This window comes from Syngnathus typhle, linkage group LG7, assembly GCF_033458585.1.
Source record: "Syngnathus typhle isolate RoL2023-S1 ecotype Sweden linkage group LG7, RoL_Styp_1.0, whole genome shotgun sequence".
NCBI lineage: Eukaryota > Metazoa > Chordata > Actinopteri > Syngnathiformes > Syngnathidae > Syngnathus > Syngnathus typhle.
The window spans coordinates 17926124-17995918 of record NC_083744.1 but is presented as its reverse complement, the minus strand read 5'-3'; the positions used below and the strand labels follow the sequence as shown (position 1 = coordinate 17995918).

Here is a 69795-nt window from a genome sequence, read left to right as displayed (position 1 = left end):
GCTCCTCGGGCTTACCCGGCAGGTCACTGGCTGAGTGATAGAAGTGGCGGTAGTCCTGAATGAGTGGCGGAGGTGGAGGAATGTAGCTGGTCTCTAATGGGGGCATGCTGGGAGCTCTTGTCACCGGTGACGTCTGGTTGTGAAGGTTCAGCACTCTGCGGGGAGCAAACAACCTCGTGTTACATCGGTGACGTTTGAGGAATGCTCTTAGCGGGGCTTGTCCACCGACCCTTTTGTCGGAGGTGGAGAGATGGGCGACAGCGACGGACAGGGCCTTTTCGGAGGCGGCTCGTCATCCAGCTCGTCTTCCGACGAGCTGTCCAGTGTCAGGTCGATCACGTCCACCTTCTTACTGTTGTCGTTGGCCGGCGCCCGTTTCTGCTCATGGCTTTCTGTTTGAGGCACATCTGCACACGCGGCAAAGTCATTCCTAACCGGGTTCCTTCGGTTGAGTCAAGCTGGACTCGAGTGGTCTGTACGCACCGTTGTCGACTCCGAAGAAGGAGGCAGACACCTCCTGCACCTCTTTTTTGGACCTCATGGGCGCCCAACTCCCATCCTCTTTGAACTGAATCTCGTCGCAGTCAGAACAGCTGTTCAGGATTTCCATGAACAACCTGCAAAAACGGCAGCATGGCTAAACAAAAGCCTTTTCATCGTGACGCCTGCTCAAACAAGCCCCGCCCCTCCAATAAACCCTTGGGGGATTTGCTTTTCCCCCAAAAAGCTTTTGCGCTAGATAAACAATCAAAGACTGTGTTTAGAAGGTGCTCACCCATCAATAATGAGATGCTCGTATGGCGCTTTCTTATCACACACTGGACACACCCACGTGGGCTTCTTCTCATTCATCTGGATATAAAGCGTAGCATCAAAGCACTGGAGGTGGGAACACGTCAACGCTCGGCACGCGATGGTCAGCCTCATCTTTCCGAGCTGCAAAACAAAGAAGAAATCAGGACGACAAGTCTCACGGATCGTGTGTATTGTCAGCGGTACGAACGTACGGGACAGAGAAGAGACACTCGGAGACTGGTGGTGGCAATCTCGCTCTCCGGGTCTGCCGTCAATTTCTCTTTGACTGCAAAGAAATGAGAAAAGCAGCGGAATGAGCAATGCTATGCTCGACACTTGTCACAAAAGGCGACCGAGACAGAGAGGGAGGAGGCTGCTGAATTCAGAGCATCTGAAGCATCATTCAAAGAAGGTGGGTTGCACAAGTGCGCACACCCTCCTATAGGTGTGATGTGGCATCCCACTTCTAAGAGGGTGCACACACTTACCTTGATTCAGTTGTGGACTTTCCCTCTTAAAATGTTTCTTATATTTTGTTAACATGTACAGGTTAAATGTCATATTATTGAAAGCCGGTGCTAAATGTTTTCTTTGGGGAAACTGTTACTTTATTGATGTCGTAAAATAGTTCATAGGCTGTCAAATGTATTTCAGGAATCCATTTAGAAGAAATAGAGATCCAGACTGTCAGATGTGACTTCGTTCCTTTGTAAATAAACTTACTCAGAGCTCTCGAGTGGTCGGGGTTTCTGATTCCCCTGGCTCGTAGTCTTTGCAACAGCACGGCGGACGACTGCTGCATTACCAAATAAACAGCCATGGAAAAACTCTGACAAGAGATGTGGAAAAAGAAAAAAAAGGGGTCATGCTGAGGCGACTCCTCATCAAAACATCGGTTTGACTTAGTCTCTCCGATGATTCTTACCCTCCCAATTTCTGAAGTCCATGAAACTACAATTGTGTTGGGGACCGTAGTGGAGAGCCGCACGAGGGACGTTATGTTTATGGGGCGACTGGGTCTTTTTGGTTCGACTCCGTTTTTGGTGGGAGGAAGATAGCCCTGCGAGCAAGAAAAGCACATCACGTTTCTTCTTCTTCGTGGTGGCCAACCCGTGGAGAAACGACAACACAGCCTGCGGATAGAGAATGTGAACTCACGGGGAGGTTGCAGGGCTTGCCGTTCACCTTCACAGATAGATTTGGAGGGAAATGATCTTCCTGGGGACAACTCGTCTCTGATAGACAGAACCTTGAGGGGAGGGGGGGAAAAAAAGAAGCCAGGCTGTTGATTGTGTAAAACATAGTCATCTCATGACTGCATTCAATGAATCTTTATCAAAGATACCTAACTGCTGTTTTTTTTTTTTACCTTAATTGGACTTGAACAGCAAAGTCACATTTGGTCCCCGATATGTCCCTAAAAAAACATCAAGGTTAAGAGTTTCCTTTAGTTCCATCCCGATTGCTCACTGACAGAATCAACAAGAGTAAGCTGTGTTGCTTACATGGAGCTGCTGATCTGTTGAACTTGTAGCGGCGTTAAAGCGAAGGCGTAACAAGCTTCCTGGAAGCGCTGACTGTTGTCGGAGGCTGCAGGAAACCAAGCAGACTCCAGTCACTCCCAAGCGGTTGAAAGCTACACATACCTCCGAGCACAAGTCGTCAACTCACTCAGACTGGTGGGCTTGATGAGCTCGTCCAGCACGTCGTAGAACGGCAGTCTCTGCAGTTTGACGTCGGGGTGAACGGGGTGCAGGGCAGAGGGCAGGTGAGGCAGACCCAGCTCGTGCTTGGGCCCCAGCAGTGAAACAGGCAACAGCGGCGAGGGGGAACCGTGGCTGTCGAAGAGGCCCGCGGGAAGACCGGAGGCGGAATGGACGCCGGGCAGCGCCAGGTCCACCGGCGAAACCATTTTGGTCGGGAATCTCCGTCTGTAGAGCTCCTTAATCTTCATCTGCATGGCAGGGCTGCAACCAGCCTTTACTAAGTGCAGAGCTTTGGTCAAAAGTTCGTGTTTGCGCCCGTGCTTATTCCGTCCGGCGAAGCCCAACAATACTTGCAGCTCTGAAACTCGAAGGCTCATTACCATTTGCTGGGAGGAAAAGAAGTCAAGTTAAGGAACCTATTCTGCTACGCTTGCCGGGAAGAACGCACTACAAACGAGAACACAGGCTATGCTAGGGGTTTGTTCAAACAACCTGTCCTTAACATTGGACAACTTTAAAGTAAAGTCATTATATACTAGTTAGCTTCAAAGTCTGCCCAGGTCGAAAGTGCTTAACTTCAAGAAACGTCACACAGATCTGTGTGTACTCATAAGAGCTAACTTGTGAAACAAATGTCGTCGGTAAAGTCAAGAAAAATGGGAAAGGAATGATTGTTTGGATTTTAACCATCACAAAGGATTCCTTATGTTGTCATATGTCGTCACAACACATCTTCTGAAAACAGTGCGTGGAAGCGAGCTGTCAAAATTCCAAATGAGGCAAATGGTGATGCTCAAACACAGGAAGGAATGAGTGTGGAAAAAGTAAGACTATGCAGCTACAAACGAGACGATGCTAGCTATGCTAACTAGCCGACTGCTGGCGGGGAAATGAAAAAATAGGAAGCTTTTCAACTTCGTCTTAAATTGAACGTCCACAAATATTTCTGCTGAGCAACATCTTTTGCATGGTCACTCTTTCTCGTCACGAATTCTCACAAATTCAAAAAGGAACAACCCGACCAAGTGCAACTGCTTTCCAGGGAATAGACAGAGCCCGTTTCTATAAGATACAGCGTTCTGGCTGCTTATCATTGGGCAATGTCAATGGGATCTGGCTGTCGTGGGTCTGTTTTCAAGGCGTTGGCATGATTGCAGTCTTGTTTGACTAACCGAGGCGGGATCTGCGTGTAATCTGGACGAGAACAGCGCAGCACAGCACAGGCTGACTAACGGATCGTCTGCAACAATAACAAAGCTAAGGCTAGCAGGTTAGCCAATCAGCTAACAGTTTGTGTGTTGTCGATCCCGTTTTTGTGGAAGCACAGGGGGTTATAAAAGCGGTGTTGACTACGTGATTGTCGAGAGATTGTCTTTCCGTTATTTGGAATTCAAACGTGACGATACGAAGCGCCTATTTGTCTACCTAGTGGAGGGACTCGCTTTACCTTCAGTTCCGTACTCTCCGCCATCTTGTGACATTGTATGCGCATGCGCAATAGCAGTCCTCGGGGGATGCGGTCACTTTTGCATAACAGACGACAGGGGGCGGAGTTGCTCCATTCAAACGAGCTTAGTGACGCTGTACACTCAGCAAGCACAGCATGGTGGTTTGAGCTGGACAAAAAAAAAAAGCATACTTCATTGGCATTTTGTAGATTAGGACAATAAACAGCGATTCCGTTGCGTTACTCAAACGAAAATCAACTTTATTTGTAGAGCACTTTAAAATGCAACCAGATCAATGTCCATGGTGCAACTTAATTGTTCCGTTTTTTGTGTGTGTGTAAAGAATATTTAATAGTGGGTTGATCGATTTACGACTGATAATGAAATAAATAAATCGGAAGGCAGTTATATGGGAATCAATTGTAGACTATCGTTTGGATAAAGTTAAAAAGGGGGAAATTGTAACTTAGTGTGCCATAGTGCCGTATGAGGACGTATTGATACGGAGCTGCGAAAACTAGTTTGAAAATGTCGCATGTCAGTACGTAAAAAAAAAAACATTGACGTCAAAAGTACGTCTTGGGAGAGAGAGAGAGCGAGAGAGAGAGGGAGAGAGAGAGAGAGAGAGAGAGGGAGAGGGAGAGGGAGAGAGAGAGAGAGAGAGAGAGAGAGAGAGAGAGAGAGAGAGAGAGAGAGAGAGAGAGAGAGAGAGAGAGAGAATCGGATTGACTAAATTCTTCAGACATGTTCCATGATGTGTACGTGGAGGACGCGTATTTTAATAATCCACAAGTTTTTTAATAAAATGGTTTATTCACGAGGGATGTAAATAAACACCACATGAACAGTTTAATAGAATATGTGCTTTACAAGAGAAAGTGATGTGGGCCTAGACTTCAAAATTCGCGTCGTGCGCAACAAATAATTGTATTAGTGTTGCCATGGTTTCACTCATTTAAAGTGCATGATGTTCAAAATGAATTCAGCCACCGGCCTACGCCAAAAGAATTAAGAACACGGCAAATGAAAGTTTTTCCTTAAATCCACCAAAGAAGTTAGCAATCAGATCATTATTACAACTTAGATACATAGCTACATTGTCATTGCACGTTGCCACAAATAATAAATATCAATGGTCTCCGTTAGAATCAAACGAGAGCGTCACATAAATGCTGGACAGTACACATTCTTTTCAAATAATGATCAATCACAACAACAGACGAGTCTATTCCTCGAAGCGCGGAGTGGAAGTTCCACGCAGAGTTTGCATACGTGCGTCACGGTGGGAGCAGAGGAGACTTGAAGGTGCACGAGCCCGTGCAGTGGCGAGGAGTTAACATCTTGCACGAGAAATGGTGCAAGGCGTCGTGAGCTTCTGAGAGGAACGACAGCCAACAATCAAACGGGCCCCATGCCTGATTTTTTTTCCTTTTAATCAAATAGGTAGTTTGGCTATAAACAAAATGATACGGTGCTGGATTAAATAATAAACCGACCACGGAAGATGGGTCAATTTGACCCGACTTTGCGTTATTTTGCAGCAAAAAAGAAAATTAAAAAATTGGGGGGTTGCTTGGTACAAACAATTGGATGTTTTGTGTCAAAATTATTTTTGGTCAATTGAGCCTTTAAATAAATAAAATCACTTGCGGTCCTCGGTTTACGACGGAATTCCCTTCTTGCTGTGAAAAGCGACGCCTCCATATGTGTACGTATGTCAGAGCGTAACGTTAAATACCAACCAAACAGTATTCAAAGTGATAACGATGCAGATACTTCATCATATAATAAACACTTCAAAGCCACATAGAAAAAGAGGAATAAAAACCTCAAGGAAAAGAGAGAACAGTAAGGTGGTCATGGAGCTTGGCTTTCTGTGCCTACGTTGTTCCGAACCAGTTCATTGCTCGCCGTTCGTAACTTCGTAAGATGGGATCGTCGTGAATGGAGGAGCCCTGGTACAGGATTATTTTATTTTTCTCACCTCTGACGATGTGCAGTTGTTGGACCATCTCCTCTCTGTAGGACAGTTCTCTTTTCATTTGATCCTGGAAGTTATCTGAAGAGTTCAAGAGAAAAAGATGCACATTACGGCCAAAAGGGGACGCTGTTTGCAAAATGAAACAACACGCAACACAAGCTAAACACTGGACGCATTTTACACAGCTATCTAAGCGACGGTTTACGTCAGCATTTGCTGCTGTATTTGTTAGCAACAGAATTCAGGCTGAGTCGTTAAATATTTACCGTCTGTGTGCAAACAATAGCAATTTGTCGGTTTGTTTTAAGTGAGTCTATTTGAGGAAACACGTTCAATCTTAAAAGCACAGCATGAGCTGGCGGTGAAATAATTGGAGTGCGTTGTAACAATGTTTTCTTAACACTCAATGTAACGCCACAGCTATTTCAATTGAAGTTAATCAAGAAAAATCACCCAGCGATGACGATGCAAATAGATGAGAATTCAACAAGACGGTACAGTTCTTTATTTTATTATTATTACTAAAAAGTGGAATTAGTCAAGGTCAATTTCGATCCGTGTAAAAAGGGCGTGCTTTTAAATAGTACTTGCAATAAATGCTTAATAGGAGAGGCAACCCGTTCTGCTGTGATGAAAGTAAAGTATTGTGAAGGTCAAACAGGAACTGCAGGTGAATAGTGCACGTGAGAATTTTGTACTCAGGCATGAATGCTAATGTGTCCATTTTCGCTGCTGCACAAAGGTGAGCCGTTTAAAAAGCGACGACGTGCACCGGTAAAAACATCCGTGCATCCAAACAACACGATGCCGCCGCTCCACGGTTACTTCAGGTTTCAAGGGGTCGAGACTTGGTCAAATCTTTCATTGTGTGCGCTTTTGAAACACCGAGTAATATATATATATATTATACATGAGGTCAGTATTGGGCGATTACGTCACTGCTGAGGTCGGCATTGCAATTCTAAAGGTTTTGTCGGAGCGGTCAGCAAAAACAAGCGAAAACAAAAACCTGACCAATTATTTCTACCACGGGCCATTTTTTGTGCTCACCTTTTAAATGTTGAAATTCCCGTTCCAGCTTTTTCCTCAGCTCAACCTGCTCTAATAATTGCTTCTGCAGTTCCTCTAAAAACACACACACAAAATTTGCTGAGTTAAAGGAAGAACTTCAAACTGAGATGCCGTCAATTTCAAAATATACACATACAAATACAGAATAATATACAGGCTTTATTTATGTGATCCAGAAATACATAGAAATACAAAACATTCAATAACTCTAAATTGCAGGCTGTTCTAGAGAGGGAATTTTTATTACAGTCTTGAAAAATATTTGAGAGACAAATTCAACCTAAAATAAAAGTGGAGCAAATTAATATGGATTGAAACATCAGAAATAGGTTAACAGTTTTTTAAAAATAACCACAATCATAAAAAGTCAACGTCGTAATAACAACAATAATGTATTAATTATTTAAAAATGACTACTACTACTAATCCTACCTTTTGCAAGAGTCCGTATGCCTCTTTGCGCGTGCAAAGCTCTTGCTGAGTTTTCGTCTGGATAAACGCACACACAAAAATATATTTTATTCCATCGAAAATTGTATTTGCATATGAAAAAATATATTGAGAAATCCTTCTGTGTGCTGATGTACCTTCACCTTGCTCTCGCTGGTTTTCGTCGCTGCTTTGTTCCAATAAAGATTTGTTTTCCACCTCCTCCACCGTGGACGATGGCTCTTCTTTACTTGTATTCTCATCTTGGAGGAAAAAAACGCATTTCAAATGTATATTTATCGGAGAGATTTATTCCGTCCAAGAATGGGTTAGGATGATATCTAACCATGTGTTATAAGCCCTGCAGGTTGATAGCTTGCAGGTCGGAAATGATAGGGACTCCTCCTTGGTTGCAACTCGCTCCTCTCTTGTGCGTAAACCTGCAAAATAATAATAATAAAAAAAATTAAAAAAACACGCGCCGATAATTGAAAGTGTTAAAAACGTATGGATGATTTATTTCATTAATAAAAAAAAAAACCTGTGAATTCGTTATCGTGTCACTCACTTGGCTAAACGGCGCAGCAATGTGCGCGTCTGCTAAGTGTTCGCTCTGGACATCTCTGTCACAGGACTGCGGGGCCACGCGTGGCCCCACTTTCTGGGACTCGAGCTGATCCATTTCCTGCGCTGCCCCCTTGCAGTCGGAATCGCTCGGGGGGGACACGCTGTGGGTGAGCCCCGGAGGGCTTCGGGGACACATCAAGGACAGGGGCCTGCAGGGGTCCTCGTCCTCGGGCGTTTTACTGCTCTCCACGTCCACGTCCGCCTCACCCTCGCTGTCCACGCACGGAGACACGGAGCGGTAGCTGGAGCTCTCGCTCAAAAAGTCCGGCGATAAGTAGCCGCTTCGGGTGTAGGCTCCTCTGCTCCCGTACAACTTGGCGATGCAGTCGGCGTCTTTAACCACAGGCCGGAAGGCGGACACGTAGCTGGCCTTGCGCGGGGCCAGGGTGGTCCCCTCCAGCGGCCTTGCCTCGTCTCCGGACTTGTCGTCGTCGTTCCGCGTGGACTGCGTGCTGGAGCAGCGATCGTTGTCGGCCAAGCTGTCTTTGGAGGTGTCGGTGGACTCGGAAATGTCCACCTCGACGTGTCTGTGGAGAGGTAGCATCTCGGCTGGAGGTTTGTGCGGGCTTTGGGAGTACGGAGGCATGGGGAGGGCGCCCGCTGCGGGCCAGAAGACGGGGAAGGAGGGGTAGGCGCTGTCCTTGGTACCAGGCCACAGCACCCCGGCGGGGAGGCCCGCCTTGCTTTGCTCGCCCACGATGCTGTCGTCCTTTTTCGGGCAGAGGCCGAACGCCGGGAAGCCGTACGGGTGCGGGAAGAGCGGCGGCGGGAGCTTCTGCAGCATCCCGAAGCCTTTACTGGGCACCGGGATGACCGGGTAGCTGCGCGGGCCCACGTTCAGCCGGTTGTCCTCGCAAGTGAGCATCTTGGCGGGGATCTCGGGGGAGCGTCGCTGCTGGTTCGGACCGTGGGCCTTGAGGGACGAGCCGGAATCGGAGCCGCAGCCTGGCAGCGTCCTCTTGCGGCTGCCCCCGTTGAACATGGCCTTCACGTCCTCCCACGCGTGCAAGACATCGGTCTGGCTGCTTTTATCGGTCAGTTTCAGGTGTCGCCTCCACGAGTTGAAATTGGCCGCGTCCGGCTGCGTGTATTTGGACTCCGGCGTGCGGTGCGAATGAAATATGAATTTATTCGGCGAGAAATACATGTTGCAGTAGGAACACTTGATGCACTTGGCCCTGGAGCTGTTATACCTGGCCGGGATGAAGCTGCCGCGGCTGCCCCACGCGCACTCGTGGCACACGTCGAAGGCGAAATTCTCGGGCAGTTTGGGAGGCGAGTGAGCGCCCAGAAACGACTTGCACAGTCTTTCGGCCTCGCGTTTGGTGATCATGCCGCACCTCCGCGATGAGATGGGCATGGCGCCGGCTCTGCGGAGGATCTCCAGCTGGACGGGGGTGCACTGCACGCAGGTGATGCCCAGCGCCACGCGTCGGTTGTGGATCTCATTGTAGCTGTAGTTCTTCAACAAGGTGTTGGAGATCTGCGCCAGGCACAGCCTCTCCTGGCAGTCGATGACCAAGGACACGATGGGTATTCCGTAAAGCACCGTCTCGCCCACCTGGTTGGGCTTGAGGTTGTTAGAAGACGGGTAGGAAAGTTCTTGCTTGGAGCCCGGCGACGAGCTGGAGTCGCGGCCCGCTGGAATGGCTTCCATGTTGCGGGAGAATGGAAGCTGCAGGGTGATGGGACATGTTGGAGCACATTGCTTTCAAATCGTTCGCACATGCACGCTCTTCCGGAGAAATACAAAAACTTTTTTTTTCTTTTTTTTAATGTAAGCGCGAAGGAAAGTCGTGTCAAAACTCACCTGTATATGGAGTAGTGGTGCAGCGCCCTTCTCGTCGTGCACCACACGGACGCGGTCGCACGCGTGGTGTAGAGAAAAGGACAAGTGTGTCGGATGCTGCTGGGGTGTTTGTTTTAGTGATGGGACTCGGTGCGCCGCCTTCCTCCCTCTCCCTCCCTCCCTCCCTCCCTCCCTCGGTGGATGCGTGCGCGCGTCTGCTTTGGGTTACACCACGAGCGTGTCAAACTGCGCGACGCACGCACGCGCACAAACTTCTCGAGTGGCAGACGGACGAAAGGATCGAAGTGAGCATGCAACAAATACGGCAACCCCACTATATCATTTGGATATAATTAATAGAACCTATTTATTTGGAAATCATTTCATCAAGATATTTTTTTTTTCGTTTCCCAAACAACATTGTCAGGGCCCTCGTCATGTGTGGCGTTCCCACGCCCGCCCGCAGTGACAAGCAGCTGCTCTTCAGATCACAAGCATGGAAAAAGAGCGAGGCAACGCCAAACGCATCGTCCGTTTAACCGTTTCAAGTCAATGAAGCTCCGGGTAAATCGTTTACATGTGTGCAATATTGATGAAGGTAACGAGACTCGTCACTACGTGTCCTGCAGTGGGTCAGGGATGTGCAATAAAAAGTCTATGAGCAACACCAAAAGAGTCGTAACAAGACAAAATATGTCCAATAATAATGTGATGAATTCATAATAATTCATTAAATAATGTATGAATGTGATAAATAGGGATTTTTCAAATGTCACTTTTCTCGTGAAATGTTCAATAGTTATTTGAGAGCTACTAAAAAGAAAGATGCCAGTCTCCCATACTTCTTTTCTTTTGTTTACAATCAGTCAATAAGCATTCAGCGCACCTCTTCATTCAATCTAATTCCAACAGATTAAGTCCGATCGACACTGGGAAAATGAACTCAAACGTCCTTTTGGTTTTTCCCGCAACATCCGCCCATTTTCAGCCAAATCAAAATCATAGCTGTCATCTTCGAAAAAGACTTCCACAGTCGCAGGTGTCGTCCTACCTTCCGCGTTGGGCAGTGAGAAAGACGAGCAAAGTCAGCAAGGTCATCATCTGCTTTGTTCTGCCCCCTTTTTGTGCAAGAGAGAGCAGCTCATTTCAAAGTGTGTCTGCATTAATCACAGCGTTGCATCAAAGTATGATAATCACCTGAACAGTCTATTAAAATAAAAGTGGCAGCCCAGGGGAAATTTTACCTTACTCTTTAATTGTTTTGAGGCTTTGATGGGCTTTTTTAATCCAAGATTAATTTATGCATCCTTAAATAACTCTACATATGATTAATAAGCTGGAGACCGAAGCAATTATAACAAGCGGTTGGTCATCACCTCATTAGCTAGTGTTGGAAAGATGCGCTTTGTAAGCGTGTGTTTGCCTGAGTGGCTAGCACAAAAATGAACAGTGGAAGGCGAGCTGAGATGACAATTACAGGGCCCATGGCTAATCATTGTCAACGTCAAGTCACTATTATTGGAGTGACGGGTGACCTTTTGTCACATGCTGCCGCCACAATCCCTGGAAATCATCCAGGGGTGCAGATGGAAATAAAATTCACAACAAGTCCAAAAATAATAATAATCATTTTGCAGGGGTTGATGATATACTAGCAAGGAAGACAAAAGTACCGTATTTTCCGCCCTATGAGGCGCACCTAAAAACCTAAAATGTTCTCAAAAACCAACAGTGCGCCTTATAGTCCGGTGCGCCTTATATATGGACTAAATTCCTAAATTTAAACTGGCCCAAAGCATTGTGTCATGAAATCAATCATAAGTGGCCCGCTGAAGACTATGAATCATGACTCAAAAAGACTATGGATCATTATTTTATGATTATAAAGTCATTTGTTCTGTCTGAAGTTGGAATAAAAAAGATAAAATGGAGAATGATTTGATTTGGATTAAAAATCTGACATGACGCATTAACGGTGCGCCTTATAGTCCGGTGCGCCTTATATAAGGATAAAGTTTTAAAATGGGCCATTCATTGAAGATGCGCCTTATAGTCCGGTGCGCCTTATAGGCCGGAAAATACGGTACTAAAAGCTTCCTCTAAATGTGGGGGTGGCTCAGGAGTGACGAAGGGGCTCCGCTCCTTGATTTGTGTGAGGGGCAACCAAAAAAAACAACAGCGGCGGCGGCGAGGCCGCCAGAGACCTGCTAAATGTCTGCTAATGTGTAAACAAGACATCACTCGTCTGCTGCTCTCATGTTTGTTTGCCTCCTAAAAGCCCACCCATGGGTCCTGACCCCCCCGTCCCCGCAACACCCTCTGTTGCTTCTTCTCTCAAAGTGTGTGTGAACAAGAGAATGAGAGTGGGTGAGTTGGGGGGGGGGGGGGGGGGGTGGGGTCATCACTGCATCAAATGAGGTTGAGCGCAGGGACCCTTTTGTCACAGAGTGGGACTCATCTGCCAGTGGTGAGCGGTGAGGTCCTGAGGGAGAGAGCGGAACAACGGTGCTAAAAAGCGCCGTGACAATGAGGGGAACCTTCAAGTGTGGGACACAGGCGGCTGTACGGGACAAGCTGTGCCAATCACCTAGCAATTACCGTTTTGTGCGAGGCAGACGCCTCGCGTGGGCTTTGGCGGAGACGTGCAAGGACACAGGCGGCCGCCATCCAGGGTCTCGCTTTTGTACGGCTGACCCCAACTTCATTGTGTCGTATGGAGGCATAAATAACCTGCTGGGCTTATACATTCTCAAAAATGGGGGGAAAAAAATGAGGGGAGACAACCATTAACCCACCTGTCCTTATGACACCAAAAGTAAGGATTGGTAGATGGAAAAATAATGCACAATAACGGAAACATTCAGGGCTCACCCTGAACCGAGTAGTACGGAATTTTCTTTGTAAAGGAGAAATTGAATTATATTAGAATGTATAAAATGTGCTTACCAGTGATGGCAGTAAAAAGATGAAATATTCATGGCCAGGACCAAGGTGCCTTTCCTACGAGCCTAAACCAGACCAAACAACAAAGCGTACAAAAGAACCAAATCTTAAAATCATTGAGAACAGGAAAGAACAACCAAACGAACACACAACAAAGGGTGGCCGCAAAAAAAGGTTGCAGAAGTAGCTCCGATCTTGAAGCTTTGTGCAGCATAAACAAAGACACCAATTTGTCTCTATCCAAGCCGAAGCCGTACGGGCGACGTAATGAGGAGTCAAGTGAGAACACGAATTATCGGAATGGTAACAAAAGTCTGTGCGGCAGATAGCCGGCCGGGGGCTGTATTGTAAGGCATTACCATAAAGATGTGGGCTTTTGGAGAGGGAGCAGCCCAAAGAGATAATAACTATTAGTAGACGCCAGTGCTTTGTGGGATTCCAGCTGTGGAGCCCAAATTTCCATACAGATAGAATGGCTGTGGGTAGATGATGAGCATACATGAAGGGGGGAAGGGGCATGAAGTGTGCGCCATGTCTGGGCACCGGACCGCTCAGAGGGGGGTCTAGAGGTGCTCAATGAGTTCTTGGTGTCCCCCTATTGGATTTGAAGGTGAAGGGAGAGGCTCTGCTTTGAACACTCTGCAATTCCCCGGAGAGGAACTCTCCAGAGCTCCAAAGGAACTCGCTGTCGCTCTGCTGACAGCTTCCCGAGCAGGAGGCGCAAATCCCGTTGCGTGCCTGAGTCGAGATCCACGTTGTGTTCTTTTTACGGGGAAAGTTGGGCAAAAAAAAAAAAAAAAAGTCAAGTGTATTTCAAAATGGTCTCAGTTGCTTACATTTGAGACCATTGTGACCCAGAAAGGACGTGATGATGATATATTCAGGGCTTGGGAAGGCAGGTGTGATGAGTTACCACCAGAGAAGGTTAGGTTAATTATAGCGGGAGAGGAGACATTAACTCATTGGGTGCCAGCCCGCTTCAAATAGATGCTCGACGTCTATAGTCGTCAATGGCGGTGAATGAAGTCCGCGATGGTTTTGTTCAAATAAAATCGAACATGGGGAATTAAACGGACGAGAGGGAAGACGTCCGGCGGCAGGCAGATGTAAGGTGTAAAGCTAACACAGCGAAGACAAAGACAGTGAGAGCAGAGAGCGTGAGGACACCAATCAGCCTGTAATTATCCCCCCGATGTGCAAACTGCCCAACTCGCTGTCCTTGATCGAGTCTCCTGACCCATTAACACAACACGGACGACAGTGGGCTGGAGGCAGGACGATAGGAGCCGGCGCCGCCGGCGCCGCCGTGGATCAGCCCAAGCGAGACCAAACATCTGGGGGCCGCTGTGAAATTAAAGAACTGAGTAAGTGAGCCAATCCTGTTATAGCCCTTCATTAATAGAGGGGCAGGCAGCTTCACATGTGAGGTAATGCACGATCCAATTTCATTTGATATGAAAGAAACACCCCTTGGCATCTCTCGGCGCCGCTTCCTGGGCTTTACAAGAGGCTCTTTTAGTTCAGAGTGATGTATTGAGCCATTTCAATTAACAACGGAATGACTTGGTCGAATACGCGGACGGACGGACGGACGGACGCGCGGGTTCCTCGGATGCTTTCTGCAGTGGGACGTGAGCTTAGCATGCGCCAACCTGAGGCTGGGCAGCGAGGCATGCAGTCAGCCCAAACACGGCAGACGTTCATATAAGGCCGACTCATTACAACGGGCAAATAGGATGGCTCAACCCTATGAATGGATGGCTACACAAGTTCTGTATATCCAATTGAATTGCGGAACCAGTACCGTACACCCAATGAAAAAAAAAAAAACCCACACCACCACCTATCTGGCAGGTCCGTCTTGAGGTAACAGTTTGTATATTATATAAAGAACCAAAATAAAATGTCAGAAACATTGGATCGTCACACAGGAAGTAAAGATTCTTGGTGACCGATATTGGAGCACAATATTTACCATTTAATCTTTGTCAAAAAGTAGGAATTGCAACACTTGGTGTACTGCTGTGGTGCCATCTCTTGCACCAAAAAAAGTGCGGTCATTCAAAATACCCTGCACTTGAACTCCACTTCATCCTAATGGGCCCAAAGCGGTTAAATAAACCAGAAAAACATTTTGCATGCTACTTTGTTTGTCCTTACACATTGAATGCCGCTAAACGTAAATGATTATGTCTGTGTATGTTCTTCTGTATTTTTTTATCTTTTTATTCTATTTATTTTATTTTTTTATCTCATGCGCTGATCGGTTGGCACTTTTTAAATTTCGTTGTACATGTGTGACAATGACAATAAAGATCTATTCTATTCTATTTTTATGTTAGTTAGCAGGTGACTTTCTGGTTCAGAGCAAATGGTGATACACGTTAAGAACAGACCAAAAAAAAAAGACTTTTTTTTACCATTTGTATTCTGGAGCAGAGGCAATGTTCCTTTGTGCCTAGAATGACAAACAAACAAACAAACAAACAAACAAACAAACAAACAAACAAACAAAAAACAAACAAAAAACAAACAAACAAACAAACAAACAAACAAACAAACAAATAAATAAATAAATAAATAAGTTAAAAAAAAAATAGTCATGGAATATTTTGGTGTACATGCTCGTGTCACAGTCCGCTTCCATAAATAAAAACCCATTTTTAAGATGTCAAGTCTAGCATTTGTATTGTGGAGTGGCTCGCAGGTTCCTCTGGGAAGCATCCAAATTTCGGGTCCTTGCTGAGCCCTCCAAATCTTGCCAAGTAACAAAACCAACAAAACAAAGGCGTTCCGCTTGGCGGAAGTACAAAGTGGCTTTGTTTGGAGCTGGAGGCCTTGTTATGAACTTCAGCAATAGCTTGTAAATCTCATATTAGTGGCCCTCGTGCGCTGTGCGCGTGCGTGTGTGCGTGTGTGTGATGCCGAGCGCTAAATCAGGCCTTGGTCAGCTGAATACAAATGAGGATCCAGTGGGTGCTCCGTCACTCCCTCAGGGGGTGTACAGGAATAGATGGGCGAAAAGCACAGTTTGATTGATGCCGCTACACTCTGAGTAATGACTGGTTCAGAGGTCAAACTACTTCAGCGCCATGCATTATATCATTAATTACAGACATCAATAAACAATAGGACGCGGCACATATGTTTTCAGAGTGTCTATCCAGCTGCATTATTTCACAATTAGTCACCGCTACGCCGCAGATTGAAGCATACAGGAGGAGGGGGGGAAAAAAAAAAAAAAAGGGGGACGACAGTCTGCTCCAGAGTGCTGTTGATCGCATCAGGATGTCGCTCTTGAAAACTGTGGTGGCGTCGTAATTACACGTGATAATAGCAGCACATTTGGATTTCACAGTTGCAATTAAAATATTATTCATTACCTCTTAAATAAAAGCGGGGTTCTCAAATCCCATTAAATTTGGGATAATTGTACGTGTTTAATTATAAGCAGCGAGGCAGGAGGGAAGGATGACAGGAAGGAAAGAAGGAAGTTTCGGAGAAAGTGAGGCACAACGTGCTGTGACCTAGATGGAGACATTTTGTTTCAAAAGTGACCTTGCGGGGAAAACCTCTTCTCAGAATAGCTCCGCTTACTTTTGCGCTGCGTGCAGCTAGCTCACTTCAAAAGAGCCCGGAGCCATGCCACGGAGAGCGTTCCAAAATGTCCGCCATTCGGACCGCCAAAAGTTATGACGCAATTTAACGTGCTGTAAAAAGCAAAAGCGATCGTGTCGTCTACGGGCAAAGCAAAGAATCATCATAATACAAATAGAAATAACTTGATATGCCGCCTTTTATTGGATGCGCTAGTACACTTACTGATACAGTTTGGTCAAAAATAATTCGACTGGCAGAAATAAGCACAGATGTTTGGCCATTTAGAATACACTTTTCCCTCCATTACATTTTGGATGCTTTGCACTTTTATTCCAAGGTATATCCAGAAGGTCGCTATTCAAAATCGGCCGATGAATTTGGATGCGGTGAAGAGGTGGAAATGGTTGTGGTTTTTTTTTTTTTTTCAAAGGGTTCAAGCAAATTGTTTTCGCATTCGCTAAACGGAATTGCAGATAAAAACGGAAATATTGTCCGACGGCAAGGTAAGAGAAGTTAAGCTAACTCAGAGATGCTCGGGAAAGTAAAACGAGCTCAAATGAGACAAACTAAAATGATCATGTGACATTTAACAGCCGTTAGTTAGCCACCTAATGGATTCTTCTACAATATTAAGCCGTTTTGATTTTGATTTCAAAGACCTGAATTGTCCCCATGGCTTTGTAGCTACCAAGCTGTTAGCTTGGCCTAACATGGGCCTCCCCCCCCCCATCCGTTCACCCCCCGCGGACCGACCCTTTGAGAGAGAGCAGCTTGGTTCAGGCCGCTGGCTACAACCTGCAGGCAGTCACAGGACAGGCCAAGCGGAGCTGTCTGCCACTCCTGTGCTTCATTAGGAAACAAAATATAAGGTTTCCACTCCATTAGGAATGACTTTAGGAGTGAAAGCACATAAGACGCCGACTCACCTCATCAACAATGCGTTGCAATAACGGCGGAGGATGAATGAGTGCGAGCGGAGAGGGAGCGAGGGAATGGCATTAGCTCGCGTACGATGCAGAGTGGGGAAAGAAAAAAAAAAAATCATTAATGCAATAAAATGTGGTCAAATTAATCAAATGCCTCCAACTCTTATGAAAATATTGCAGGGGGAGACTTTTTCTATTACATCTAATGGTATCTCATCTAATAGTGGCAGTTAGAGGCTTGGGCATCTTTTTTTTTCTTTTGTGGGGCACAATTTAGGAAGTTTAAAGGGAAGCACCCAAGCATGAGCGCCGCCGCATAGCCGACAGGAACGCGGGGGCGAATGTCTTTTGCTGCTATTTTCCCTTCTCGTAAAAGCTTACCATTAAGACTACGGGTCAGGGGAGAAAATAGAGCACATAATTAGCGTGTCATAATCAAAATGACCCACTCGGACACTTTATGATCAGCCGGACCGGGCCGTCGGTGGCAATCACGTTTTAACACCATCAACGTAATGAAAATACAAACAAATGTTAATAGCCCGCCTCCTCGCGCACAGACCAGGAGAGGAAGCACAATGTTAATTTCACGGAAAACACCGTTTTCCGCCCCCCTATGAAACAAATGCAGAGGGAACAAAAAAAAAAAAACCCGGTATCCTTGTTTCCTCAAACAATCTGTGAAAAGCATCATTCCCATGCTGCACATCTCCAGTGAGAGTCCTCCATGAAGGATCTCATTTTCAATTAAAATCTCATTTGCTTGTGAAATCATGTTGTGAATTAGCACAGGAATTTACATACTGGGAAGCGTGCCAGGTTGCTCTAATCTACTTGGATTCTTCAACGACGACAAAAAAAACATCTCTATATGTATAAAAAAAGAAAAAAAACATTGCTGGTGCGAGAGCGATGATGTAGACGAAAGAAAACATTTACCAACATCCAGCTGCAATCAACAACTGGATTGTGAACTAGTGAGGGAAAACTACAATTTGTTTCTACTCGTGCGGAGAAGAAACAAATGAGTTCCTGCAAACTTTCAAATAACACAAAACAACAAAAAAGGTCAGGGAACCGTTTGAACCTTTTGCAGCTTGCCGGTGCACCAAAGTAAAGCAGAATCGACGACTCACTGATACAATGGGTCGGGCCAATTGTCAAGACGTAAAGAATGATTTGAGAGCTTCTTTTTAGCCCAACAATGTATTGGAAAAAAACAATCGTCAACAGTTCCCACCTGGGACTTTATCGTTTTACACCCGGCCCGCACTCAGAATGGTCCTCCGTAAATGACTCGCTCATTTCACAAGGCCCGCCTGACAAAATGCGACGGCCATTATTGATCCGTTCTTTCAATTAAATAACGCTCCTTGTAAATATCCAGAGACGGACGGGCTCTGCGACCTAATGAGCTATTCTTTGTACAGTGCTAAGATGATCAGTGTGCACGCAAAATGAATTCCCCCCACTATTGCCCAAACAACTATAATTGCAAACTACAGAGAGAAAGAAATTGGAAAGCTTTAATATACATTTCCAGGTGTATTTTCCATTTGTTCGAGTCAATAACATTTTTTCATTAACATTTGTAATAAAAAAAAAAAAGAAAAAAGTGTGTCCCCCTGCTCATTTCCTTTTTAATTCAGAAATGAAATCAGTGCGCTTTGCAAAATACCTATGCGGCACACTTTTTCCATTTCATTTGGTTTAAGGCGTCCAAATGAGATTAATGTTGGCTATCGACAATAAAACATTTTAATTTACATATTTATCCGTTGAATGAGCCATGACTCACAATAGGTAAGATCTATTAACATGATTGCATGTTGATACAACACTTGAATATAATAGAAAATGGCTATCTAGATGAATATGAATAGTGGGGAGCTGCTCTTTTGATAGTTTTCACTTTTATAGACTCGCTATTTGGACGGATGTCTATTAAATGAATTGGTGCGTGGGCACATGAGTTGAACTGCCTGTGTTCATCGCAAAAGAAATTACTGGGGGATTGTCAGCAGGCAAATAGGAGTGTGGAAACTCTTTGAATAGCTTTTACAGAAATATTGTCACTGAACTTATCGAGAGTAGGTCATTTATTATTGTTTTTTTCGACACTAACTCATTCACTGGCAGCCTAGTTAAATAGAATTTGAACGTCGACATATGGCAATGGCGGTGAATGAGTTCAGTGAAGATAGAAACTAAAATGTGACCAACAGAGTAAGAAAATGCAAACTACCCATGCACTGTTGCGCTCCCTTTTCATAAGTGATTCCATTTTTTTAATTCCATATATACCGTAAATTCCGGACTATAAGCCGCGACTTTTTTCCAAAATTTTGAACCCTGCGGCTTATAGTCCGGTGCGGTTTATAGTCCGGAATTTACGGTACTTGGCAACGTGATCGCATGGGAGCTGGGCACCCAGAAAAAGTCCGTTCAAGAAATGAGCCTAGTCTAGGCCAAGAAGAAAGAAGGACAAGTGATAAAGATGGCTGCGCCTATGTTCGTCTTCATTGTTAGGCGTGCCGAAATCAGCGTGGCCCCTGAGCTCAAGTGAGGGGCGGTCACCCTGAACACGAGAGGTTGACAAATTGTACCGACGCATTTTCCCAACTTTGCTCAAAAAGGCTTTCTCTGCCCTCAAGTAGCTTCCCCCTCACCTAGCACCTCATCTCAGACATGAAGGAGGCCTTGCTGTGAGCTGGAATTCACGCTCGGATGATGAAGGACACAGGGTGGAACGGGGATGATCTTGAATGACGTCACCTTTGCTCCTAAATATTCAGCGGTCGGACAAACGTTGGGATGGCGACGACAACTGCACGCATCGTTTTGGAGGAGCCACATCCATTGTCAAATATAGTGCGATGGGCAGCCGTTCTTTGACACAATGACCATTGGAAAATAGCGGTGGACGTTTCAAAAATGATACCCCACGTTTCCTTTCTTTTTTTAAGTGAGCACAAGGCATGCATTTCAATGAAACACATTGCTCACCCTCCCCATCAAAAATAAATGCAATAGTACACATGAATACGATAATTGGCCATTATTTGAGGAAATATAAGAATAGATCACATCGGCTGGATTTGCTTTCATATTATGAATGATTACTGACTAAGGAATTTATACAAAGGTGGCATGACAAAATGATGAACGTACGAATACAACTTACATAGTAACGGCCTCCATATAATCTATTCAAATGATGTAGAATATTACATTATATTTTGAACAGATGTAGAATAATGTACATATCTGCACCAAATCTAAGATGAAGAGGAATGAACAAATATAAGGGACACAACTGGAACGGGAAAGCGCTTTGCTAGCGGCTGCGCACGTCCATTAGGCGGCATCTCGAAGAGCCTCCATTATTCCCCGACACACCATGCAAATGAATCACAACATGGGGTAAGATGGAATTAAAGAGCCTTCTCTAATCAATGACAAGCCACAATGAAAGGCTGCCGTGCCATCGGCGAGCTGCACGCCAACACGTGGTGCATGAACTCTTTGGATCCAAAGTCACCTCATCTTCTATCCGCATTCCAGCGTAACCTGGAAAGAGCACCCGGCCACGTCAGCCGGACGGAGGTGCCGTCCCTTCTACTTCCGACAGCTGCGCGGCCCGGCTTGAATGACAGGCCGAGCCAGCCCGAGGATGTCTGCCGGCTGCCGAGCGGCGCCGCTTCAGCCTGCAGGTGAAGTGTCTGCGGCGCCATATGGAGCGGGGAAAATTAACAACGAGAGGAAATTCTCCACAGCAGCGGGAGGTCTCGCTAGTCTCTCCTCCAAACAAAATTTAAAGACGGAGAGAAACAAGAGAGGGGGAGTGATAAAATTAATGGGGTTCAACGTTTCAACACAACACCCACGGCAATGTTTGCACGGGAAGAAAAAAACAAAACAAGAATTCCCTTTACAGTTTAGTCACATTGCACTCCTGTATTATAAATCAGCGCCTTGCTTAAGTAGTTTGACCCGTTCTATAAATGTATATTAACCCTGCCGGCGCTGCCGCCTCTCCGCTGTTAGTGCAGGTGAGTTGCCCTCGTCCCCAGTGGCCTCTTACGCTTGCTGCCATCGTAGCGGCGGCGGTGCTGCAACAACCCCCCCCCCCCCCCCCCCTCGGTTTGGGTCATTGATTACAAAGAGCCTCCTGGTTTTGTCTGACAGATGTGAATCCATGCTATTTAATTTGCAGAGTTACCCTCAAAGGGAGCACCATTAGCTATCCAATCTGACCACAAATAGTGTTCCATTAAGCAAAGAGTTTGAGAGGCTCCGCCACCGTGTCTCCTGACAGCACGGCGGCGGCGGCGGCGGCGGCACATTACGGTGAATGTTAAATGCTGGCTTGTTTAAACAAAAGGAAGATCTTACTTTAAAGAAGGTCTTTGTTTTAGAGATACATAAAGAGTCGCCTCAGCGGGATTCCTCAGGCATATTAGAGCTGGAACTGTCCTTGTTTAGTGTCTAAAGAGGGTGGGCTTGGTAGTTAAAATGTTAATAAGTGCAATTCACTTTTCATTTAACAGCCCTCTGCATTCCTAATGACTCCACTAGCTGTGAATAAATGAGGACGAGAGCTTATCTCTCGCCCTCTAAACATTCTTTCCATTTGCGACACGGAAGGCCACTTCAACGCCGAAGCGGCATGCTCGCTTCGCCATTTTGGGCCGATGACTTTCCCAGTAGGCGGAGCGCTTCAAATCATCGGGAGAGCGTTTGTTTTGCCAAAGTAAAGCGGCAAGTTTTTCCAAAGTGCCCATGCAGCATCTTGAAAGGGAAATAAAAGGGATTTGATGACCGTGGAATATTGATTTCTTTTTCCCCCCCCCAAAACATTCAACAATAGGGGCAAGTGTCCCTGTGTAGCGATGGATAGATAGATAGATAGAAGGGTGCATAAATTACTTTATGTAATCATACAATGTAGATTAGCATGATAATGGCGGGTGTTAATGGATGGCGGGAAGCGGGGAGTGACAGCGCTCTCAAACGAGACATGCTTGGGGCAGTGGGCTCAAACACACACACACGCACGCACACACACAACGTTGGGGAATAGCGACAAACGTGAGTGACGGGGAGGAAGCCACATCTCCCCGACAGCCCGAGGACTCATAGAGTCTTTCCAAAAGCCCCGAGGCTCCCGGCCTCTTGGGGACCTCTATTAATTGTGAGCAGAAAAGGTCCAGCATTTCAGCTAATGCTTTTGAAGAAGCTAATACGCACCAGCAGGGCCACAATCTGAAGGCCGCACATGGAAAAACAAAAACCCAACCACAATTCTGCATAACATATTTCACTCTGGATAAATTCCGCAAGAGATAAGTAATCAAAGATAGCCTCAATTGTAATCATTGAGATTTCATTGTATCTAACAAGCTGAGAGAAAAAATAAATGCAAGCTGCAGGAAGACTTTGATGGAAATTTCAATCAACGCCACAGCCATTAGTAAATCAGACTAGATGCAACCCCCCCCCATGGAGACAATAAGATTGAAGGAAAAGTCAAGAGCCCCCCTTGAAGACTGTGGGCACAAGCCCCCTGAAATATAACAAGTCATGCTTCTTTCATCTGCCAAAGCCTTCCTAAGCTTTACGGGGTGTGAAGAGGAAACATAAGGAGCTGTAGATTTACAAAGTGCGCTCGGCTATGACCACTCCAGTGGATTAATCCGAATTGGGCTGGCTTTGCGCCGGCAGCCAATTGATCAGGTCTGATCCGGCTAATCCGCAGCTCCCTCAGATTTGTATGCATGCTCTGCGAGTGAGAGCGCCGCTTAACTCTTCTCGCCTTACTTGAGGACGTCTCGGTCAAGCACAGGTTGCACAAAGTAACGTTCTGATCATATTTTGGTGGAATTATTTCTAAAGAGAGTATTTACACTCTGCTTGCATTGGGGGAAATGAAATGCTATAAATGCTAATTACTGTCACCTAGAGGATTGGAGTGGAAGAAAATTACTCAGCACAATGACATTTGTTTCATAAATGTGTTTAATTTTTTTTATTTATTTATTCCAAATTTCAATATACCGTAATATAGACTATAAGGCGCACCGGACTATAAGGCGCACCTTCAATGAATGGCCCATTTTAAAACTTAATCCTTATATAAGGCGCACCGGACTATAAAGCGCACCATTAATGCATCATGTCAGATTTTTAATCCAAATCAAACCATTCTCCATTTTATCTTTTTTATTTCAACTTCAGATGCAACAAATGACTTTATAATCACAAAATAATGATCCATAGTCTTTTTGATTCATGATTCATAGTCTTTAGCAGGCCACTTATGCTTGATTTCATGACACAATTCTTCGGGCCAGTTTGAATTTAGGAATTTAGTCCATATATAAGGCGCACTGGACTATAAGGCGCACTGTCGGCTTTTGAGAAGATTTTAGGTTTTTCGGTGCGCCTTATAGTCCGGAAAATACGGTATCTACTGTTTGTTATGGCTGCCAATGAGCAATCATGACAAGATGATAAAAGAATATTTGATAATAGAATCGTTTGAGATCTTTTTATAAAGGCAACAAAATATGATAGAATACTGCTGAACCACAATTACATTGAAGTACAGGATGGTTCCTATTGAGGTGACCTCAGCCTATTCCCGCCCGTCTAGGGAAACATAGCCTCTTGACCCTCTGACAGTCAGGACTGAGTAGCGAGCTGAATTCATGAGCAAATCTTAAGGGTCAACATTGCCACAAAAGGACTCAGAGGAGAGTGGAGAAAATTAATTACAAAGCTTTAGTGTGCAGTGAATGACGGCTGGCTTTTGTCGGGCCTCGGCACCGGCGGCGGCACCGGCGGAGGAGGCAGGACCGTCCCGGTGCCGGCGAACCCCTAGCGGCCTGGCCAATTGTCTAGCTGCCAAGCGCTTATCAGCACCCGCATATCAATGAAGCCGCTGTCTTATTTGTGCAAATGGTAATTACAACGTCTCTGAGCATTAAAACAAGGCAGATTAGAGTGAAATATTTCAACAGACAAAGAGATCTCCTCATGTTTATCAAACAAATCCGCAGATACATTTGCCCGCCGTCTCGTCTTTCCGCGTCGACACGGTGGCAAGATCGAGAGCGTAAAAGCATTTAAGCGGGATGAAGCTCAGAGTTTAATGCGTTCCATCAATCCCATTCTCGCGGGGTTGCAGCCTGTGAGAGCGTCAGAGTAGTTTAGTGGCATGTTGCAGATTAAAGGTGCAACGCCAGAGTCAGGTAACAAGGGACAAAATAGTCTTGCCAACTCTCAGTTTTAACTACCCACGTTCCCTTTGGCCCACCCTCATTAAATGCAGAATGCATTTGTCCTTGGAAGCTTTTACACACCTTTGGCACCTTCTCGGTCAGATAGATGTTCTGTTGTTCACAACTGGCCACATTAGGCGCAAATAGATGGTGTCGCGCCAAAGCCTCGGCTCGGCTCAACTCGCGGGTTCCGGGGGCAAAGCAAATAAAGGCAGGCCACCTTTAAAGCCTTTCGGACAACAAAGTGCCTCTCAAAAGTTTGCAGAAATCCGTCAGACCCGAGCGACATCCAGCAAATGTACGGTGATGAGTACAAAGGCTCCCCCCCCCCAAAAATGGAAAAAGGAATGGAAGAACAACACATCATATAATAAAATTAAACTAAATATAACTTGAGAGGAATTAGTCAACCAAAAAGGGTAGAGGAAAGTGACTAACTTCAAGTGGTAAAATATAAAATCATATAATAAAATATAATATAATATAACTTGGTAGGAATTAGCCAACCAGAAAGGTTAGAGGAAAGTGACTACCGTATTTTCCGGCCTATAAGGCGCACCGGACTATAAGGCGCACCTTCAATGAATGGCCCATTTTAAAACTTTATCCTTATATAAGGCGCACCGGACTATAAGGCGCACCATTAATGCATCATGTCAGATTTTTAATCCAAATCAAATCATTCTCCATTTTATCTTTTTTATTTCAACTTCAGACGGAACAAATGACTTTATAATCATAAAATAATGATCCATAGTCTTTTTGAGTCATGATTCATAGTCTTCAGCGGGCCACTTATGATTGATTTCATGACACAATGCTTTGGGCCAGTTTAAATTTAGGAAATTGGTCCATATATAAGGCGCACCGGACTATAAGGCGCACTGTTGGTTTTTGAGAACATATTAGGTTTTTAGGTGCGCCTTATAGGGCGGAAAATACGGTAACTTGAAGTGGTAAATTATTGACCATCAGGTGTCGGATACTTCAAACCTTGTTTCTGCCAAGCAATTCCTTTCAGTGCGTTGATATGATGAAAAGTTGCAACTCGAATCAAGTCAGAATCTGCACTGCAATAAATGTAGATCGCTATGAGCTCACCTAAGAAGAAATAAAGCCATCAGGACAACAATAACAAGATCTACTTCCAAAGATAAATTGTCCTTCCGCTCTGTTGTGGCGAGCACGTCGGGGTCAAAGCAACCAAGCGCTATAGCCACAGTCAAGTGACTCAATTACCACGTTTGCTCTTTGTGCTGACCCCTCAATTAGTGTGGAACCGTAACAATCTGCCCAACAAATACACTCATTCATCACCAAGTGCCCAAAGCAGCCAGCTAGCTTCACATGGGAGAGGGCAAGGCAGAGGTCAAATTCAAGTCTGCTCTTTTGTAACTAGCCTCCTTAAGATCTGCTGTTGGACAGGACGGATCAGCTCGGAGAGGCCCGCGCTCATTCCGCGTGCATTGCGACGAGAAGCTTTGGAGGCGACTTCCAAAAGCCAGATTCGCCAATTCATGGCAATATGAAAAGCGCTCCAATGCACTTGGACTCAGATGTGACTACTTTGAAAATGGATGCAAAGGTGGTGGAGTAAACAAGATCTAATCAGGTGATGGTGGGCTCGCTGTCGTCACAGGCCGGCCGAGTGGACACTCTCCACTCTCTCGTCGCTCTCCTGCTGCGGTTTGGGTTGCGGCAAAAGTGAAACGCTGATGATTTAATGATGACACCGGTTCATTCAGTCACAGAGCTTGGGTTTCCAGTCAAGGGTGAATCGATATGAGCCAAGTTAGGTTTACCTTTACTCAAGTCCAAGCGGCAAACATTTAATCTCCCTGCAAGGGCAGCCAGAGGGTGATCGGGCGGGCTTTCGGGCGGGGTCTCCGAAGGGAACGTCCTGTCCCGGCATCCGAAGCCTGCTTTATTTATGACGGATCGTCTACCCAGGTCCGACCTGTTTGCTCAACATTCTTAGTGATGCTTGAAAATGTTTTGAATCTTCTGTTCACCTCATTTGGCTCAGCAAGCACCTCTCCTCCTCCTTCTCAGCACCCCCCCGGCCGGCTCTCCTTTTTTTAATTCAAAAGACAGACGGGTGACTTCAAAGCAAGTTGTATTTCGGTGTATTCCCCTTCTCCTCTTGACCGATACATAAAGTAAAGCTCGGGAGAGCCTCTGGCAGAATATTTTCGGGGAAAGCAATCGAAAAGAATATCCCCAATGACCAAGCGCACACAAATAAGCAGGTCGTAGCGGTGGGCCCGGCAACGTTTTTCTCTGGAGGAGACGGCGCGTGAAGCGAGCCAGGCGGAAAACAAACGCCGGGCCGGGCCCTATGTCGCACGTACAGGCTGCGGCTCGACGCTCGACGCTAAATAATACTCTTGGTGTTCCTAATCAATGCTCCTGGATTACTTAAAAGTGGAGGGCGAGCGGAAAAGGTACAAATCAGGAAGGCGCCATAAAGGCGGAGAACAGCAGAGCGCTATCGATTTCCCCAAGTTGTCGGGCTTGCATTATCGACTTTCTCAGGATGGTGGAAGTGTGGTAGTTAGTTGGTTGCCTTTCCTCAACTCTAATTATGGTGTCATAAACAGCAGAGGCCATTAATGAAAGCCACTCATGGCGGATAGGATTTGCAGAGGTGCTAAGGCCGTCGATGGTATCAATCACAGCAAACCACTCCTCTGTTGAGTAACGAGCGTGAGAGCGGGTCAATAAGTCGGCCAAAGGGCCGTCCGACTGTAATAGAGACACGGCGGAGGATGGGACACGGCGCTGTTTCACCTGCGACCGGCTGTCACGTTCACAGCGCGGCGCTCGTGCATCACCCAGGAGAAAAAGTGAAAATCCATCTCATACAACAATGACGCATGTCATGTTTGGCCCGTGGTCGGGAAAAGTATTTGCTCCTGTGGCTGCCATTAATTCAACATTTGCCACAGTCATTTTATGTGGAATGAGGAACTCATTGAAAAAGGAAAGGTCAAGGAAACACGTGTGTCGCCAGAGATCAATACGACAATTGCTGATTTGGTTGCTAGGTACGTTTCATTGGATTGTAGCTACTGCTACGAAAACAAGATTCACACGTTTATTTCACTTTGAAAATTCTTCGAATGCAGTCGTGACTTTCGTTTTGCAAAGGTCTCTGGTGGACGTGCATTTACAGGACGACGACCGCGTTTCCACTTTGAGAGGCAATAAAATGTAATTACAACATGTTTGACTATTAGCTCGGCGACGCAATCTCAAGCAGACCGAGCAATTTCACGCCGCCTGTAAAAAGGCGGCAGGGGAGGGAAGGGCAGGGGAGGGGAGCGGCAGCGTTACGGTTGACAGGCCGCCGCGGCGACGCTGATGGCCCTCCGCGGCCCGCCACTAGAATCTGTACAGCTAAACTAGACAAATCTATTTCAGACACATATTAGATAAATATTTATACGCCATAAACTGTATCAATAAATCCCCTGGGCGAGGGAAGCTATTCCGCAGCGTGTCCATAACAGATTCCAGCGGCGGATAATCATTTTTCTCTCAATGGCGGGGCTTGATATGACATCGATACAGAGCTGTCAGAGTTCATTTAGGCTGGAGCCGCAGGAGAAGCGTCTCGCTGAGGGGTTATGGCACCCTTCTATTCAGCTGCATTGATCGTGGGGGGGCCAGCGAGCTGTCACGTTTTGTGTCGGCCGCCGCATTAAACGAGCGGGAGACTTCGGGTCCGCCGCTCCATTTGACCGAGGTGTTAAAAGGGGGGGGGGGGTCGGTCCTTTTAATTGTCTCATTGAGACTCGACTGCATACGAGGGAGGGAGGGAGGCCCCGAAATGGCAATTGCGCGGCGGCCAGCGCTGCTCCGATACCACCAACATACACAATCAGTCAGGATAAAGATCTCATGAAAGGGGGAAGTGAGCAGCGCTGGGTGAAAATCAATAGGGAACCGCTCATTTTGGAGGGACATGTGTGTCACAGTCAATAGGAGTTAATAGGCTGGCTTGTTCAGCCAAGACAGGCGGCTTGGGAGAGAGGCCTGCTCTGACAGCTTAATACATACTGAATGGCAAGCCGCTTGCCCGGAACACTCGCCGCCGCCGCGGACACATCGAGTCTGGAATGGGAGCTGATGGGCGCAGGCAAAAGTTAATTATAGAATAGAGCTGAAGGTCTTACACACACACACACGACTGAGGAATCAGACAGACAGTAATCAGAACAGACCAACAGCCACGGCGCGGCACGCTTGTTGTCGAAACACACGCTCGTCATGTCAATAGTTTCGGCTTCATGTTGGGATCGGTCCATTTGTCAACAATTCAAGCAAGCAACGATATATGCAAATGATTGGATGAAATCTTACAGGTGTACCTTATGAAGTGTCTGTTCATTCAAACAAAAACAAAAAAAACGGGGAAAAAATCTGGATTCTGCCAATTTGAATTATAAAGATGTAGCAAAGGTTAAATCCAGTAAAATAGCAAGGCAAAAATGAATCTTATCTAAATATTGCATAATTTTCAATCTTAATTGTGTCAACTGGGAAGAAGTGATGGGTGACGTGTAAATATTCATAAATAGGTCTGCTTACCTGAGAGCAACATGAATCACTTCTCTCTAATTAATTAGCCACGAGGCTCATCAGCACAGGTTAATTGGCTCAGGGCACGGGTGGCGAACCTTGTGGCAAAAAAAAAAAGAAAAAAAAAATCACAAGGAGAAACCGATTTGGAATGTTTTACTTTCAATGGAGCGAGATCCAGATCTGCCAAACTGGTTAATAATAACTTCATTAATTGAGGTGTACAGGTCACACCGTTTGATTCCAAGAAAAAAAAGACACTTGTTTTAATTAGTAGCCATGAAAAGTTCCTTTGGATGAATAATATGTCTTCATTTTCAGCGGCTAATTAGCGCTTAGGTGCAATAACAGTAAAGTATTTCACAGAAAGGCGCTTCAGTCTATTAACCGGAGTTGCGACGGAAATATCTTGTTGCATTATTCCAGCGGGAGCATTCATTGGACACTTTTGGATTTGGAGGATATTAAAGTGACTTCTATTGTGTTAGCAATGGTTAGAAAGCAGAAAGATGGGTGGCATTCTTCTCCTCGTTCTATGAGGAGGGGATCAACGGGGGGGGAGGCTGGCTGGCTGGCTGGCTTGGCTCCAATTGACATTTCAATAAGTGGAACAGAGCGTTAGCAATTCATTCCCAACTTTTCTGAAACAATTATTGAGATGGTACCTCCAGGCGGTGTATGTTCCGGGGTCCCGGGAGTCCTGCCGGCTGAAAGAGTAATTGACTAAATGGTAGCGCGCGCCCGCGCGCACACACCAACACAACGGGGCCATTTAGAAATTTGCCAAAAATGAATCGTTTAAAAATGAAATGAGGGTGACTCTCAAATTAGCAAGGAGAATGATTGAGATGTGGCTCTGGGAATTAACAAACGTGATTTATTTAGCGCTCGGCAGAAAGGAGCATCTGTGAATAGTCCAGTGTTACTCACCAAGCCGCTCTGACTCGTATTTAAATATCACCGCGGGTTAATGGGAGGCTCGGAAAGACACGACCCATCATTCGGGACAAAGAGGCGGGCTGAATAAGGCACACTAATTCAAATGTTAACACTTCAGATGAATTTCCGAAAGACGGACAGACCCAGATAGACGGAGTTGAGTGAGACTTTTGGAAGAAAAATCCAAATCAGGTGCTGGACTGGCTTTGGGATTGTGGTGTTGGCTACATTTTACAAGGTGTAGTCATTTGTGGAGAACAACAAGAAATGATTGTGAGTGTTAAGCGGCTGACAGGCGTGATTGATTGTTGTGCAGACACTGTGTTGATTGTTGCCTGTTGTTTCATTCCTGTGGCTCCCAGCAGCCACTGCTCTCATCGCCCCGGCAAAAAGCCTCCCGACCACTGATGAGTAATTACGAAGTTCATTAGCCACGCTAGTGGTCCAGAGATGTACTACAATGAGATTTGTCATCAAGTCTCCTCACTTCCCCCCATATCATCATTTAATTCCTCCTTCTCACGTGTGAATCGGTGGGGAAACGTTTAATGACGGTGAAAATAAAGCTGATTGTTAAATGTAGGGATGTTCCATACGTTTCTACTCAAGTCATCCCTCTTTGAGTCCTAACCGAGTCCCAAGACTTCTAGTACTTTTGATTTATAAAGTTTAATTTCACACAACGACAAAATAAAATGCAAAGACCGTTCTTTTTGGCGCGTCAAGATGCAGCATTATAGCGCCAACTACTGCTGGGGAGGACTTACTCGATGGCCAATTTTTATCTATCCATCTATCCATCTATCCATCTATCCATCTATCCATCTATCCATCTATCCATCTATCCATCCATCCATCCATCCATCCATCCATCCATCCATCTGAAACACACCGTGCGCCTTTGTGATTTGACGGCACGCCGATTCCCATTACTGGCTCAATTCCAATGTTAATTACTTTCAACGTCACACCGTCTCCCTCCGCAGAATCTTGCGGAGAGCGCCGGTGTCCCACCGCAGGACAGCGGGGGGTACGAATGATAGGTAGAGTGGCGCTTTGCCTCCGACTCCCGGCCATTAGGCAGCGTGATGGCCTTTCCATTTCCGCACCATTTGCCTCGCCCTGGTCAAAATAGCATCAAAGAGCATTTTGGGTTCAATAGCAAAGACTTCAAGTGAATAATCACAAGGGTGAAACTGTAGTTATAATAGGAGGCACCTCTGGGATAAGCGTACATAACGGGGGTGTCAAAAACACCCTCGCTCGGATTTCTGCAGGGCAAAGACTTTCGCTGTTGGCTCTTGCTCCGGCATCTGCTTTTAATTACTCAATTAGCGCCATCATTTAGCCTCCTTGACATTCATCCAAATGGCAAATCATAGCCGGAAGTTGTTCCCTTCAAACGGAGCGTTAAGAGGAGTCGTGAAAAATGCATACCCGATCATGTCTATGGATACTTAACTAATTGAAGCAATTAAAGGGAAGGGAAGCGGTTGGGGTGAGAACAGGCTGGCTGCGGCCCTCCGGGAAGAGGCTGCGACGTCTCTGATCTACAGCCTGCCTGCTACATATTCAAGCGTGCAGGCCTCAGGTCATATTTCCACAGACAAAAGGTCTCCGACTTCAGTCATACCACCAGCCATTTTGAAATTCGTGCATATTGAGGGAGAGCAGATCAGCGGATGCCTTTTTTTCCCAACAGCTAACAATAATAGGAAGATTTGAATCCTCTTTTTTTTTACGACACTAGCACACACTGCATTTAACATGAGCTTATTTGTAGATGAAACTGATCTACTCCCCCACCGCCGCCGCCGCCGAAAAAAAAAAAGAATGATTGTACCCCCGCGGTGTTGATTTTCTGCATGCTATGGCTGCATAAATAAACATGGGCATAAATACACAGAGGACACCGGCCAAGTGGGGCAGATGTTATTAAAAGGGCTATTTATCACTGTCAGCCCTCTCGGCCTTCTATCCCTCTCTGCCCTCCGGCGATGTCACTAGAGGCCGGGCGCAAACAATACGGCTCATCCCGTCGTAGGAATATCAAGCCAACGTGTAAAGATGGCGTCGACCGTGTCAATAACGGGCAAAAACTCAAAGCGGCAATTCTCACCAGCCCTGCACACGGACGGACGGCAACACTTTCCGCTCTGTTCGTTTATCGATTGCGAGCGCAATTATCCACTTTTCTGAAGTAAGTGAATTCCCTCTTTGTTGGACAATAAGTACAGAAGGTTGGAGAAGTCATGCTATTCTTCAGCCTGAGGGGAAACTCTTACTTCTGCCGCACCCTCCCTCCCTCATCGTCATTAGCGGGCCGGCATAAAAACGCAATGTAATTAGTCCACTTCTGATGAGGAAAGGGCATCGACCGTTTCCTTCCGAGCCGTTTGGACCCAAGGAACGACGAGCCTTTTTTATAGCCGGCTTCCTCTTCAGACCGAGCGCGCTTCCCAACTCGTTCGCTTCGAAGACAAGCAAAAGCGCTCAACGCTTGTGTGAACCGGGTCAAGTTGTTTGACCAGATCGTCAAATGGACCGACTGCACTTTGTAATACAGCGCTGAATCGATTCCCCACACCATATTGAAACCGATTCACCCGGATCCATCTCCTAAAGAGGACAAGCAATTTAGAATACAGAGACTGGACAGATTATCACGGAAAACAAAACAAGGCCGTGTGATTGGCATGGGCCTTCTTTCTATCTACAGTCCATCTAATGTAGCTCTTTAATGTGGGGCGGCCTATAAAGCCGCTCCGCTCCGGTCCGCACCGCACAGCAATCCACCCAAGATTAATGAAGTGCTTACTTAACCAATTTAAAGCCTTAATTCCTATTAATTCAACATAATAGCCACCCTGGCTGCCAGAATTAACAAGGCCCTGGCAGTAAGCCGCAAATCTCGGCGGGCCCGGAAAAGAGTCGACCCAGCAAATTCAATATTCATTGACAGATATGTAAGAGTATGTATATCACTGTTAAAATGCATAACCCCCGTGTAAGACCTCTATCAAGTGCGCTTTCCACCTGTATTCCATTTCTCCCTCAATCAGCAGCTTTTGCGAGACGCCCGCCTCCCACGAGGGGCGCAAAGCATTACAAGGGAGCGCAGCTCATTTGCAGAGAGATTGCAGATCACGCCGTATCATGTGAAGCATTTCTCCCGAACCAAATTGATTTATTCCATTCCGATGTTTGCATGCAGCATACCTCGCCGTGTATTTCATGTAAATCCCCGCTCCCAAATTGAGTTTAAAGTGCAAGTAAGAGGCGGCACAAATCGCCCGACGTTGTATTTTCTTCATCTGCTTGAACCGCCTGGTTCTATTTCGACCCCATCCGCGTGACGGAAGAGAACAAATGACATCAATTAAGCGAACACAGCGCTTGTGGCATTTCTTTGCTAAAACAAAAAGGCAAATCAATAAATATTCAAGACAACTTCAATTTGAATATGGGAAACCCGTGACGGGAGGAGCTGACTGCAAGCCGGTGGGGGGTAAAAGACGGCCCGGGGGGGCGCCGCGGCTATGAAGGGCGTCTCTTTTGAAATGAGCTGAAACTTTAAATACCACAAAATGAATAGTTCATTTAACCCTGGGGAATAAGTCGTAGAAAAACTATTAAAGGTCATTACACCCTTAATGTCAACAGAGTAAGCATTAAGTATGACTTAAGAATGATCAACTTTGTTATGAAGAAATAAAAAGGATCTGGATATTGTTTACATGCTCAAGAGCGACAACGGTGGATCAACAAGGAGCTCCTGCGGCGTTCACCGCTCTGAGCATCTGACAGTTCCTGGCTAAGAAGAAGCAACTTTCCTACTCACCCGATTTAATTTTGTTTCTCCTCCTTCCCAAGCTCACTAGGTCACCGAGGGGATCCGTCCAAAAACTGCCAATGCACCTTGTATACCTGCAAACAATAGGGGGGGGGGATAACCACAAAAAGGTGATTCTCAATCAAAATGGTTGATGCTTTGATTGAGTGCCTAATCTTATTGACCAGTGAATGAATTTCTATCATCGTAAATGTATCGGTTTTATATATTGCATGCCATCAAACCCAAAAATGACATCAACTATGAAGTGTCGAAATGCACCACGATTGATTTGTTGCTGAAGCCCTGCCCAACAAAATGGAAAATCACCAAGACTGTAATCAAACCCAATTACGACTGCCTGAACCAAATTGCTTTGCTCTCACATATGTCCATCCAGTGGAAACGTTTGTCTCGGAAACATAATGAGTTTTGTGTTTCTATTCAAATCGGGACGGACGGTGCCATCCTTCTGAACGTTACGACGAGCGATGACACCTTTGCGATGACACCTTTGTGATCCTCGGCATGACACCATAGGAACCCCTGCTGGAAAACGGAGCAAGCGTGGCGACAATGCCGTCCGTCCGTCCGTCCGTCCGGAAGCTTTGTCGTGATAACTGTGCAAGTGTTAGCTGCAGGGGTTATTCGCACAATAATTGTTTCTGCCAAGCCATACGTCTAGATGACAAGAGGGCTTGGGTTGGGGGGGGGGGGGGGGGGAACAACTTTCCCTTTTCAATAATTCATTTAGCAAGCCGCAACTATTCAGGTTGGTGACCAAGGCTTTTTTTTTCTTTTGAACGTATCTAATTAAATTGTTAAACACATCGCCACAGCACCCAATTTCAGCATTTGTTTTACTTTACTTACCAAAATCCGAAACAGAACAAGTACTTAAAGATTTCACCTTGACCAAATGTATTAGCGGCATCTGCACGCAATTAAACTTGGCACGGAGGCTTTCATTCTTTGTTCATTAGCACTTGAGTCGAGCGCCTTGGGTAATTCAGCCGCTTCATAACAGCATTAGACGAGCGCGGCTATTAAAAGGCATTCATCTCCTGCTAAATGTCGAAAAATATACTTCATTTGAGTCTCAGAACGGCTCTAGACGTGAAACCCTGCAGCAAAAAAAAAACTACAGCTCACCGGCATTCACCGACCGCAGTTTAGATTTCAGCGAGCGAGCGGGCGGCGGCCAGCTGCAACCCCACACGTTTGCGTCTGGCCATACGGCCGCATCAATGCGGCTGAGGGGTCAAAGGGTCAATGAGTAATTAAGACACGCTTGCCTGAGCATTCCCCATCCACACTTTGAGTCCTGATGAAAGGTTGCAAACGAAAGGGGAGGGGGCGGGGGTGGGATGGGTGTAGTCCGATACCGCCGATCACATTTCAGTAAACGCTCCTTGTTCAAGGCAATTAGAATGATTAAGATAGTGTGGTGTCATCGCGCTGTTAAGGGGGATTTGGCTAGCTGTGAATCATAGATGAGCTTTTGACATTTGATGATTGCAACGAAAGCTACGGCAGATCCCGCGTAACAACCAACAGATGCAACAGTTGGACAGTAGAATGTCAAATCCAATCAGGGAAAGAGTTTGAAGCTATTTGAACTGAACCGCTTTTGAAGAGACACTAAGTACCTCCATTTTTCAATATTAGGATCATTTTTGCTGGAGATGACCAAATGTGAAATTGTCTTTCATCCTGCTTTTGACGCTGACAGCACTGTGGAAGGGGAAAAAAAAATAGGATTTATGTACAAATTGTAACATTGATACTGCAAGTCCAGCAAAAACCAAAAACGTCCTCTACTCCCAGCACAGTAAATAATATTCAACACTTTTCTAGTATTTCAATCAATGACCCAGTAGAGTGAGCAAGTATCAAACTCAAAGAGGCATGTCAGCGGTTTTGCAGCCTCCTGGTGCAAAGAAAGGGTCAAACATCGATTAACATGTACGACAAGAAATGATACCTTCTTCCTCATTGTGGCTGAAAAGCCAGAAAATTGAGGTTGCTGATAAATGCTATTAGGAGGAGACGCAGAGAGGTGAGAAGATCAATATGTCACTTTGTCAAGCCGCCTCTCTCAAGCGCGCAGCAGAAGGTAAGCGACCGCCCCGTCAGCAAAGCACATTAGCGGAAATCAAAGGTTTGGTTGAGGAAGGCCTGAAGGAAGACACGCACGTGTCCACGGAAACACAAGCAACACTTTGGTGATTAAAACCTATTTTATCACAGTAGCACTATTGACTAGCTGCTGCATGGAGGCTGATCACTCATTTACGTTCAAATAAATGAACAGAGCTTATTTGGATTTTTGCCTTGTAAAATGAAGTGCTGACACAAGCACACACACTAACAACATTTCAGATTGAGTGAACACAAAATGACTCACCTAATTGTTGACGTTCCCACGTGTTCCGATCGCTATTGTGCTTCAAGCAAAAACAAATGTCAAAATTATTTGAACAGAAACTAGGCCATTGTCTTTTTTGTTTTAATCACTCAGATTTGTTGACAAAATTCTTGTGTCAAATTTACAAGACATTTCTTTTCACTGTACAGGGAGCATCACTTGATTAAAAGTATAAAATGTTACTCCAACCGAATATCCATTTTGGAGCAAATTGTTCATCCATTTTTAATATTAAGAGTGCTCTCTAAATAAACCCTGTTAGTGTTGTGTGTCAGCGTGCTAACATGCATGAGCGACTCTTCCATTGAAACTTGAAAATAACAAATGACAGTCTTGCACTGGAATAATGTTTTGTTTTTGGGCTCAATACTGAGCACCTTGGTCTTCCTTGTAGGCAAAATAAACGTTGACGGGACCGACGCTTGTCTGGACTGTTTCTGCAGCACCTACAACCATCCAGCAACCCATTCCGTAAGCCAGACAGGGAATACCTGCAAGGCAACACACACTGTTTACTGCTGTATTGTTTAATAAAGCCAAGTATTGATTGATAACAGAAATAGATTGAATACTGACCTAGATTGATAACTTTGAGGAGAGTGAAAAAGCTGTCCTCGAAGTCCAGGTTCTGCTTTGGTGCTTTGGTGCAGTGGTACTTAATGAATGGGAAGCATCCTGTTCTCAGGATGTGGTAGTTGGCTCCTCGAACGCTCCAGTTGAAGTTGGACAGTCCAAATTGGTCATTGTGGACGGCGGCGTAGCGGACACAGTAAGAAGTCCACGGTGGGAGCTTTCGCTGCTCCAGGTGGCAGGTGAGCACCTCCGAGGCGGCAGGACGAGGTCTTGTTTTTCCAAAAGTGCTCGGAAAAAGCGCAACTTTTAACAGGGCATTGTGCACTTGTTTCAAAAGCTCCCTCATTTTTTCTATTTTAAATAGCTCGAGAAGTTCCGAATGAAGATCGGTAGTCATGAGCTACTGTCTCTTTAAAAATTGGAGGCTAGCACACATGAGCCTCCCGTGAAGAGGACACACGTTACTTAAACTGTAACATGCACAAAGACATAGGTTACAAGTGTACGGCGTGAATATCGTTCGTCTTTAAAGCACATTAAATAGGAGAATGGAGAGATGATGACCTTAGGAGCATTTGCAGCTACGTACCAGTAAATGGGTGCTCACATTACGGTCGTCCGGCTGGAAACCAAGGTGGCGGAACTCAAAACAAAACCAACCAATTGAATTAATTAGTACTAGTAATAATACCAATACTATTACTACCAGTAAATGGGTGCTCACATTACGGTCGTCCGGCTGGAAACCAAGGTGGCGGAACTCAAACAAAACCAACTCATTTAATTAATTAGTACTAGTAATAATACCAATACTACTACAAATGGGTGTCTAAGAAATAGAATCAAATGGAAAACAAATGTCGTAGATGGACGGCGCATATAGCGTGAAAGGTTTGTAAATTAAAAAAAAAAAACTCAATTACGTTTCTAGTATAGAAAATGGATGAAGATTATTAGTGAACTTAATGAATTTTTAAAAATCCCAAATAAGACACGATCAACACATTACTGCACCACTACATGAAGTAATTTGTGGTCTCACAGATTTATAACAATTACATTTCTTATATATTAAGCAAATCCAAAAAATATTTCGGTCATATAAAAATACATTTGTATGAATTCTAACGTTAGTTCCTTAAAAAGGCAATTGAAGTGAGGTTAACTCACAATCAACTCACATGTAAAAAAATATTTGTATGAAATCAATTTTGGTCAAATAACTGCTTGCTTACCAGAATGTACCATTTTCATAATGTACAGTAGACCGAGAGGGATATTTAAGCTATTATCAAGCTACCTTAAAATTGCTTTTGCCTTTTGCATATTAGAGGATAATATTCCTGATGAATGACAGATTGCGGGTAAAGGTCACAAGGGCTCCCCAGAGACACTCTGAGACAGATCAAATAATGATCGCCAAAACAAAACAAGTTTACTAATGATTCCCACATTGCTAGCTCAGAAACAATCATCTTCATTTGAGGATTGTGGTACTCAATGTGTATTGATAAAGGGGGATAAAAGGATCGCCACATGGTCGGTCATGTGTCGCTGTAGCTATAAAAATATGACATCATTTCACACAGACATTTTTGGGTGCTTTACTTTTGTAAAATTTCAACACCGGCAGTTATTTCATACTGAATAACATTGACTTGGGAAAAAATGTCGGATGTTAGAAAAAACATAATTGCTATTTTTGAGGAACCTCCAAAAAACACATTCAGCTCGGTGTGTCACATGCATTGTACGCTGTGTTTAGTGATAAAATGGTGACGTGGTTGGTGGTTGTACTCTGCAGATGTGTCCTCAGGGTCACTGCTGAGTTTGGAAAGGCTGTATGATTAGTGAACATGATGAGTGTCGGGGCACATGTGCTAAATTGTTGGGCCTTTCTTAATTAACTGCTGGGAGGAGCAATTAATGTTCCAAAAATGTGCCAAATGCAAGATGGCTTTCATTGTACGGCGCCAATCGAAGAAACTATTCAGGTTGCTGAATGCCATGCTTTTACCTCTGCTCCGTAGGTGATATAAATAACAAGGGAGACGCTGATTACTTCAAACTGTCAAGGCTCGAGAGGATAAAAATGTCGTAGGTTTTCGAGCACCTTCGGGAGAAGAGCAAAAGCGTGGGCCTAAGCCTGGGTGAGCGCAGGAGATGGGAGCCAATAACTCTGCTCTTGTCAGCCAGCCGCATGTGCCGCACACAACAACAATAAGTGTCCAACGGGGACTTAATTGTGTTTGTAATATGCAGGCCCCTAATGATGGCTACCGCTAAAACCGTTAACCACGGCGGCGATTCAACTGCTGGTCCGAGGCGGGCGTGCCACCACTAAATGAGTGTTTGCTCAAATAACACAAGTTGCAGATGAACGCGGGTAAACTCCAGCGTAGTGCTAATAAAAGAGGTCCATTGTTTAAAGGCCCGGCCGGCACCAGGTTGATGAGGTGTTCAGGCATGCATAAGCATGCATAATGAAACCGCCATGAATTATTAATGTATTGATTATTTAGACTCGTCTATCAAAATGATAATGAAGTCAGCAGCACCTAAACACCAATTGGGCTCTTTGCGTAATTACAGTATTTAGTTGTATTTAACCAAAATGAAGAGCAAAGCACTGATCTATCTTTGGGATTACTGCAGTTGCCTACTTATTAGTTTGTTAATCTCCAAAGTCTTAGGCTGCTGTTGTTTTGTTCCTGATCTATCAAATATACTTTTGAGGTTAATGATAAATCTGTTAGTCCTTCCAGTGCCTTTCAAGTTAAACAGAAGAAGGCTTGACACGTATGGAGAGGGGGGGGGGTGTCATTGGTGGACTCACCAAGTCGATCCTTCAGCGCATATATGTGGACACGGTTTGCCCTGAGCCAGTTTGGTAGGCTGGTGTCTGATGTGAGGTTCCCATAAGTGCGTATGCATGTATGGTTAATGGCATCATTAGATATAGATTAAGGGGTCAGGTACGGTCGTGGTCTCCTCCTTAAAAGGGCCTAATTTTCCCTGTAATATCCTAATAGCTATGCCCTCTCTCTAAACGTGGCAAATAAATCACCAGCGAAGGAGTTGTTAATAACTAAACGGCAGTCAGCTGCCTCCTTTGCCTGTTCCTATTTGTCAAAGTAAACACTCCTGCCAGTAAATGCAAATGGCCGCTTGTCAGAAGTCCAAAGCGGCTCGGGCCGGCTCACTTCATCTTCACTATTGCCGTATATGTTCTACTTGGAATAATCGTGAGGCTGGTCCCAAATGATGACGGATCCATGGGCTCGGGGCTGCACTTAGTGATTCTCGTTTAAGTTTCCTATTGTTTATTTATTAATTTTTTTGCAATTAAATGCCGCACACACATTCAAAACTTAAAGCGAAAATCTTGGATAGATGATAGAAGATCACAGAGCTCCATGTTTGTGGCCTTTAAGCCATCAACCCGCCACCACCATCACCATCCAAATGGCGGACATACCGTTTTTTTCCATGTATAATGCGCAAAATTTAACTAATTTATTGTCCTAAAATCTGGGGTGCGCATTATACATGGGTACAAAAAAATAAATAAAAATTTTTGGGGGTACAGGCTTTTTTCCAGCATCAACATGCCATTTTTAGGGTGCGTATTATACATGGGGGCGCACTGTACACGGAAAAAAACGGTATTCAATTCTTGCCAAAATTCAATCTGTAACTCAATCTGCTTGGTAAAAAATCATGAACCCAGTCTGAATATAAGTGGATATGAATCCTAGAAGTGATTGCAAGACATGATTTCAGCAAAGCGTAACCGTGGACGGTCGCTTCGAAACGTCGGGCGGATGGATCCATGAGAAACGGCCAAACTGGACAGCGCAGGCCCACTCCACTCACTAAAAATCTCCCTCCGATGTCCCATTGTTGCTCCGAACAAAGGCGTGGGAAATGTAAGTCTGGATCGTACCTGTGTTCTATTGCCTGGGATTTTCATTAAAAAGCCCGATGCTGCAGCTGAGCCCCCCGTCGCTCCACAATGTGAGGAAGGACCGCGCAAGGGCAAACATATGTGACCCAATTCTTCCCATCAAATAAAGTATGCAGCTTTCGGCAACAGGTTTGAATCTAAATTGATGTTTAAATCCAGACAGGTTTGCCCATGTGGCTCGGCGCCCAATTCACAGCCGTGCCTTTTTAATACGGCTGCCTCCATTGTGTCATGTACCGTTCACGGCCTGCCTTTTAATTACGCTGTCAGTGGATCCCATTGAAAATTGAAGGGGGGGGGGGGGGGGTGAACGGGAACACGAAAAATTGAAATTTGATTTCATAGCCTCTTTATCGAATACCCCTTTACAAACATAATGATCAATACGCTCAGTGAGACATTAATACCGATGAACTGGGAGTTTTAATTGACTATTTCCTTGTTAAGGCAGAAAAAGCGAAAACAAATGATTTAACCATTAAATGACATTGTCTCAATAGCGCTTTTGTCATTGTGTTAACATCTGTTAAATTAGATACTACCCTCTAGCGGCTAGCTTTTCCTTCATTTCAACTGAGACATCGAAAGACCGTGTGGGTGAAACTAAACAAATTGATTCACAGTAAGATCCACCGTTAAAAAAAAAGAATGGTTGGCTTTTCAGAGGTGCATCAAAAACAACCTCTCACTGTGTCCTTTAGATGACTAAAAGGCACTCCGGTATTAAATTGGTGGTTTTAAGAAAAAGCCCACTTGAGTTACAGACCGGGCTGAAATAGAAAATATATTAAATAAAATGTATTGTGACTTTTGAATGATACCCACAAGCCACGATTTCCCCGTGCCCTTTTCTGTCTTAACGCTGGGACGATGTAAACAAAGCATTTCATTTTACAGATTGCGGATCAATCGGCGGTCAGTGCAGTCACGTGCTGATGGGAGCAAAGGTTAAACCATCATAAAGCAGCACATTTCCACCGTCGTAAATCAAGCAGCTTTCGGCAAAACTTAATTGTGATAAATGAGATTGGGATCCCGTGGCAAAAACAATTTTCCCTCCACCGGCCGGCCGGCGGTTAACCAATCACAGGACATTCTGGAGTCGATCACTTTAGAATGACCTATAGTCTGAAAGATGGGGTGGGGGTGGGGGGGGGGATCGAATGGCCCGGCATTGTAAGGTCAAAGGGCAGGCCTTAAATGGTGGAATTGGTGTATCGACACGATAAAGGCTGACAGTTTATTAGAGGGTCATGTGACACATTTGCTGTTTGACTTGCCTCTCTCCACATCCCAGGGGGGTTGTAAGAGAGGCCCCCCTCCCTATCTGCTCAAATGCCTCCCTGATCTTGCCTAAACATTGATCCGCTTCCACAATATAGTGAAATGGAACAATTTGACACCACGTGTTGCAATGCTCTAAACTGCATCCATCACATGGAGCCTCCTTGCACGTTCTCACCTTCTGACCCGTTGCATGAACTGGATCTCTGAAAGCTAACCTTGCCCCACTGAGACTGGGTCAGTGATAAAGCACAGATAGGCCCGCGCCTTGGAGACGGAACAAACAACCAGGGAAGGAGAATATGTTAAATTGGTCACCTGGTGACCTGGTTTAAGAGTGTAATGGCATCCAAAACATCACCCCTGAGCAAACAGAGGGTTATACTTGTTACCCGGGAGAGGCTTTTTGAATACGGACGACGAGTGAAGGACTGATGGTTCCCCAATGGTTTGCCGGTTAGCCAGAATGGGAATAGGCAAATAAATATATGTTGCGCACGGCACTCTACTGTAATGGTGCAATCTAAGCATTAAAGGGAACTCAAGTCCAAAAATGTCTTTCGAATAATATGCTGTATGTGCACAAGTCGAAACATGGCATTCTGATTAATATTGTGGAATATGAGTTAGGCAGCAAAATTTACAGTTGACATCACAAATGACATCACAGTTGCCAGGTCTCGCGTCAAACTCGGCTTCAGAAAACTGGTGAGCCGTGATTGGTTGTGACCTGACACCTGTGATGTCATTGGCAGTCAACAGGAAGTGGCAAAATGGCCGCCCCGAGATGGATCAAATCAGGTGGAATTTGCCCGTTTCGTTCATATTCTGAAACATTATGCATTTCGTTCCACTTGGTAAAACGGCCACAAGAGGGCGCCTCGGTATCAGCGATTGATATCAGCTGCGAGTACCCGATACATGGAAACAAGGTGAGTATCGACCTGATATCGGCACCTAGTATCAGTACTTGCCCATCGGGCGTAACAAGCAAGCCAAGCACCACCGTATAAGCTAATTCCGAGCTTAGTTCCATTTTATCATCGCTCTCCGAGTGTTGAGCGCTTTTCTGCAAATGCCCTTGAGTCATCCGGATGACTCCAGTAACTTCTTGTTATCGCCGAGACCTTAGGTGGCTGCTTCAATTTCTTAGTGGGCGCCTGATGGATCAAGTGGGAGGGGTCAATCTGTGAGTGACAGCCTATTATCAGAAGGCCTAATGGCTTTAAAGTCACAAGCGCAGAGACGGCACCTGCCCCCAATAACAAGTCTCTCTCTCGCTCTCTCTGCCGAGCGGCTGATGAATACTGAAGCTAAGCCCATCTATCCGGGGATCAATCAGGAGCACGACGGGGATCGATAGCACTCTTGTTTCTGTAACTAGGAGGTGCCATAATGGTTTCGCCACTTAATTACGTTGTCAATTTCGAACTTTTGTTTCAGGTGTCCGTTTGGGAGCAGAAGTGCAAGCTTTGCTTTGACAACGTGTGAACTGGCTGGTAAACAACTGTAAAAGCTTTCCGGCCAAGCCGTACCTTCCATTGGATTAGAAACGGCGAATCGCTCAGGAATAACATGGCGAGGAACGCTGTCACTGCAATGAAAGTCGTCCGAATAATCGAAATCACGTGCTCTCTCTCCAAAGAGCATTTCAAGATAAAAATGGAAAATTCGATTTGGCCGTACAAAAGCGGCACTACCTATTTCCAACTTGTCGTGGGATTCAAGAAGATCCTACACGACGAGCGTTATTTGGAGCGGGTTCCGTGTGACTTGACGGGAGATGATGCCGTTGATATTGCAGTCATGTAAGCGCCATCATCATCATCATATTCAAGTACTGTAAGAGGAGAGGTCAAACGCTGCACAGTGATTCCCCCTGTACAAACCATAAAGCACACAATGGTGCGGCAAAAAGCGTGAGGGAACTGTTGTCGTTTGCGACGGGAGAGCGAGCTCACCCCGGGACTTTGCCCATGCACTTGGCCCAAACAGCAGGCCACGAAGGCAGGAGACGGCGAGGGAGATGCTTTCGCGATAAATTCGGCCGACTTAAAGGGCGTACGGTGGCCCGTGATGGGATTTCGACTTTGCTCGCTATCCACATAGAGCCCCGCAATCTGCCCATAAATAAAACAGATGTTTCCCTTTCTCCTTGATTGCCGCTCGGTTTTCTCGAGCGCACCGTGAAACAACAGCGCCGGCCGGGGATCTGGTGCAAGTCGGGGCTGAGTGTTTCCAAGACTGTTGTCCAAATGTTCATTTACTGGAACGCGTTCCTGTGCCATGAGGAATGTCAAGTACAATTTCGATTCTTTTGCCTGAGGAACTCCAATGATATTTGATCGAGATGACGGTAGGGCAGTAGAAGACAAATGCTAATTGGAGTTTGAATCAAAATGAGTTGCACCACTTCATAGCTCCACACGTTCAATATATAAAGCTGACTATTGAAGCTGGGGCTCATTATTGACTGGAAAGTTTGACAAAAATAATAGAGAATAATTTGATAGTCCAATTGAAAGCGTGCATCTCAATTTTAATTGATCATTTTTCTTTCACTTGTGGAATAAAAATTGCTTAAAAAAACAAGTCAGTGCCTATAAAAAGTCTACACACCCCTGTTCAAACGGCAGGCTTTGTGATGAAAAAAGAGAAACCCGAACAACTGAGACGTGTACGTACTCTCGTAATTGGGATGTGGCTCACATTGAACCGATCGCAAACTTCTTCTTCTCCCCAAATAAAGTTCAGCTGTTCAATTGTAGTCTTTTCCTTCATTTTCCTTTCGTTCCAGCAGAAGCCAGAAAGGTCTCAAAAGCACACAAAAAAATGTGTGTCAACTTTTTGTATTTCATATAATGTTTCATTGGGATGTGTGCCAAAAATGAAAGGGCAATTAATTACATTTGCGCAGCGGGAACAATTCTTAGTCACTTCTTTAATGGTGCCGCTTTTTAAATGACAGACAACCTTCACCTAAATAAGGTATTGCTCAAGATTTGTTTGTGAGCAAAAAAAAGCAGGCCTCCATCTGTTGACGCTATTAGGTGCAATTTTGACCCTCTTGTGCCTAATGATGCGAACGCAAGCTGCGAGAGTGCTTAAGAGTGGATGGCCCCCTTCGGGCGTTGCATGGCTGCCGATCTACATGTCTTTAACCTCTTTGTGTGTGGAAAAGCTCAAACGGGCTCCGGGGCTCGAACATCATGCCTGAGGCCATAGGGGGACCCCCCCCCTCCCGCTGTACCTCTTCATCCTCCCTCCTCTTCTTTGTCGGACTGTTGTTGTACGCAGCCGGAGGGGAGATGATAGTTGGTTGATTGTAAAGGCTTACGTTGTATTAGCAAGAGTCAACTTCTTCACGCTGAGCCCTCAACAAGTCATAATTAAACAAATGCGTCTGTGGAAGCTAATGAAAATCAGATTAACGGCGAACGGAATTTGGCTTTCCACCCAAATAGATTTGCTTAATATGCGATTTAATTGTCAGATTTTAGCCAACAATTATTTTGAGACTTTTGGATTTTAAATATTAATTGGCAATCATTTGTTTTTCATGAAATATTCATCACGATTATTTGAGGAGAAACTAATAACGGCCCTCCCCCAAATGATGAATCTAATCGGAATCGGTGTTATTGCGTGTATTCCGGCCGAGCGGCCAGCTAATGAGGGTTGTATCTCAAAACAAACGGCAAAACATCCATCCGCACTTTCTGCTGTGAAGCAATCAAATATTCATGCTTGTTTGTTTGAACCTTTATAATCTTTCGACACAATCCAAATTGCTATCTCCAATATTAACTGGCGGAAGAGCAGAAGGCCGGCCGTCGTAAAGCCTTCAAGCGGCTCGTGTATTTTATGGGAAAACAATGTCACCATGAGAAAAAGATTCAGGCGATGCGGAGAACACAGGATGTGGGCTTTGCTTTGATTAAAAGAGCGAGGTTTGGAAGAAAGGCCAGTTAAAGTGTTGCGTCCATATGGCCCCAAGGCCCCGAGGCTGTGGGCCTGCACTCGAGGGCCTCGGCACTCTTTCCTCTCCATGGGACCCCAGCTGGTGAAACAAACCCCATTTACGCCGCCATTATGAACCTTGGCGGCGGCTCAGCCTCGCTCTACCGTAATTAACGGCCCCGATGCCGCCACAACAATTACAGCCCCGCGTACGCCTGCAATGAGGGGGACGACGAGCTAATGGGAACAAAATCAGAAAACAAGACGTCGGAGATGAATGCGCCTCCTCTCAGAATGAATAAAAAAGTCAAACGGTTGTGCTGCAAGCTCACAGTCATTAGGCTGTAAATAGTTTACACAAAGCTCCCCATTAAATGGCAAAATGCGGTAATTAACGCATGACAGGAAATCAAAGGCTATTTGTAAGCATATGAGACATAAGAGCCAGAAGCTTGTGCACAGATTACAACTGTAGGGAATGAATAATTGGCAATCATTAAACGCATTTTATTTTGTTTGGACTGGGTTTGGGTTAAATTGCTTTGCAGAACAAATGACGCCATTGTGTAGAATCATAACAGTGCGGCAGTTTTAGCTTGCTTTTATTTGTAAATAGTTGCAGGATGTTCCACTGTCGCACTATTTTGTGGATTTTTTTTTTTCTTCGTTAAGACAGTGTCAATTAGTAACTACCGTATTTTCCGCCCTATAAGGCGCACCTAAAAACCTAAGATTTTCTCAAAAACCAACAGTGCGCCTTATAGTCCGGTGCGCCTTATATATGGACCAAATTCCTAAATTTAAACTGGCCCAAAGCATTGTGTCATGAAATCAATCATAAGTGGCCCGCTGAAGACTATGAATCATGACTCAAAAAGACTATGGATGATTATTTTATGATTATAAAGTCATTTGTTCTGTCTGAAGTTGAAATAAAAAAGATAAAATGGAGAATGATTTGATTTGGATTAAAAATCTGACATGATGCATTAATGGTGCGCCTTACAGTCCGGTGCGCCTTATATAAGGATAAAGTTTTAAAATGGGCCATTCATTGAAGGTGCGCCTTATAGTCCGGTGCGGTTTATAGGCCGGAAAATACGGTAATTTGGTCCAACTCTCCTGTACTGTACGTTGGGTGTGTTGTAATTCCACTTTTAACCATAGATGGCAGCACACTTATTCAGTGAGACAGATGTGAATTCAAAGAAGAACACTAGGGAAACTACTGGGAATGATGAAAATCTGATTTTTTAAGAAAGAAAAAAGACAGCAAATATCTGTAGGTTCATTTTATTACGTACTATATCGATGTATAGAGTTGAGGTTATTATTAACTCAGTTCACTATTACACTGTCGAATATTTTTGTGTTCTCTTATGTTTCGGAATATTTCAAACGTGTTTGGAATACTTTCAAAGTGCGTTTTAAAAATAGAAGTGTTGCAAATGTAAATAGGAAATTTCTATTAATTTATTGTGGGGGTGGTCTAGAATGTAATCCCACAACGGAGGGGGGTTGATTGTATTGTTTTGGCTTCTTTGCTGACATCAATCAGTCGTTCTTACTGTGATCCAGCGACTCCAATGATTTACTTTTCAATTGTCAATTTGATCATCCGCCAATGGCAAACCCAATGCAGTTTTCTAAGATAAGCACAAAAATAACGATTCTCACAGCCTATTCTGGTATGTTTACAAGCAGACAGGAATCTAGTCTATTCTTGAGCTGCCTCATCTCAACAATGGGCAGGCACAATCTTCATTTCAATATCCAGCTGTTCCTGTAATGTCGCTCGTCTGCTGTTTATCTAGTCGCTAAGATGTTAACTTCAAGTGGCTCGTTCTTCATTGGTGTGGGGGGGTGGGGAAAAAAAAAAAGAAGAATGGCAATAAACTGTAATTTGTGCATCTTTTCTCAAACATGCTCTTTGGAGGGAGCCATAAAAACAAAGTGCGCCACTTCAAATCATTAATTCAGGCACAACTGCATGGATCTGAAATGAAGCCATTCAGATGGGAGTCAATATACAGTTACACTGCATGGCCGCAATGAAGCAAAGCAGCAGTCGGAGTGAGATCAAACATTCCAAAAATTTGCCTGTGGACCATTTCAATATGATCAGTTTGGAGAGAGTCATAGAAGCTTCAGACTTTTGCAACTGCACCATGAGGAGACCCGACTTCGTACGATCCGAGCCGTTGTTTGGTTGAGCGCAAAACGTGCTTTGACTCGCAAGTCCAAATTTGAGATACGAGCGCCGTGTGGCGCTCTGGGAACTCACCTCACTTGGAGCGGTTGGCCTTGATTCTCTTTGGGGAGGTAGACGGAGAAGGACTGTACTTCTAAGACACGTTCCATCCAAGTCTGTGGGAAACAAGGGCAGAAAGATTACCGCAGCTCCAAAGTTACTTTCCTTGACCTGATTTATCACTGTGTACACAAAACAGATCTATTATTGTAATAGCCGGCAGGCGTTTGACCTCTCCTGTTTTCCAGCAGGTTGAATTGACAAAAGCTGCCGATGGGAGGCCCATCCTATCCTTCACGTCTTTAATGTGTGCTATAGCAATGAGCTCCTTGGGAATACAACTAATTACTCCACATCTGTATTTATTTGATCCACAAGGAATTATCCCTTCTGTCACTGGCAGAATGCGCTGGCAGCCATCGGTAGCAGTGATTCATCTCCGCAACAATCGTCGACAAAACAGTGGGAAGATCGATAGGAATAAATGAAGACTACTACACGGCGCTCATGAAAAAGACGGTAATAAATGCATAGACGACGGACAGGATGTTAAATGCTAATGCAGCAATTTGATCCGATTGAGCCCATCAAAACAATGCACGGCCTCGAAAAATGGAGCAGTTAAATTGAGTTAATCAAAACAAAGAAAGCAGGATAGAAACCATTAAACATATCATAATTAAATCAAACTATATTCCTCTGATGTGTTTACCCAGAAACGAAACAGATGTTAAATTTCAGAAGCTGTAAAAGGAATGTGTAGCTCCACCAAAAGAAAACAAGGCAGGATTGAGTTACCGTCTCCTCTACCGCCTCCTACAGGATCATTTACGAACTGCAGGCTCATGAATTCAGTTCTGGTTCCTCCATTTGTTTTTGATATGGTTCATAGGCAGCTTACATACCTGTTGAGCAGAAACGTTGCTGATGCTGCGTTGTTTCTTTCTCCTCGCCACACCTGATGATCTTAGTGTTTTAGGATCAGCGCTCTCACAGTTCCTCTAAAGAGGTCATTAAAATGAAGTGTATCAGAAAAAGGTGAGGAAATCAAGTAGTTAAAGCTGAAATTCCACTTTAGATGAATAGTCCAAGATGTCTTCCAGACGATATTTCCCATTGAAAAAAATGACATGTAGAAGATTAGATTTTGTTCAAAGGTATTAGGCAATGACAACCTCCTACCTTTTTTCTTTTTTTAATCAGTCTCCCGATGTGGATGTTCGGCAGGATGGCAAATTGCCTCGAGCTCAACCACGAGGGTATCCTGTCAGAACAAGGCCACAAAATATGTCAACACCACCGTTTCCTATCTTCTCTAATTGCCTTTGCTCGGAATCTGCATTTCGGCACAACTGGCCCCCCCGTCGAGTTCGCTAATAGACCTTGGGGGTGGGGTCGTTAAGTCTAATCATAACAGAGGTGTAAAGTCTGATGATTGATTTGGGTTCATATTTCGGCAGGGGAGGGACCTGTTGCATCATGTCCGGCCACCGCTGGGCTCCACCCGGCAAAACCTCCAGGAGCGTGCTCCGGATTTTTGCCTGTTCCGCAATCCTCGACTGAATCAAGGTAATTAAATGATTGGATTCATGCTAATTAACAACAATGGGGTTCAACTTTCTAATTATCCTTGTTCACACAGCAGCCTCTGTAGCCACCCCGACCGAGTGCGCATAAAGCATTCCATCTGCTAGTAATTAGGCCCAATAATTTCAGACGCTCGCAAAATGATTTGCGACGCACATTCCTGATTACAGTCTTAAATGCGAGCGCGCCGGTCCAATCTCGTAGTTGGTGCTGCGCTGGATGCAAAGACAATTTTATTTTATTCGATTTCATCACAGCGGGGACAAACGACACCTTTGTGCCAATTGCAAATATTTAATGGAATGGCTTTTCATTTGCCTAATCTGCAAATTAAAGGGCAACGGGGACAAAATGGTTCTGTTCCCCCGGCACGAGGACAGTCATCTTCCCGCGGAGAATCATTTGAATGAGACCCAGTTCCTCCATGGTCGTAGAGTGGTGAGACAGGGTTGCCGGGTAGAAGAGAAAAAGAGAACCTTAATAAAGTGATGCGGACGATGGTTAACTGGGAAGGACTGTGTGTGTTTCCAGTTGGCTGCCAGATGCTGAGGATGGAGAGAGGGAAATCATCCCATTTGCTGCATTGCTCAAACCAATCTCTCTCTAGGCTAACCGAAACAAACCAAGCATAAGAAAAAAAACAACACCTTAATTAATTGAAGCATTTACTTTGAAAACATCTTCTCACAATTAACCCAATCAGCGAGGTACATGATGCCACTGCCGGGGGAAGATAAGCAGGTTTAATTAACAGGCGTTGAATGTTTAAAGAGAGGGAACATGCATTTTGCGCATGTATACACACACACACAGAGTGGTGCTAAAACCAAATGAACTTGGAGCTGCTAATTAATGAAGTGTCAGTGCTCTTAAATATGTGCAACACAAAGATTTGTGCGGATAACATGAAAGTGCATTATTGAAACTGAGAACTAAAAAGCTGGAAAGCTTTGCGCTCCTGGACAACAAAAGTGATGCTATTCAATGCTATGCAGTAGTCCATTCCAAGATGGAATTTTGGGATCATATTGCAGCTCAACAACTGAGTGTGAGCACTACTAAGAAATAGCCCAAATCAATTAAAGACTACGACACTACCATAAACAAACATATAAAGTTTTGCTGCTCAGGTGAACCAAACAACTTGACTCGCTTTGATTCAACTCATAAAAGACAAGTTTGAGCAGAGCCTCCTGACGTCACTTGATGTCCACCCCCCACACAAGCTTGTTCTCCTCAGACCATTGAGCTCTCTGACAGACCACAAGAAGAGTCCAGGTGCTGAGGGACACTGTGCCCAAAGGCACACATCTGTCTCCTACTGGGCTGTGAAAACATGGCACCTTTTTTTTCGTTGTTGCTAAAACAGAGAGCTTCTGGCACAGGCGCGGCGGCGCATTGTGAAGCTCAGAAGGAGAAGGAGTCGGCAGATAGCCAGTGATTAGCAGTTGGGGAAGCTACGGCTGTCTTATTGGCATGCTAGAGCAGGTATGGACGTCTGTCCTGAGACAGCTGCGGAGCGCTAGCCCGTAGCGCAGCAATCAAGCGCCTGTTTCTTTCGAAGAATGCTGATGTGCCGCAATCTGCCGCGTTCGGCGGCCAACTCTTTTCCATCTGTACGATATCACCACGACAGTCTCGGCCTCTTCCTCGTCACGTCACCTCGGGCACTCGAGTGACCAAAACATAACTGTGGAAAGTGTGTCAACTATATCTAAAAGGAATACCGACCTTTGCGAAGATGGATGGGTTGTTGTGACAGGGGCAGGCCGGTGACCTTTATGTCACCATTGCTCTGCGCGCGAGACCTTTAAGCAGCTATTAATGCAGAAGGCTCCCATCACTCTTCACTCCAGCATGAAGATAGAGTCCGACCTGCAAAGTGAAGTAGTAAAGATGAGAAAGGAACAATGATAGCCAATTTATCTCAATTGTTTCACAAAGGTAATGTGGCTCGAGCCATGGGCTGTATGTGCAATTAATATTAAAACACACGCTGGACAAAGGGAATCAATGCAAACCTTTTTAAAGTGAATAACTGGAAAATATGATGTCCCTTTATCCATCCATCCATCCATTTTCGATACTGTTTGTCCTCATTAGGGTCGCAGGTAATTTAGGGGTCATGCAGGTCACTTACAGACAAACATTCTGAATTATGGACATTTTAATTACTTCAATGAATCTAATGTTTCTGGAAAGTGGAAAGAAGCTCCCCACAGGAAGGCCTTACTTGATTTAAAAGAAATAGCAAAAATAGTTAACTTGAGTTTAATCATGTGTTTTATACAATTCTTTACAATATCAAGAAACAAATATTTTACTCATGTCTTAATTGTATTCTTTACAAGCTTAATTCAACAAACATCGAAAGAACGATGACAAACATTCTGAATTATGGACATTTTAATTACTTCAATGAATCTAATGTTTCTGGAAAGTGGAAAGAAGCTCCCCACAGGAAGGCCTTACTTGATTTAAAAGAAATGGCAAAATAGTTAAGTTTAATCGTGTGTTTTATACAATTCTTTACAATGTCAAGAAACAAATATTTTACTAATGTCTTAATTGTATTGTTAATTCAACAAACATCGAAAGAACGAGTTTTTTGCGTAAGGCTTATTTTAACTGAAAAAATGAAAAAAAATAAACATGTTCATTGTGTTTCTAAAGCAATTAAACGTTAATTAAATCGTTCCATTCTTGACATACCTTTCATTCGTCGGCCATTGAACCGGAAGGCTTCGTTCGTGGAGTTGAAAGTTCACGGAAACCCCGCCTCCTAAATCACGTGACGCCAACAGCTACCGGAGCTTCGCCTAGCTAGCTGGTTGAAAAAATGTCAGACTCGGAGGACGCCACCACGCCGCTCCCCTGTGTCGTTATCACTAGCAGTGATGCCGCTTTTAAAGAAGAAGAAATGATCAAACGTATGTATTGTAAACACACTCGTAGGAATGATAGAACTAATGGCCGACATGCTAATGCTAGCGAACATGTTTACCTTTCTTCGGTTGCTCGGGCATTCACCAAAATGTTCGGAGGAATTTGTTTTTATCTGTCAGAAATTGTTGGGGCGAAGACGCTGCCCGAAGCCAGCAAACGAGAACAAACAGTCGTGTGGTATCCTTGGACCATCAACAACAAATATTACACAGCGGACGTCAGGCTCTGCATCGTACCCAGCACTTTTCAGATGTCGTCAGAGATTGCACAGTCCATGCAAGCTTTCATTGCTTTTTTTGATAGTACAAAGGTATGGAGCTTTTTCATTCTATTTGTAACCGAGCAGTCGAATGAGATGACGTACATTTTGCAGAAGGATGGTTTAGAAAAGCTTCACCCGTGGATATCGGTGGTGGACGACATTGCTCCAGAGGTGCTGATTCTTGTCTGTGACAGAGTTTGTGCAGAAGGTATAGTTCCACGTTGCTGCAGTGTGAAATTGTGCATACAATTAATTGGGATTTGTTTTCAAGGTGTTACCAGACATGAAGCACAGCAATGGTGTTTGTCGCACAGCTTTGAGCTGGTGGAGCTCAACCCTCAGGAGCTGCCTGATGAAGATGGTGAGGGACACTTGAAATCAATTTTTCACAAATGATCTTCATCACGAAATGTTAAAACAGCTCGTCAAATCATAAATGATGTGTCTACATCACCTTTTTTGTGCAGATGACTTTCCAGAATCCACAGGAGTAAAGAGAATTGTCCAGGCCCTCAATGCAAATGTGTGGACCAGCGTGGAGATGAAAGATGGTTAGATATACTTAATTGTCCCAAGGTCTTTTTGATGACAGAATTTAAATCGGCCTTTTTTTTGTGACAACAGGGAACAGTCAGAGCTTTGGACTAATGAGCAGTTTGGTGGCTGCTCGGCACAACCACCCTCGCGGCTGTCAAGATCCACAAGTCAGTGCCACCTCAATTTAGAAAGAGAATTCTCACGTCAGTTTCAAATGATTGGTTTATAATTATGTTGCAGTCTTCTAGTCAACCAGCAGAGGGCGCGCTTGCTACTGCAGTGACTCGTCATACGGAGACAAACAGCTCACCAGAGAACACAGTTGTTGGTAAGGGAACAGTTTTTGTTTTACCCTTAAAAAAAAAAAATCAATGCCATCGATAATATATCAAATCTCATTACTGTGTATAAAGTTTTGAAATCAAATGTTGATCCTTTCAGATGCAATGACAAACTTGGACATACAGGAGCTTGCAAATCTCACAGCCGGAGACGCAGACGTGGATAATTTCGAACGCCTCTTCACCAAATTAAAAGAGATGAAAGGTAAATGAAGCGTGAAACATTTTACCCGTATCGTGAAGATAATAGTATGTCATTTTCCCTGCCAACTCACAGACAAAGCTTCATCGTTACCTCATGAGCAAAGAAAAGTTCATGCAGAGAAGGTAAGGTGCTTCGACTCCTACTTTAAGTACCCAATGGGTGTGCTACATCAAAAGTGTGGCCCATTGCAGGTAGCGAAAGCTTTTTGGATGGCCATTGGTGGCGATGACGACGAGATAGACGGCTTATCATCAGGGGAGGAGAGCTAACGGAAGTGAACGGTCAACATTTCTTTCCTACCTTTTCCTGGCTGTCGCGCAAGGTCCAGCGCCCCCTGGAGTCACCGCTTGCACTTTGCAAGTGGACGTACTGGACTGTACTGGACGTAGGCGGCTTTGGCTCCTTCAAAGTGGCATTACTGATTTAGCTGAAAAGAGAGGTAATAAAAGGATCCAGGACGCACGGGTCTTCCTTAGTGATAGATAAAAAAATAATAACAAGACCGAATATTACATCCATGAGTTGATCCTTGGGGTACAATGTCATAATAATGTCAACGTGACATCACGTGCCTTATTTTAAAATGAACTGTCAGACAAACAAAATTGTGAGTATTGTGTCAAGTCACAAAAGATGAACTGTCCTACAAATAATGGTCTGTATTGTCAACATAAAGACTTTTTGTCTTGAATAGCTCTTGTCATTTCTTTGTGCTCAACACAAGGCTTGTGCTCTGTGGCGGCTAACCGCTCATTGTCACATGGGCAATAAAACGCAGATACCTCATATTGGAAGCAAATACTTGACATTTATATTACTTTATTCGACATTTCGCATAACAAAATAAAAGGGACTCTTTGACTTGCATGAGACATTGAAGAGCGGACAAAGCTCTCGTCTACCCAATGCAATGTTATCAACTTACGTCAGCCATTCGCTCTTACTATATTAATTGACACTGCATCTTCAAAGACACATGACTTAACACTGAGTTGACATTTTTAGACACATGAAATCACCACAACTGAAGCTGTACAAGAGTCAAAAGTGCATTGGACTGTACTTGCTACGTTTGGTTTTCCATCCAAACGGGCCTCAATAACTGCAAAACTATGTCCGTCTCTCTGTTATGCGCACGGCAAGTCAACCAGAGCTGTGAAAAGTCACCATTAAAGTCGGCGGAGTCTTGAACATGTACACTTGCCTGTGCCGTATGGTCGAGTTGTGCAGTCCCATTTTTGTTTAACTACAAGAAATTACAAACTATAAATACTTATGTACAATGATACTGAGGCAATAATTAAAAAAAAAAAGTATTTTCACGCAGGACTGTATGAAAAAATAACTTAGAAAATGTCTTTTCATTGAGCAAAATATTTTTTTCTTCGAAAATCCAAGACGAAATGGTGCTGATCTTGTTTAAAATAGATAAAACACCAATTAAGAAGTCATTATCAAATTCTCATTAATATGATGAATTATTGGTGGCAAAAAGTGCCTTGTACTTAAAAGATGAATTACATTATTTTTTTTGCATTGATAACTAATTGTAAAAATAATTATACTGGAACATGACCAGTTCAAGGGTTGAATTAATTCATAGAATCAATGTTTTAAATTCGGATAAACAAGGCGGGAGGAGTGTTGTCACACCAACTTGACAAAGTCCTCGAGGTTGTCTGTATTTCTGGAACATTGAAAAAAATAGCTAATTTTACATGAAGCTTTCTGTTGTATTTCCTGAGAAGAACCAATGGAAATTGAAAAGCAATTGCCCCGCCCACCCCTCCACCAAGTTTCATAAAAGATGTCCCGCCATGCCTCTGTGGGTGCAACTCCAGTGACATCACTATAAATACGAGACTTGCGACGCATGGTTACTTTCGCTGATGTTAAAAAAGAAAGGCTGTGTGCGTGAAAAGTACAGATAACACCCGGTGGCCGCACACACACCACAAAAGGACCATCACCCGTGTACACTTAAACAGAGCCAAGCAAAGAGCAGCACGTGTGTGCGTGAAGTTAAAAGTGACAGCAAGGGAGGGCGAGCCGACGAATACCGTCTCTTTCCTCCTCTGCACCGAGAGAAGGGAAAAACCGGCGTGGTCCGGCGGCTGCCTCTTAAGACACGCTGGAGCAGTGGATGCTGGGAGAACCCATCTGGGTGAGAACCTTGTCCAGCCACTGCAAAGGGCCGTTCAGATGCAGCTCTATCCAGCAGGGGGTGCTGGTCACCGTCTGACGTCTGCCAAATAGGGGTGAAAAAAAGGTTGTCAAACTATTTACTCAACACTATTAGACATGAGGATCCAGCCAATGTCATCAATGAAGTAAGGCTCAACCATTTAGGAGAAGAATATAATTGTGACCGCCGTATTGTGATTGGATATACAATTATTTCTTGTGTCCCCTTTGCATGTTTGTTTCTTTTTAACAAACACAAGCAATAAATGAATCTGTATTACAATAAACCAGATCCGATTGACCAAAATAAACGTTTCGGTTTTCTATGTTAAATTCAAGCTAAATTGAATTGGATCAATTCTTCATCCCTACTCTAATGTCATCCAGGGTGCCAGAAACACAAGCAGGACTCTGGCCTTTTGGGAAATCCCCCCCTCGCCAGTGTCTCTGATACACGTTCACCTCCCACTGCATGCCTGCCACATTCCTTCGCCGTTACTCAACCGGCTCATGTTTGCACTTAGCAGACCCCCCCCCCCCAACTTCCTTCCTCAGTGTCCAACACTCTTTATCATTCAGCCAAGAAAGTTGACATCCCCACCAAAAGCACGGCTCTCACTTTACCTGTACTCGGCGCCCCATCCTTTGACGAAACTCATGCGAATGGTGCACATCCTGGTGAGCTGGTAAACCGCCTCGAAGCCCTGATTGACCGACTGAGCAAGGAGAGCGGCAAACTCCTGGTTGTTGAAGATCTTTAAGTTGCAACCTAACAAAGAGGACGCAGGCTTTATGTCTCTCATCAACAAGAGAGTTAACATCTTTGTTGTCAACTTCACTGGCCCAGATTTCATCCTCGGTCCTCCTGAAACTTTTGTGTACGACTTCCCGTGTGCGCGCACCTGGAGGGATCTTGCAGACAGTTGCGGGATGCCATCCGTAGCGCTGGTTGCAATTTGGACTCTGGACAAAGATGGCGCTGTCGCTGAGACACTCAGCAAACACTTCCCCGCCGATGTAGTACAACCTGACGCCCCGGCCTAAAAAGTGGAACCATTGAAATCGGCATCAAATGTCATCTCTGGTTGAAAATATTGGCACGCAGGTGGCTCTTTCTTTCTTTCTTTCTTTCTTTCTTTCTTTCTTTCTTTCTTTCTTTCTTTCTTTCTTTCTTTCTTTCTTTCTTTCTTTCTTTCTCTTTCTTTCTTTCTTTCTTTCTTCCTTCCTTCCTTCCAACGTTGACTACGTTTAGATTCGTCAGCAATTCGGCAACGTTGACTCAATTAAAAAAAAAAAAAAAAAAAAAAAAATCAAGTCCGAGTGCGCCCATGCCAATTACCTATGTGTCTGCGCGTGACCTCCACGGTGGAATTGCGGTTCACGTTGGACAACAGGCCGAGACAGAAGCGCTCCGAGTTGGACGGGTCGGTGAAGCCGTCGACCGTGAGGGAGGGCTGGGAGGCGTGGAAGGTCTCTCCCACACGCTGGTTGAGCTCATAGTAGGAGATGGAGCACCAGAAGGCGGACTCGCAGTACGTCACGGGCTGCAGGTCTGTGGTTCATAACAAAGACCAAAGGAGGACAAATGTGCTTCGCATTTCATTGGCAAGATGCGCACGGCAGACAATGCTTGCCGTTCGTTTGTCTCCTGCGCTTCTTTCCCACGACCCCAGTGAAGAAGGCATGGCCAATTGATTTTGAAGCTGACCTCCCTGCGGCTTTGCAAATGTCACCGTGATTACATGACCGTCTGTACCTGATCTCACCGTCGACTTGAACGCAACGCAGACAACGACCCCATTCATACCACCGTTACTCAGTCAGTGTCTCAAATAGGTCGCTTGAAAACCTTTCGGTACTCGTCGGTGAGCGAGCAAAAGTAGTCAACAAATGAAACTGGTAGAATGAAATGAATTCTTTTCACCCCTGGATGGCGGCGGTGTTTCTTTATTCAGCTGTACCACTCGCAGGTGTTTATTTAAACGTGGGGATCTATTTGAGAATCTGGTGGGATGGCTTGTTTATAAAGTTATTTAAAGCAAGACCTCAGGTTTTGTGTGCGACCCAAGAAACAGTTTGGTTGCCGCTCCTTTTGAGTGTTACGCACTATTTCCGTTTGTGCCGATCGAAATCAGCGTGTCGCGTAGCAGAGCGGCTGGTAGCAGCAGCACTTGCTTTTGGGGGGTGAAGGCGGGGTTTATTTATTCAAGTGCACACTGCACCTGGCAAGTCAACTTTTCGAGCAGAGGACAGATGCTATACGCTCCGCAAGCCGACACATTAGGTACATCAACACGTTCATGCCTGAGAGTAGCTATTCATAGTTCGCCCCATGTAACTCAACGAGGTCACCGACATATTAAAAACATGGCAGTGTCATGGCTCTTTGAATTGAATGATGCAAGAGCATATATTGAATCAAATCAGATAAGTTAACAGCGATTGCACACAATGATCAATGATACACTTACCAAAATTATTATTTGTGGGGGACACAGGATTGGGCGAGAGGCTGGGTGAACCTGAAATATAGAAGGACACATTTGGTCCATATATGTATCATTGAAAATAGGAGGCCGAACTTGTGTAAGCAGTGGACTCACTTGTGTCCATGCTGTGGTTGAGTTGGTGATCGCTCGTCTCGCCATCTTCACTCAGGTACCCGGGTGGGGGAGTTTCTGGACAAAAATGAAATAAAATAAAATAAAATAAAATAAAATAAAATAAAATAAAATAAAATAAAATAAAATAAAATAAAATAAAATAAAATAAAATAAAATAGTGCGTCCTTTGATTTCTGGAATTTAATTCATGACTAATTTTATTTTATTACGTGTTTTACCAGAGTGAAACATGTTATTTCCAACTTTTGATTTCCCAATTCAGTCACATGACTGGTAATCAGGGCAACAATTATTTTTTATTTTTTTTGTCATGTCAAGAGATGACATATATACGTGCTTTTGATTCCTCTGTTCTCACCAGGTATGTAGTTACTCTGTGGTTCAATGCCGGCAGGGAAGTTTGTGTTCTCAGGGATGGAGGGACTGTAGTCATCCAGTGGCGGGAACTCTGCTGGGATGTCAGTATGGCGTGGAACTAGAACAGGTGGCAAAACTGGGGGAACGCACAGATTCTCATTAGGAATGACTTTTTATTTGAAGCGTGTGGTGGTAGCTAGCAAGCACCACTTACTTGGCGTCTCAACCCGCTGGTAGTGATAGGGGTTCACGCACACTTCGTCTTTCTTTACGTGGAAGGCGTATTCGCATTGGTCGATGGCCCGCAGCTCGTGGTGCGACTGCAGGTCGGGCCAGCGCCACAGGCGACAGTAGATCACGTGAGGGAGACCTTTTCGGTGCGACACCTGGAGTCGGCCGTCTAATGATCTGAAACGTGCAGTCAACAAAAAAAAAGGACACCCCGTTTTATTACCCGGAACAGCAAGACGAGCGATCTGGGCTGACTTTACCGTATCAGTCTTTCAGTTCCCAACCAAGAGTCTTCAATGTTACATTAATGAAAAGAATAAACGTTTGGGAGTATGAAACAAACAATTCCGTCATGTTAGTCTCTAAAGTGAGCCACAATCCAAATAGTGGCCCACACCCTAGAGTGCATTGCCACCCCAAAAAGCTATTTTAAAGGCAGCTACCACCCACATTCAGAAGGTGTGCAACGGGCGGAAGGGGCATATTGTGACTGTTTATTCAGCCTTATATTACTATCATCCCAGGCACCTAATCTTACAACTACGTCACGATTAGTGCCTTCCCATTTTTTCCAAACTACACAAAGTCTAGTCTAAACATTCCCTTGAGTCACATTTGAAACCATTTACAAAATGACCGAGCAGAACTTAAGCTTATTGCTGGTGCACACACTCAAATGTCGGTTAATGCCAATAATTGATCTCGTATTCATATGAAAGATCAAACATGGTCAATTACTCATATGATCATGTCTATGAAATAAGACCGAATCGTAACACGTCATCCCAAAAAAAACGAAGCATGGTTTTTTTTTTCATTCATTCGGTCTCCATAAACAGAAGTAAACACAGTAACATGTTTTTTTTTAGTTATAAAATTGGAAATGCTAAAGCTAGCAAGTTAGCTACCAGGACAACGGTAGCTGTCATTAGCGCTAGCTTAGCTTAGCCAGCGTTCGGGTTTCCTTACCTTGGTATGGTTAAACATTTGGTGTTGACATTTTGCGTCGTGATGGCCTTTTCCAACTCGTCCAACTGTCCGGTCTTTTTCAACTTCTTCACCAGACTTTTCACCGCCTTTTCGCACCATTTCTCCTCTTGGCCGTTCTGCTCCCCCTTCTTCCAACCGAGAAGCCGCTTCACTATGGGAGGCGTGAACGGTAAGATGGACATTTTTCAAATGTCGCAATTAATTAACACTGATTTAATTTCAAGTTTCCGATCCAGCTTTTTTTCCCCAGCCGGTCAGCTACAGGGTCTGCGAGACTGGACTTCCCAGGCACACGGATGGCCGGTAGCCGGGAGGGGCTCACGCTCGCGTCTCTGTCCGCTCAAGTTGACGGAGTGTCGGTCAGAGAGGAGGAGAACATCCGCCTGTCTGCTCCTCCTCCTCCTCCTCCTCCTCCTCCTCCTCCCTCCATCCATCTATCCATCCATCAGCTGCTCATCCCTCTACCTGCACCGAGCAGCCAGAATAAATAAATTTAAAATAAATAAATACATTTTAAAATAAATAAAAACACATTTAACTACACGTTCATTAAAAACACAACATTATCACGAACAACGACGTCAACAACAACAACAAAACACGTCACGTCCCTTGTTTTTTCTTTTGCTTATCAGCTCATGTCATTTTTACTCATATCAAATGATTGCATATAATGACTTTTCAGTTTGATATCTGTACTTCATCAGCTTCACGACTTTGCAAATAATAATGAAGCAATGATTTGTCCAGCCAAATGTTTCCTTTTCATATGACTTTTCATTTTTATGTTTTTATTCATGGGTATGTCTAGAAAACGAGATGATGCAATTAAAAGGGCTTTCTTCCATGAATTATGCACACAAACTAAAATTTCACAAAAGGTCTGTATTTGAAATGGAAATAATGATGAGCTTGTCAACTTGTCAAATAGCACAGAAAGATAACCCGTTCAATAGAATGCACACATGACACCATCTGAGGAAAGGGGTAGCTACCAATGGATGCTGTAATCCACGTCCCCCACTTTGTTGCCATGGCAGGGAGGGAACACCAGACAGACAGCTGGTGAGCACAATTGTTGCGTGTGTCCTTGCGAGAGGATTTTCGGGGGCTTGTGCGACACTGCGGGGCAGATGGGCCACAGAAGGCCCAGCGAAGGTCTTACGGAGCGAGCGAGGAACAAAAGGCCGGGCGGCCGTGTGAATAAGTAATGAGTGCGCACACAATGCGATGTGTAACAATGGCCGTATTCGTGGGAAACAAGGAGCATGTGATCAGGTGGTCTGCTGTCACAATACTTTGACAAGGATCTCCCAGCAACGAGAGGAAATCCATAGAGGAACATTATTGTGATCCAGATTCTCACTTGACATACTGACACACGAGATGAGACTTGCAGACGATTGCATCGCCTTCATTCCAATGAAACCAACTACTTCTTGCAACGTTTGGATTATGTTCCAAAATCGACTCTTCCTTTTCAAAACACATTGTGCTGTTCATGACTCACCTGGTCAGGTAGGTCCCCCACTAGCTACTGGCACCCCGCCATCACTGGAGATTGCTCACACCTTTATCAGCGCATTCCTCATGGGTTGATTACTGCTTGGAGGAGAAATTCTCAGCAGACATCAGCATGTCGATGGCTTCTTTAAATAAACCCAGGCTACATGCGTTTGAATCCATAAACACCCTTAGTCCCTATTTGAGTCAATCATATTTTTTAGTGTAACATAGCATTTGCGTTTATTTTCTGTACTAAACCTTTTCAATGCAAACGGCTACCAGTTAATACAGACTTTTGAAATAAATGTAAAACAAATGTCTAAATTGCAGTTATTCCATATTGACTTGATTGTCTTCATGCAATCAAGTGCGGGGTCAAAGAGGCGCAACAACATAGTCGAAGCGTTCGAAGACGCTCCCGACGCAACACTACCATCTAGTGGCCATTGTTTAACATTACTATCTGTGTTGAATAATAGTTTAAAAAAAGCAGACGAACAACTCTTCAAACTCCAAACCACACTTGTGCGCAATTTCGAGTGTCCAATACACCTCCCGTGCAAGTCTTTGGAATGTGGGAGGGAGGAAACAAGAGTACCCGGAGGAAACCCACGCAGGAAGAACGAGCCCTGAATCCAAGCCACCAAGCGATAAGACATTTGCATCCACACACGACACGACGACTCTCAATTTTCTGCGATGGTGCATTCTCTGGCTTTATTTACATGCCATTTGCATTGTCTCCTCTTTGACCTCAATGCAATTTCACAATTTCATTTGGTGTATATTGCAATGTCTCCTTTTACTATTGGTAAACATTCATTTGAATTGGATCAATAAATCAAGACCTCAGACTTATAGTCTTTTCCATACGCTCAATTTACATGTTTATTGCGTACAATGGTCCATAACAGAATTAAGTTGAATGAGAGGATTTCCAAAAGATCTTACATATGGATGCAATGCAGCACTTGGCCACGACTCATTAACTCCTCCCCCGGGCTAAATGGCTTCATGTTTGCCCTACACATTCAAACGATGGCTCTTTTAAGAAAAAACAAAAAAGAAAAGCACGTTCCCAGTATTTCTCGAGTCTCCTCACTTATTCCTACTCCCCCCCCCCCCAAATGCCATTTAATCTCTTTAACAGCCTTCACAAAAAAAGTTAAAGAGGAAGGTGACATCTTCCCAAATGTGCTGCACATACTCAATCATTCAGTCCACCTCCAAAACTAATGATTGTGAAATGAGTTTGGGAGCAATCAGAAAGCTCCCCCGCTAAGAGCCACGCCACTGTATCCATATGCATGAAATTGCCTGCTCGCTATGAACGCTGGCTAATGCAGTGAATAATTCTGACTGCATAGATGGAGGGAGGAGGAACGCCGTCTTCTATTAGGTTGCCATAGTCGCAGCCCTTTGGCAATATCTGCCGTGAATGGATAATTAAGCCTTGCTCTTGAACATTAAAACTTGCTTCTTTCCGAGCGCTTCAGGCACTGGGGCCGCTTGCTTATTGGCTGCTCTAACGATATCCTTTGCTGGATCCATAGCACGCTTCAGTTTGATCGCCCTATCGTCCCTTGTTAAGACTTGCGTTTTATCATCTTCGGAAATGGAGTTTAATGTGGCTTAGCGGAGGATTTAATGTGGCTCCAGGAGAGGAAAAGAAAGCAATCAAGCTTCATGTATCAATTATGCATTGGCACCACAGTGTGTGGTCTTTTTTTTTTTTTTGTTGCACGATCAGCAGAATTTAGAACTCATGCATTTGTAGTTCTCTCAACATTGTGAGGTATCGAAGTTTTTGGGGGTCAAGCAAACAGGAATAAATGGAAAAAAGGTGCAGTCGGATGACTTGACTCCATGAAATCCACAACATAGCTGTGATGCCTGAGCTCTTTCCAATCCATATGTGAACCATTTGCTCCCCTCTCGAAACCTCTGCCTCATTAGTGTTGCCTTTATGACATGCGGCTTTACCTAAATGCTGTGGATTTTTCCACTCTGCCTGCTGGCCTGGCCCACTCTCAGCTTTGACGGATGCTTTCTCGGCTTGGTAAGATTCTTCGAACAAGTCACTGAAAAAAGAAAACAAAATGCACTTTAGATTATGCAGAATAGTGTAGGATTGTCGAGTAGAATTAGAAAATAAAGTACAGCAAAGTACATCCATCGATTTCCTTCTGCTTATCCAGGACAGCAAAACACAAAAGTAAAAGAATACGAATGGGATCTTTCTCTATGGAATTGGCTTCAGGCATTGTTTTCTCACGCGGCAGTAACCATGATGACCACTGGATGGCAGTATAACATTTGTTTGAATACTTGATATAAAAAGGGAATACGTGTGTCTTGATGTGACTGTAGAAAAGTATATGGAGTTGAAGTGCACTATATTTTGCTTTACAAAAAGAAAACATTTGAAATATGGAGAGAAAATGATGATTATAAAGGAAATAACTTCCTGTTTATCCGTTCAGTGGAAAATCATATCCTGTAAAAGGCCATCAAGTTTACGCTTTGAACTGGCTCACTGCTGTGCTGTACTGCTTTTTTTTTTTTTCTCTCAACTTTGCTCTTTAGGAGAAATGAGGCTGAGCCGCCTGACGCAGGACTTCCCATCAGCCGCCCTCAACCATGCACACATGTTTCTGATAGACAAGCTCCGCAAGGCCCAGTAATCTGAGGGCAGCTCATTCAGAGGAGCCGACCGACCGAGCGAGCGAGAGAGGAGGGGTCCCCAAACATGGTGGGCGAGAAGGAAAAGTAGGTGGAGAAAAAGGAGGGAAGCTTGTACTGGAAAGATGCGTGGGAGCAAATGCAAAGGGGAAAAAAAAAAGAAACATTTTAAGGGAACACGGTGTGTTTTACTATAAACGGCACGCTCCCACTTCTTAGTTCATAATGTGTCTGTATGTTTATTATTGTGTTTGCACATCTGCAAAGTTCCTTTTTATTGATTCAAGATGATTTTGGATGAGACACACCCTAATCTCATCCCTTCTTGGAAGAGCCATGCTGCATTATATTGCTTTTTTTAAAACACATAAACAAGCGAAAATAGTGACATCAAATGCATCGGATTAAATCCTGTTTTGTTAAAAATGGATTGCTTTAAGTTGTTTGTAGTTTCAATTCACTTCTTTTCATTTGAAATCAAGACAATCCATCCATAGACAAGCGCGTGCAGCTTTATTTCCGCCTATAAAACTGGTTAGTCAGCTCAACCTTTTATTTATTGCATCACTCACAGCTCTAAGAACTTAATAAGATAGTCGTTTGACGTCCTTGGTTGGGAAAGTACAAAATTGGGACATAAACAGCTGGAATGTCTGTGTGTGTACCCGGCCGGCCGAACCAAGTAGGCGCCTACTTCGTTGGTTAAAATACGATGAAAATATTGCATGTGTAGCCATTTGAGGCATTACTGTACGTTCCTCCCAGACCACTTTGGGTTTTCTCAAGGACCAATCAGTGGTCTGCAGAACACATCACATACTGAAGTCAGACAACAAATCCTTGATTTCCTACCTCCCAAAGAGAAGCCAGCGTAAACATAAGAGTGAGTGGCGCTATTTTAAGTTGGACGTGAACATCAGAAGAGTTGAGGTCAGAGAAGAAGGGGGGGCGGGGGGGGGGGGTGCATTCTTAAAGGTGGGCCACGAGGAAGAGGATTAACTGAAACGAAAAACAGCCACAGCGGGAATCGGACACAACCCTGAAACAAGTTTATTGCAATTAAAAAAAATAATAATTTAAGTGTGTCTCTGAAAATTCTCACCTCATTTCAAGTTCCAAATTGTGATTGCAAAGATCATCGTGATAATATCGACAAAAACACTTTCAAATGCAAACGGTAAGAACATGCACACACTTTGAAGTCCAGTCACAACATTAAAGGTGAGAGAGAGGGTGGAGCGTCATTCCAGTGACCGCCATCGTGCAAACACAACACAACACAACACAACACAACACAACACAACACCAGCAAGACACGGACGGACACTGTAGGAAGGAAATAAAAGTGTGTTGTCATAAGTGGGTGACGTCGGCGGAGCCTCACGGCTACGTTTGGAGGCTTTCGGGCTTGTTTAGCTGACCTCAGTGAAAGCAAACCTCATGACAGAAGGTCTGGCATTGTGTGTGTGTGTGTGAGTGCGCGAGTGTGTGTGCCCGCACCGCTCTGGAGCCAGACGGTCTGCCGGCCGCCAGCTTTGCTTGCTTATAACGGCTGAGAACATCCGATCCCCTCGGGGAGGACGGGAGGGAGGGAGGGAGGGAGGGAGGGAGGGAGGAGAGGCAAGGCTACTGCTTAGCACTCTCCTCTCTGTCTTTATCTTGGCTATTTGGACAAAGAATTAGGCCGCTGATCAACTGCCCAGTTTATTATGCATGGCTAGGACTGAGAAGTAGTTTGAAAAAGTCCAAACTCCATCGGGCCATTTTGAAGCGGAAACATTTTTGGAAGAAAAATCTTTTCACAGCAAACATCTTCTGCCTGCTGTGAAAGAATTTCATTGATGAACATTTCATCCTCGCCTAGCTTATTTATCATCCGGGGAGGAGGCCGTCTGTCGCTTTGTGTTCCGACAAAAACAAACGGACCTTAATCAGCACCAGGCCTTGGCGTTTAACCGCGACAGAATACTTGCACTCCCTCACAGAGCTGCCGCACGCTCACTCTGGGCCGGCCAGCAGAAGCTTCCACACGTGGCCCCCAGGAAAGTGTTGCCCATTCATAAGAAATATTTTTTGACGCTAGTAAAATTGCATAACTCGCTCGCACTGTGGACTATTTCCTCCCCGGCTCTCGAGGGGCTCCAAATAGTGCCGTTTGGTTTCCTGTGTGGAACGTAAGGTGGAGAGCCGGACAAGTTTGGGAGCAGGCAGATTTCTCTCCCTCCCTGACAACATGGAAAAAAAAAAAGGGGGGAAGAAGAGCACAAGATGGCGTGCTGAAGGAGAAAACGCGAACATAGTCAAGAAGGAGATTCATCGGACAAGAATGTTTTGTCGTGTCCCGCCAACATTGGAAGCGTACAAGCGAGGTCACGGCAACGTATTGTTGATCACGTTGGGGCCAAGTCCACACGCCGATGCAAAACGATCTCGACGCACATGAAAACACATTTGCGCGCTGTCAATCGGGAAAACAGGCCAGCGGTTTTTCTTCAGTGGCTGGAAAATCATGTTTTTGTATAAACAAAAAGGCGAAAAATCCAGATTTTTTTTTTGAATCTACATTTTAAAAATCACTGTGTCAACTATTAGCTATTTTTTTTACAACATGCCTGTCTTAAAATATATGATAAAAAGTTATTTAAAATAATAATTTCTCTTTAAAAGACCATTATCGAGCTTAGCTTCTCCGTATAACAAAAAACAGATCAATAATAAATACCGTTTTTTTCCATGTATAATGCGCAAAATTTAACGAATTTATTGTCCTAAAATCTGGGGTGCGCATTATACATGGGTACCAAAAAAAAAAAAAAATAGTTTTTTCTTTTTTTTTTTTTAATCCCGATATGATACGGAGGCCGCCATTACAGATGCGCTTTCTTTCTTCTCTGCTGTTCACTTCAAACACGAAATACGAACACAATGCTCTCGTACCAGACGCTTGCTCGATCACCTGCTCGTTTGCTGTCTGTCACAATGTACCCTACACAAATCCGAAACATTTCTTCACTATTGAGTATGCTAGCGAGTGATACTGACCGGCAGAATAACATCCGCTTGTTCCCAAAGATATTTTTTCTGAAATAATTTTACGTTCACGGACTTAAGTAGGAGTCCAAATTTGGGTGCGTATTATACATGGGTACAGGCTTTTTTCCAGCATCAACATGCCATTTTTAGGGTGCGTATTATACATGGGGGCGCATTATACATGGAAAAAAACGGTAAATGAAATGATTCCACATTTATTCATCCACTGCACTTAGTTCCCTGAAGGCGTCATCTGAGATCACCTCTAACCACTAGCAAATGTCATATCAAGTGTTTTAATTTTGAAATATCAAAGTTATCTGAGGCTAACCCATTTCCCGACTCCACTTTGATGTCACCAAACATCCGCCGACTCTTAAAGGCTTAATACTTTACGGGTTGGCTGTCACGCTGCGGGCCGTCATCTGCCGCCCAGATCCCGTCGAGCGTGTCCGGTAGCCGCCTCGGCCCGACACGTTTACAACACGACGGGACCGGGCCCAAACAAGCGCGTGCATCTCAGCCACCGACCGCCTTCTGTTCTCATCGCCAAGTGAAGTTCTTCATCAGTGTCTTAATGGACAGCGGTCACCTGAAGTTGACACTTGGCAGGGTCTGTGTGTCCTGAGTGCCCGTCACAGGTGGCAGGACGCCGCCACAAACCAATATTCCACTGACGTCCAAGTGCGCTCACTTGAAGAATGTCCTCTCAGCGATGACGTCACCCCTCCATCTGTCAGCCTGTGTGGGAACAAACTGAAGTAAGCACGTGGAACTCGGAACGCTGATCTTTGTCAATAAACGCAAACGCAGCCATGGACGACCTCATGACATTAACGCGTGATATTCAAAATCAAACAGGTTTGCTCTCCACATTCAAATTGACAGGAAAACAAACAAACTGATGGCTTAGCTTTGGAAGTTTTGAGGCGGCATGGGTGCAATTGTCAAAATGCCACGGTGTCTTAACTCTCCATTATTTTGGTCACGTGCCTCAAACAATAGGGTTGCGCCCTTTTCACTTCAAAACACAAATACCGTTTTTTCCTATGTATAATGCGCAAAATTTAACTAATTTAGTGTCCTAAAATCTGGGGTGCGCATTATACATGGGTACAAAAAAAAAAGATTTTTTTTTTTTTTTTAAATCCGGATATGATACGGAGTCCGCCATGACAGATGCGCTTTCTTCTCTGGTGTTCACTTCAAACACGCTCCATACGAACACAATGCTCTGGTATCAGACGCTTGCTCGATCATCTGCTCGTTCGTTTGCTGTCACAATGTGCCCTACACAAATCCGAAACATTTCTTCGCTATTGAGTTTGCTAGCGAGTGATACTGACCGGCAGAATAACATCCGGTTGTTCCCAAAGATGATCTTTTTTCAGAAATAATTTTACCTTCACGGACTTAAGTAGGAGTCAAAATTTGGGTGCGTATTATACATGGGTACAGGCTTTTTTCCAGCATCAACATGACATTTTTAGGGTGCGTATTATACATGGGGGCGCATTATACATGGAAAAATACGGTAATACAATTCAAATGAATAAATAGCTCTCAAAAAAAGTCTTTTGCATGTGGTTCACCTCTCCCCATCTTGTTCCGCTACTGGAGGAGTTGAGCTCTTGTTTGAGATGTAAAGCCTGCTAGAAAGCAGCAGACTTTGATACGAAAAGTCCGCAGGGAGGGCACGATCAAAAGGAGGAAAACAAATTCAGAGCCTCATCGTCTGTTGGCGTAAGAACATAACGGACAGCCTTCCAACAGTGTGTGCTGCCTTTTTCTGTCGGCCTCAGAGGACGCCAGCACTTAGCGGCCAGCCGGCGGAAGGCTGCGGCGCCCGCCGACCAACACGTCACCTGCTGCACCCAAACACTGGCAGCAACAA

At 44.6% G+C, this 69795-nt stretch overlaps 5 protein-coding genes across 6 annotated transcripts in view; 1 reads left to right on the top strand and 4 right to left on the bottom strand.

Annotated features, from left to right (window-relative positions):
• pias1b (protein inhibitor of activated STAT, 1b) overlaps positions 1-4070 on the bottom strand; it is a 5953-nt gene extending 1883 nt beyond the window's left edge. Inside the window, exons 1-12 of one of the 2 annotated variants that reach the window (XM_061283739.1) lie at positions 3949-4070; positions 2467-2887; positions 2301-2385; positions 2165-2212; positions 1954-2044; positions 1721-1855; positions 1519-1624; positions 1008-1081; positions 776-936; positions 484-617; positions 230-407; positions 16-155 (exon numbers count right to left, since the gene is read on the bottom strand). In XM_061283739.1, coding sequence (XP_061139723.1) covers positions 16-155; positions 230-407; positions 484-617; positions 776-936; positions 1008-1081; positions 1519-1624; positions 1721-1855; positions 1954-2044; positions 2165-2212; positions 2301-2385; positions 2467-2887; positions 3949-3993 — 1618 coding nt within the window. In that variant the 5' untranslated portion in view covers positions 3994-4070. Of the gene's footprint in view, positions 1-15; positions 156-229; positions 408-483; positions 618-775; positions 937-1007; positions 1082-1518; positions 1625-1720; positions 1856-1953; positions 2045-2164; positions 2213-2300; positions 2386-2466; positions 3261-3948 lie in introns of both variants that reach the window. The other variant, XM_061283740.1, reaches the window with a different exon arrangement.
• Positions 4071-4802: 732 nt separating this feature from the next.
• skor1b (SKI family transcriptional corepressor 1b) lies at positions 4803-9983 on the bottom strand. Its single transcript, XM_061283534.1, has 7 exons — positions 7999-9983; positions 7777-7870; positions 7589-7693; positions 7434-7490; positions 6981-7055; positions 5934-6008; positions 4803-5324 (listed from the first exon to the last, which is right to left on the bottom strand). The coding sequence occupies exons 1-7, from the start codon at positions 9712-9714 to the stop codon at positions 5227-5229; spliced, it is 2220 nt and encodes a 739-aa protein (XP_061139518.1). The 5' UTR covers positions 9715-9983; the 3' UTR covers positions 4803-5226.
• Positions 9984-36448: 26465 nt separating this feature from the next.
• On the bottom strand, positions 36449-37685 carry lg7h15orf61 (linkage group 7 C15orf61 homolog). Its single transcript, XM_061283199.1, has 2 exons — positions 36958-37685; positions 36449-36872 (listed from the first exon to the last, which is right to left on the bottom strand). Exons 1-2 carry the CDS (start codon positions 37349-37351, stop codon positions 36745-36747), a joined length of 522 nt encoding a protein of 173 aa, XP_061139183.1. The 5' UTR covers positions 37352-37685; the 3' UTR covers positions 36449-36744.
• A 15087-nt stretch (positions 37686-52772) lies between these two features.
• Positions 52773-54985, top strand: aagab (alpha and gamma adaptin binding protein). Its single transcript, XM_061282532.1, has 10 exons — positions 52773-52933; positions 53069-53259; positions 53323-53419; positions 53483-53572; positions 53679-53762; positions 53836-53915; positions 53989-54076; positions 54190-54294; positions 54367-54416; positions 54486-54985. Exons 1-10 carry the CDS (start codon positions 52843-52845, stop codon positions 54561-54563), a joined length of 954 nt encoding a protein of 317 aa, XP_061138516.1. The 5' UTR covers positions 52773-52842; the 3' UTR covers positions 54564-54985.
• A 111-nt stretch (positions 54986-55096) lies between these two features.
• Positions 55097-68635, bottom strand: smad3b (SMAD family member 3b). The gene is made up of 12 exons (XM_061282527.1): positions 68494-68635; positions 64170-64267; positions 62191-62282; positions 60660-61145; positions 59674-59867; positions 59461-59595; positions 59082-59156; positions 58950-59000; positions 57818-58030; positions 57381-57518; positions 57103-57247; positions 55097-56539 (listed from the first exon to the last, which is right to left on the bottom strand). Exons 4-12 carry the CDS (start codon positions 60860-60862, stop codon positions 56416-56418), a joined length of 1278 nt encoding a protein of 425 aa, XP_061138511.1. The 5' UTR covers positions 60863-61145; positions 62191-62282; positions 64170-64267; positions 68494-68635; the 3' UTR covers positions 55097-56415.
• Between the last annotated feature and the right edge of the window lie 1160 nt (positions 68636-69795).

Excerpts from the sequence above, each read along its gene's own strand:
- skor1b (XM_061283534.1), bottom strand. The coding sequence starts at position 9,714 with ATGGAAGCCATTCCAGCGGGCCGCGACTCCAGCTCGTCGCCGGGCTCC. Across the intron at positions 7,056-7,433 it reads CATACGGACTCTTGCAAAAG|AGGAACTGCAGAAGCAATTA; the intron begins GTAGGATTAGTA and ends GTGTGTTTTTAG. Across the intron at positions 6,009-6,980 it reads GGAATTTCAACATTTAAAAG|ATAACTTCCAGGATCAAATG; the intron begins GTGAGCACAAAA and ends TGAACTCTTCAG.
- lg7h15orf61 (XM_061283199.1), bottom strand. The coding sequence starts at position 37,351 with ATGACTACCGATCTTCATTCGGAACTTCTCGAGCTATTTAAAATAGAA. Across the intron at positions 36,873-36,957 it reads CCTCAAAGTTATCAATCTAG|GTATTCCCTGTCTGGCTTAC; the intron begins GTCAGTATTCAA and ends GTTGCCTTGCAG.
- aagab (XM_061282532.1), top strand. The coding sequence starts at position 52,843 with ATGTCAGACTCGGAGGACGCCACCACGCCGCTCCCCTGTGTCGTTATC. Across the intron at positions 53,916-53,988 it reads GCGGCTGTCAAGATCCACAA|TCTTCTAGTCAACCAGCAGA; the intron begins GTCAGTGCCACC and ends ATTATGTTGCAG. Across the intron at positions 54,295-54,366 it reads CAAATTAAAAGAGATGAAAG|ACAAAGCTTCATCGTTACCT; the intron begins GTAAATGAAGCG and ends GCCAACTCACAG.
- smad3b (XM_061282527.1), bottom strand. The coding sequence starts at position 60,862 with ATGTCCATCTTACCGTTCACGCCTCCCATAGTGAAGCGGCTTCTCGGT. Across the intron at positions 59,001-59,081 it reads CAACCACAGCATGGACACAA|GTTCACCCAGCCTCTCGCCC; the intron begins GTGAGTCCACTG and ends TCTATATTTCAG. Across the intron at positions 57,248-57,380 it reads TGTCTGCAAGATCCCTCCAG|GTTGCAACTTAAAGATCTTC; the intron begins GTGCGCGCACAC and ends CCTCTTTGTTAG.